The following is a 72,089-nucleotide window of genomic DNA, read 5'->3' as shown; positions in this document are numbered from 1 at the left end:
GTCGGCATCCCTGTTTAACTGATACTTTTTTTACGTATGAGGAATAATGTTGGCCATTGAAATTTGACCCCCCTTACAAAAATATTTATCTGGATCCGCCCAAGGCTTCGTGGAATAGTCCATTAAGATTCAACTGTAAAATAATTGTATTTAAAATTAAGAGATATTTTTTCAGTCAAGCACTGATTAACCAAGCTAGTTCTGCTGAACTGGGAGCTGTGTCATCTACCACTTTATCATAGTCATAATTGAATGATTGTTAGACATGAATCAGCATGTTGTCTTCAATGTTCAGAAACATTAAACATTCGAATCTATGTGAGTTTGTTTATTTTCAAGACCAAAAAATATCTTTCCTGAGATATTTGAGTGCATGAGAGGGTAAGGATTTATTTATACACTAGAAAATCGCCCATCAAGATATGAGGAGTGAAAATTGCTTCAACATTAATTTTTACAAAGCCATTGAATGTTTGGTGATATTTTATAGCTGAAATTGTGACCCAGTGGCTGAACCCTAAACTCCAGTAGATAGCGTTCATTGTTGACCACTTTTTCGTTTTTTCATTCCCCTGAAATGACACAGTCTTACCAGCAAAAACAGTTAAGTGACCGCATCCAGTTCAGCTTTGTCATGATGAAGCCTTTCCCCCAGGGTTGGCCGGATTGGACCCAATTGGGTCGGACCCAATGGGTTTTTTTGAAAAAACCCATTTAAAAAAACCCATTATTTAGCCCACTTTTGGGTTTTTTTAATTTTCTGAGAAGTTTTTAAAAAAATTAATTTAAATACTTTCACAATTTAAACTTCTTTTTCATTTCTTCTTCACCACAGACATTGGACATAAAAAATGAATATTTTGAAATAGTATTTCTCAACTCTTAACAGCATTAAAAAAATGTTTCAAAGATTTTAAATAAATATATTTAACTTTTTTCTTTAACTGATAAATAAATGGACTCAAATTATTTTGACTAAGTCCTGTCACGTCTGATTTTCCCAATATTTGCAGATTGTACAGAGGAAACTACTCTAGCTAAAACGCTTTCATGTGAATTATTTCCTGCAAACAAACACGTCGCAAATCTCGAATAAACACAAGGTATATTTTTTAGAAATTAACAGGTTTTTCAAACGGTCGGGCAGAAAACAGAACAGGATGTACAGTATTTTCATTATCTTACAAAAAAGTTTAATATTTTTTAGTTTGTACACAGAAATAGAAAAACTGGCCTCATAAAATTGAAAGAAATATCTTGATTAAGCTGGAATTCAGTAAAACGGGAGTAAAAACTACGAGGTTTTACAGTAGTTTTGCATAACAAAATGAAATACAATAAAGTAAAATGCAAAATAAAAAAGTAGTAGCAATTAAAAACGAATAGATTTCCTCACTCGAGAAGTAACTTTGCCTTAACTGTTGGTAATCATGAAAACTAAAAAATCTGCAACTTCACCATTCTTGGGTTTTGTCGTCTTTTATACTTTTCTTCAGAAAACGCTGAATTTTAACTAGTTTTCCAGCTTTTTTACCCCAAGACAGTTTTTGCGCTTTGTCCATATACTTACGCTACAGTATGCTACAAGTACCCCACATTTTCCCTAAAAAAAGACAAAAAAACCCACATTTCTTTTTAAAAACCCAGCTTTAGTTGGGTTTTTTTGGGGTTTTATTTTAAAAAACCCAAAAAACCCTGGGTCCATGGGCTTTTTAAAAAAAACCCGGGTTTTTGCCAACCCTGCTTTCCCCGCATGTTAAACATTACCAAAACAGATTATCAAATGGTCATGTTGTGGCACAAGTTTCGTTGTTGAAATACGCGGGTTACTTGATCATTGGCTATTATATATATGAGGATTACATATAAAGAAGAATAAACAAATTTTACAAGTTCTTCACGAATTTACCCTTTGTCTTCTTTTGCGTAATCTGATAAAAGTACACTGTACATCTTGTGGTAAGTTTTCCTATCCAAGCAATGTCTTTTAAGAGGGATTCATTTGCAACAAATCATGGATTGAATTGTGAAATTGTGGTACCCAAAATGACGTGGTAGACATTCATCCCAAACTGTTTGGACTGAATTTAATTGCCTTATGCCATGATATAATTCGCGAGGATTTCTCTTCCTTAAGGAATGATCTTTTCGGGAAGAAAACCCACAATATCAACAAAATAACCTGCTGATATTCAGTTTTTTTTTTTTTTTTTCAGCAGATAAGAAGTAAATTCACTCGTCTTTTTAAGAAGGGAAAAAAAATCGTCTTGTTTTATCTGGAGTTCAAAAATTGAATTTTCTTGACGACTGTCTAATAGTATTTTATGTTGTCTAATACTAACTAAATGTCTAATACTAACCACTTTATTTGTAAATACTCTGAAGTGGGAGTTGACACTTCGAAAAGTTTATTGAAAATGGAAGTAAGTTATTTTGAAATTTGCACCAGTTTTGGAGCTAACTTTTAACTTTACAAGTGATTTCCGAGCTAAAATCACTAATGTCAGTAGCTATTGAGTGCAAATATTTCATAATTGTTGTGAAAATTAGGGTACTTAAAGAAAGAACACTATATTTTATAATAAAACTTGTATTGAAACATTACTTTTAAATTTTTGGCAGTAAACTTTCACCTTGAAAAAAAGATGGAATTGTTTCTTCTGATACTCTTTTTTTCATGAGGCAAAGTAAAATATGTATATTTTTTTCTAATAAAATAATTTTTATTTGATTGATAATGATATTTTGGACCACATAAATGAGTAAATAAAAAAAATGAATGAATAAAGGTAAATGAATGACTAAAATAGTGAATTACTTGAAAAAATGAATGAATGAATAAATAAGGGAATTATTAAATGAAAGAATGTAAATTACATAAATCTTTACTAATAATAAAGCTGAAAGTCTCTCTGTCTGGATGTCCGAAGGATGTCTGGATCTCTGTGACGCGCATAGCGCCCAGACCATTCGGCCGATTTTCATGAAATTTGGCACAAAGTTAGTTTGTAGCATGGGGGTGTGCACCTCGAAGCGATTTTTCGAAAATTCGATGTGGTTCTTTTTCTATTTCGATTTTAAGAACAAAACTATCATAAGATGGACGAGTAAATTACGAAATTATCATAACGTGGAACCGTAACATAGTCAAAAGCCAATTGGCGAGATACGAAATTATCATAACGTGGAACCGTAACGTGGGTACAAGCCAACTGGAGAGAAAATTCACCATACATTATTTGTAAATATACAGGCGAACCAAAAGACCTTTTAATTTTTCTATTACGGGCGAAGCCATGCGGGTACCACTAGTAATCAATAAAGGAATACATAAGTGATTTGACAAAGGATTGAATAAGTAAATGAAATGAACTACTTCACTTTGCCCCGCAAGCACTTGACTAACTGTACGAAGCATTTAAAATACAAATAAGCTTAATATTAAACAAATAAATACTGCACCGAATATTAGTAGGTCTCAATAAATATTTAAAATGTTAGTAACAAGAACTTTATCATTTAATAATGACAAAAATAACTTTCAAATTTTAACAAATATTACAGTATGAGTATTTGAAAAATGTTTGTATTATCACTCCTTGGTTTTCAGAGGAAATTAATTCTTGACTGGAATAGATTGCACGTGTTACTAAATAGTCAAAACATCACTAGGTAGGTGGCGCTAAAAGCAGAGTACATATTTCAATATTTTACTTTGCCTCACATTCTCTTACATGAACTCAATAGTAAACATAGTTAATGTACAGCGTGCATTTTTTCAATTGGGCTTGCAATCCACGATATTGTTCACGCATATTAACTGCTTCGTCAAACGATTTTTGCAGTCGGAAGTTCAAACTTTTCGAGTTCACTTTTCATTTCAAAATAAAATGCTTCGCCTGTCATCTTTTTGGCAGATAACCTAAATTTTATTTCACTATTGATGACATACAGGACATTACGGCTAGCTTATCTACGACCGAAACATCTTGAGAAGAGTCGACCTCAATGCTGAAGAAGCCTGCCCTTTTGCACTTCATCTACAATTTCCATTTGAATTTGAAGGGGGAACGGAAAATAATTTTTGTAGGAAAGTTCTGGACAAAAAAGTGACAATTAACCCTCAGCCGTGTTTTTGCTAATATATTTTGTCATTTATCTTATTAAGCTTGGGTGTTAACTGTTCTCAGCCAAAAATGTATCTTTTTAATGACTTGTGAAACACGGATATTCAAAACTTCAGTTACATATTTTAGCTCAGGGTTGGCCGAGTCGGACCCAATTGGGTTGGACCCAATGAGTTTTTTTGAAAAAAACCCATTTAAAAAAGCCCATTATTTAGCCCACTTTTGGGTTTTTTAAAATTTTGTGAGAAGTTTGTAAAAAAATTAATTAATTTAAATACTTTTACAATTTAAACTTCTTTTTTATTTGTTCTTCACCACAGACAATGAACACAAAAAATTAATTTTGAGCTTTAATAGTATTTCTTAACTCTTAACGGCATTAAAAATATACTTCAAAGATTTTAAATAAATGTATTCAACTTTTTTCTTTAAGTGGTCAATAAATAACTCAACTTATCTTGATCAAGTCCTGTCATGTCTGATTTTCTCAATATTTGTAGATTGTATAGAGGAAACTAATCTAGTTAAAAGGCTTTCATGTGACTTATTTTCTGCTAACCAACACGTCACAAATCTCGAATAAACACAAGGTAATTTTTTTTAGAAATAAACAGATTTTTCAAACAGTCTACAGAAAACAGAACAGGTACAGTATTTTCATTATTTTACAAAAAGTTTAATATTTCTTACCCTGTACACAGAAATAGAAAAACAGGCAACATAAAATTCAAAGAAATATCTTGATTAAGCTGGAATTCAGTAAAAAGGGATTTAAACTACTTGAGGTTCTACAGTAGTTTTGCATAACAAAATGAAATACTATAAAGTAAAATGCAAAAAAAAAAAAAAAAAAAATGTAGTAATTAAAAACGAACAATAGATTTTATCACTCCAGAAGTAACTTTGCCTTAACTGTTGATAATAATAAAAATTTAAAAAATCTGAAACTTTAACATTCTTGGGTTTTTTCGTCTTTTATACTTTTCTTCAGAAAACTCTGAATTTTAACTAGTTTTCCAGCTTTTTACCCGAAGATAATTTTTACACTTTGTCCATATACTTATGCTACAATATGCAACAAGTACCCCACATTTTCCCTAAAAAAAGACAAAAAAACCCACATTTCTTTTAAAAAACCCAACTTTAGTTGGGTTTTTTTGGGTTTTAGTTAAAAAAACCCAAAAAACCATGGGTCCATGGGCTTTTTTAAAAAAACCCGGGGTTTTGCCAACCCTGTTTTAGCTTCCAAAAAGTTTCCATGGTTCACATTTCTGTTCAGAAAATAGGACTCCCCACGGCAGGGGCGGATCTAGAGGGGGGCCATGGGGGCCATGGCCCCTCCCAAAGCCTTGTGATTGTAAGATTTTTTTAAAAAGAAAAAAAGATCGAAAATAGTATGAGAAAATAATAAAATTTAACACACGTTTTTTACATTAAAAGAATTTTACGCCTTAATTGGGAGAGAAATTATATCTCTCTCCTAGAAAAAGAACTATTATTTCCAAACTTTTATTCCTTCTTTTACATCATATCTAGGTTCCAACTTTAGATACTTGGACGTTCTCTAAATGCTGTTGTCCTCAGAGTCACCTATTGCTCACGAGACCAAAGACAGTCTAAAATTGCGTATTTATGGCTTCAATTTCGAAATTTTTCGGAGGGAGAGCTCACAAATCCTCCATCGCTTTCTCTAATACGTGCTTAAAATTTGATTTTTAGAGCGTCTAAGGTAAAATATTAAGGAAGGGGGGGATTCCAAACACCCTCACTCTCCCTTTAGAATCATTCATTTTAATAATGTTTCTCGAGAGTTTGTTCAAAAATTTTGGATGGCCCTTCCCAAAATGATCGGCTAGATCCGCCAAAAGTCCTTGGAAGGAAAACATTATTACATTATTGTTGAACATTATTACATTATTGAAACATTATTGTTAGGAAAACATTAAATATTGATGACCCAATGCATGTTTTCCTACACAGCTCAACTTCAATTCTTCGTGTATCATAATGTGACCAGATTTTTCAAGCTAAAAATCAGGACACATGACAGGGGGGAGGGGGGGGGGTAGAGTAGTTTTTTTTCCACAGACTTAATATTTTACGAAACAGGAAAATGCCAAGAAATAACTCAAATGTACCAATAAAGAACTCAAGTTGAAAATAATTTAATAGTATTGATGTAAAGAATATTGCATCACACAACAAATTTATTAATCAAAATTATTATTTTCAGTTGTACTTGCTGTTAGAAGCAATTTTAAGAAGCAAATTCTGGTTGCCTTTCAGAAAATCAAGGAATTCCTTTCATGAATAAGACTTTTTAAAGTGGCAACTGATAATTGCGTTTTTAACTGATATTTGCGTTGTTTTACCAGCTCCTCCTCTTCAATTCAAATCATGGTGGAGGTAGTTCAGCGTATTAAACATTAAAGAATAACATTTTACATGGTGTTCTAACGTTTACTGACAGCAAAAAATCGAAAAAGCGTTTAAAAAATCTAGATTGTATGTTATATTTCTTGTGTGACGGAATTTAAACAAAAAAAAGCGGAACTTTTTCGACAAAGCGGGACACTTTGGCGGGACATTCCCGCAGCGGGACAGTAAGACAAAAAGCAGGACGTCTGGTCACATTAGTGTATCAGCATGATAGCTGTTAATTATCAATGTTAGGTCAGAGTTGTTCCTAGACATCAGAAAAACTTTAGAGGCTGTTTTGTTCATTTGCAAGGGCACCCTCATGCAAAATTGTAAGGGGGGACTCAGAAATTTTCCCCATGGGTTAGGAGGTATTTTCTCCATGGAAACCGATTTCAGGACAGATTAGAGTCATTAAAATATGTCATTTTTAATAACTTATTCATTAATGGCTGGAGAATAAATGTTTTTACATTTTCGCAAAGAAAAAAGTACCAAAAGCAAGGAAGTTCTAATTTCAAGGGGGGGGGGGGGGCTCGAGCCCCCGTTGCCCCCCTATATGGGCGCCCTTGTTCATTTGAATTTTCAATTTGGATCTTTCTCCCAGCTTTAAAGGTTTGGAGTTGCGACTCTTCTTCGGTTGAGGTCTCGAATTGAGGGTTTCGGTTCATTTCCCCTTGTTTGTTTAGTAGAGAGGTATCAAGTTGATCAACAGTATGACAAAAATCGCTTAAATATTTCTCATTTCAAACAGATTTTTTTTTTTTTTTTGGCTTCAAAAGATTCTCATGTTTAGACATTTCAAGGCATGGCTTGCGCATTCATTATAAATACAAATACAAATGTGATGACCAGCAATTATGTGATGACCAGCAAATTCTATATTTTATTATATGGTACAATTGAGCACAACTTTAAGGACAATATTTTATACGATTACAATTGAGGATAAAATCGTTTTTTATAGCTCTAAAACAATTGGCAACAATGTTTTTTGCCATTATTTTTTTTATTTATTATTTATTTTTTTAATTTAAGACTTTACAAATACAAATGTGACGACAAACAACAGTCTCTTGGCCCAGCTAGGCTGGTCCTAGCCAATTTATTAGTCCCCAATGAAGATCAATGGCCCTCTTGAAGCTATCCACCCCCTTGCTCATTAGAGATGAATTCGGGCGCATTTTTAAGAGTCCAGGCCCGCCCGAGTCCGAAAATTTGTAAACAAGCCCAGGTGATATTGTCTCGGACCAAAATCTGAGCCCGAAGAACACTTTCTTGCATCAAAAACCGAGCTTTCTACAGTCTGACATGATCACTCTGCACTCTGTTAATGAAAAATGTTAAGTCAAATGTTCTTTATTAGCAGAAGTTTCTAAATTTTCTCAAAATGCTCCACTTCAAATGCATTACTGTATGACATACTGTAATAGTAATTGCAAAAAAACACTATAAATAAGTGGGTTTTTTTGGGAGGGGGGGTAAATATTCACATTGATTGAACTGATTAAAATGTTGCTTTCATTTTTTCACAGTAGGAAAATGTTTATTTTCTGCGAATTTGTTTGGAGATTGATGATTGAATATCTTTACTGGAGTCCGAGCCCGTCCGAGCCTGAAACCTATTTTCGGTTCTAGAGCCCGAGTCCGCTTCAGGTTTGGGCTGAGCCCGTCTCATCTCTATTGCCAGGGGTCTGGCCAGAGGATATTTGGGTCCGTTAACGGACCCTTCACAAAAATCCGATCAACCAAAACGGACCTTTCACAAAATCCCGATCAAACAAAACGGACCCTTCACAAAATTCTGATAAACAAGATCGGATCGGTCACAAATTGTTTATTGAAAGAGCAAATCTGAAAGAAAAATAACGCATATTTCTGTGTATAAACCGATAATTTTTGGAACCTTTTTTTAAGTCAAATTAGAGGGATCAACTTATACAAAATCGGCTAATTTTGAAAAAAAAAAAAAAAAAAATCGGCACTCTTGCGATGCTCCTGCAAGGGATAAATAATTGCTACTGCCTAATAAATATAATGGTTGTTTGTTTTATCACAGTTAATTAGCAGGGGTGTTGTTGTAAACTTTTCTGAGAGGGCATTGGTAAGCACTTTTCTCCGCTCATGATTTAATAAACAATAATAATATATATCTGCGAAATGAACTTAGAACTGCAAAGGGATAGTAAGGGTGAGGAAAAAATATGATCGCTTCAGATAGGGTCACCAACTTCAAAACTATCACCACTTAGCGTCTGGCGTTGAACCTTTATGTTGACTTGATTAGAAAATATTCTCATCATTTTGTCGGCTTGTCAATATTTGCGTTTTTGGCTTGTCAATATTTGCGTTTTTACGGTGCGGTGCGATGTTTCATTGTTACTTTGGGAGAAAATTATATGGGTTTTGATTTTTCGATGCTAACAAGGATGATTAACTTTAAATAAACTCTTTTAATTACCGTTTTTTTTTCTTCAGATGTCTACATTTTGAAAAATGCAATCCGATATGAGAATCATATTTTGTTCTTTTTTCAAGCTAACTTCGCTTTATTAGGATTCAAATAAATGAAAAGTCTCTTTATTTCTGTTAGAACTCTCATTTCAAGTTTTTAAAGCAAAATTCCATTTTCTGTTATGAGTCAAAAATTAAAATGCTGAATAGATGGTTTATTTTATTATTATTATTATTATTATTTTTTGGGTCAATTGTGTCCACAGATATTAATGATATGTTATCATAGGACTTTAAAATGCAATTTTAAAATAATTTTATCAAAAATATTTCTTTTACAAGCTGTTTTTATACTTTTGATGACTTCACTTTGAGAATTGCGATCTCTTTGCGTCCGCTATGGGAATCCGATTTTTCGAATTTTTGATGATTATTACGCTTTGTTAAGAGGTAAACAATTGAAAAATCTTTTTATTTTTGTTAAAATCACGGAATTTATAGGTATTAAACGAAATTCTGTGCTTTTTAAGAGTGTCTTGGGTCAAAAAGTTGAATGCTAAACCCTATTCTGAATATTGTTTCATTTATTTATATTTTTGTTAGTTATTTTAAATACTGTACAGAAATATATCTAGTATAATTTAACATAATACAGAATGGTAGATAAATATTGATAATTGAAAGAGCGATGCCTCCCCCCCCCCCCTGCCAAATATCAGAAAAAAAAATCCAGAATGATTTTCTTGTCATAGAAGAGGAAAACACTCAACTTTTAGTTTAATTGATGCAGTTTGTGCCGTCTCTAAATTCTAAAATTTTGTTTTAACAAAAAAAAAATTTTTTTTTTGCAAAATTTTTTGATTTTTTACAAAATTAATTCATTTTTCACAAAATTATTTGATTTTTCACAAAAAACGGACCCTGTGAAAAATCCTGGACAGGCCCCTGATTGCTCATTACCACCTCTTCCGGTAAGCTGTTCCAAATGCCCACAACCCTACTAAAGTAGTATAGTTTTTCTTTATTTCCAGGTTAGCCTGAGATTTAAATAGCTTAAAACAATGACCCCTCGTCCTGCCTTCGGTGCAAAAATTTAATCCATTAACATCATTCATTTTGATAAATTTAAACAACTAAATCATGTCCCCTCTGATCCTCCTTTGCTCCAGACTATACATAACCAGGATATACGTTATAGGGCAGAGCTTTTTTTTTATCGTCGAAGTACTTTCAATTTTTGTTGATAGGTGTAAAAAAAATTCCCGGGTTCAACCCCTATTGCTCCAGCACACTTCAGTTTCCCTGATGTGCGGGTCATGACCCGAATGCCCAAAAAACTCAAGAAAGAAACTTAAAATCCAAAGAGAGGAAAGCATTCACACTTGGAATTCGGCTATCTACTTTAGCCCTGTTTGTGAAGGAAATAAAGTTAAACCGATTTGCCTAAATAATGATATTTTTCCAAATAATGATAAAACTAAACCCCCAAATGCTTTTCTCACATTGCGTAGAGTTTAAAAAAAATTCCAATTAACATATGTATATATTTACCAATTACACTTGACGGCACCCCTTGTCTCTTACTGTAAAAACCAATTTGGAAACCTCTGGTTTAGTGGATTGTCCGTGACAGCTGTAAGTCTATTTCTTGGATAATCAGGTGTTTACTGAACTATAGACAATTCTGAAAAGAAAAAAAAACCCATCAGTACAAACGTTAATTTAATGAAGTTAATTAAAGCTATTATGTGTTTCAGATTATATATGCAAAATACTCTTGATATCTGGAACTTTGATATCTCAAAAACCTTGATATGCTGAAAAATTATTTTTCTCATCGATTTTGTGTTTATCTAAAGTTATTTTTCATTCTTATGTCGAAGAGTTTTTAATCGAAACCTTGTTATGTTGAATACTTTTTGAAGTCAAATAGAATTTTTTCAAAAAATAACCCCACAGAATATTGTCTTGAAGCAACTCAAGGAATGTTTCCAAAAATTTCTCACACCCTTCATTATTTCTCTCAGGGGTTAGAATAGGAATGATTCGGAGAAGCTTATCTACTGTCACTTTCATTCTTGAGTATGGGGGCGTCCGAAAATGTAAGTCCTGAGAACCACAAAAACCCTACCTACATTTTTTTACCCCCTTCTCAGGTCATTTCATTGGACCTTTTGACTCTATTTCCACCTCCGTAAAAAAAGGTAAATGAACAGAAAACCCCTTTACTTCTCTCATTCCGGGGCTCTCAAAACTTGCTTGAAACCATTATTCAACTTTTTTGGTAATCCAAATCTTTGATAAGTTTAGTCGTGGTAAATAACAACATTTTGCTATTTCACTGAAGCGTTCTTATTAATTCTTTTTTTCTCTATTATTTTTGGCCCATTTTAAAAACTAAAATTTTTGTTGTTGCATTAAGACTTTTTTCCAACTTTCATTACACGTTTCCACTTATTTTTAACTATTGTGACAAATTTTTGGAATATTACTTTATTATAAATGTAACCTTGTTACCTCGAAAACTCAATTTTTTTTACCGTTCCTTCAACTTAGCGATATCGAGAGTATACTGTATATGTATACAGTTAATCGACAAATATACAAAAATAAAGCCTTTATAACAACTAATTGTGATTTTCCATACATAACTCTTTGAAAAACATTAGGTCATGCTCTAATACAGACTAGATGTTAAATCATGGTTATCACAAATTTGCCATTTCAACTGCGCTTGCGAGCGGACTTTGCTTTTTCGGCTTTCTGTTTTAAAATTTTGTGTTGCTTGTTTATATTTAGGCTGAGCTAGAGTCCATACAAATTAATGAATGGAATTAGAATATTTTCACAGCAGTTTCGTGATATATTATATGAAACTACGGATATGAATAACTGATAATCTTTATAATGTAAAGAGAAAAATGACACTTCAATATTTATTGGTTTGGAAATATTTATTTAACATAAACGTAAAACATGTTTTGTACTTAAAAAATGTTTGAAATATGAGTACAGATGTCTGTCTTTTGCGGATTATTTTACGTTAGGCATAAACAGCTCAGTATTATACATTTTTATTTAGGCTGAAGGTTTGGCTTTGGGTTAGAAGCGATGCTGCAATTCTAGTACGCTCTTCTGAGGTTAAAAATTTGGCCCTGAAAAGGGACAGAAAAATCAGACACCGAATCCATTAATAATTAAGACGCGAAAGTCAATATTTACTGAGGCCTAAAAACTAAATCAGAGAAAGCATTGTGATTTCTAATTTTTATCTGTTGCTATCTCATATTTACTAACAAACTTAAAATGTTTGTAATTAATTTTAGCAAGATTTTTAAATAAGCAAAGTCTGGGCGCAAGCGCAGTTGAAATGGCAAATTTGTGATAACCACGTTTTGACGTTGAGTCTAATACCAGGGGGTTGATTAAGATTTTTACTTTTAGGTCTGAATTTCATGAAAAAAAATTAAACTTTGTCAGAACTTTCTTCTTTTTGCGAAAAAAATCCAGTCATATCGAAGATAGCATGCTCAGCTACCATTAATCTAATCCAAAATCCTTTCGGACGAAAGGACTTCAAGCACCAAGAATAACTCGGAAGTTGGGGGGGGGGGGGGGGGGGTACTGATGTTTTGATGTCAGATCAATTGTTTAAGCTTAAAAGTGATTAAAGAACTGTTTTTACAAATGAAATTTAGTGAAAGGTCTAATTTTAAGATATAAAATTCTGCGAAGGGCCCAGTCTGCTTTTATGATAAAATATTTTGTGAAGGAGCTGTAAAGCAGACCCCATTTGTGTTTGAATCAACCTTAGTAGAGTTACCAATTAATCTGGGATCTTAATTTTTTGTTGTATGGTGACGTCAGTGGTTAGTGCGGTGAGTGTCTACTCCATAGAGTTTTTTCACATACGGTCAACCAACGGAAGATCTACTAGAACCCTTCTGCTTAATCACCAGTGAGCCCGAGTTAACCGGTCGCTCTCTTCAAACACAATCATGGTGAACAACATTTGTTAAAAGAAAATAAACATGTTTATTCAATTCCAAGAACGTCAGTAACATGCTCGATAACTTTCAGTGAAAAACGTAACAAAAATATTTATCAGAAAATGAAAATACATACCTATTTCATCACGATCGCTCCTTCATTTTGCTCAAAATTTGATGATAGCTTCTAAGAAACACTTCGGTCTTTCAAATTCAATGCCGCATATTGCAATGCGAACGTCGAGCAATAATTTTAGAAACAAAGCTTTAGCTTTTTTTTTTTTTTTTTTTTGTTCAATAGAAAAGACGATAGTTACAAGAGAAAACAAACTTTAAATAAAATTAAATATACTTCAGAACGAGATAAATAACACTTCTGCAGAGAAACAGACACAGTCTACTAAATAATAAAATAACAAGTCAAAGAAATGAAATATGCTTATGATCTTATTGAACTATAAATAGAAACGCCGCTGCTGCTACAACACATTTGGCGCAACTGTGCTGCATTAATTTGAGAAACATGCACGATGGGCTTCTCCTTTCCAAAAGCCCACAAAACTTTACTCGTCAAATGACGTCACTACGGATGACAATGAGACTAACTACGGACGACAATGAGAGAGAACCGAAACTCCAATTCTCTCTTTAAGCGTCCATTAGCACAGCCCTTTAAGCGGGTAAAAACTCTTCGTTCTATTTTAAAAAGACGTCTTTTGAAAGTTTTCAATGCAGAAATGCTTTTTGGAATGATGATTCAATGGGGTTGTTTCCGTCGTCAAAAGTACTACAGTCGACGCTCATTATAAAGACCACACATTATAATGACCGTCCCATTATAACGACCAGTGGTAAAAGTCCCAACTTTGTTCCTATGAACTCTACGATAATTTGCCTTCCTTATAACGACCGTTCTGTATCGTCTATCCAATACAACAACCGAATTCAGGGGACGCTATTTCTGGTGTTCTTTCCAATTGTAGCTTGGAATAAACTTGATTATTGTTTACGGACATCTGTCTGAAGTTTTCAATGTTAAATCCAACTTTGTTAGGGGAGGGGGGAATTACTATTCACCACAGAGAAAATAATGAGAGGAAAAATCGAGAAATTTCCAGATTCCTAAGAAAAGGGAGTTGACAGATGTGTTGGTAGTTTGGTGTTTGAATCTAGGGGTTTTTAAGATTTGGGGTTCTCGAGGGACTTTTAAATGTTTCTTTGAAAAGCAAGAAAAAAACACAATTCATCACCTATATCTGAAACAGAAAATAATGTTTTGCAAAAATCTGTTTCTGGTTTTATCTTCAGAAAATGTAGTGGTAGCAGTAATAGTAGCAGATTTGTAAGTGTGGAACAATTTCCTCCCTATGTTTTCTACTTTAAAATTTTTTAAACATTCTGTCATAGTATTTTGCACGATTTTTCTAACAATTTCTATGATAAAAATAATATTTGGGCATTTAACTGGAATGTTTGAAAAAGTACCATTTTGTTTTTGGAACAACGGGGCATGCATGATGACTGTATATACATTTTTTAATTATACCTCTTATAACGACCACTCATTATAAAGACCTTTTTTTCAGGGACGGAGATGGTCTTTATATCGAGCGTCGACTACTTTTAGACACTGAAGTTGATAGAATGAGAAAAAAAAATATCATGGAGCGAGAAAAATCTTTTATTTTCAAAACGTTTAATTTTTAATTATTTTTTTAAATGTCCGTTTTTTCAAATAAGGTGTGGTCTTTATGACGTCACAAGTGATGAACTTTGGCGCGTAACTCCACTGTCGCTCTGAATGCTTATGCTTGTTGTCTTCTACCGCGTTTCCATGATGTGATAATTAAAAAGCGAATTAAATATTGCTTGCTTTCTACGCTTATTATCAACCATATCGTTGCCAATACATGCGAGTAAAGAAGGGAATTAAATATTGCGCTCTGCACTAATGGCATCAGTGAATGGCATTTCATCATTTGTGATGTCATGCGCAGAAGTGTAAGAAAATAAAATTAAAACTACGCAAAGATTAAAATAATTGTTAAAAAACATTAAACTTTATAAAATTATTTTAAAAATTGTCAAATGCTATGTTTTTAAGCATGCTCTTTCAGAAAAAAAGTACTTTTAAAATTTAAAAATGACCCCATTCGCGCGACTGCTGGAAAAAGTAGTTGATTTTAAGCCTCTTGGATGCAAAATGGGTAGATTGGGCGGGGCAGATTGGGCGCCGAGTCTATTGAGTGCCGAGAACATTGGACCCAGTGGGCTCGGCGCCCAATGTTCCCGGCGCCCAATGTTCCCGGCGCCCAATGTTCCTGGCGACCAATATTCCAGGCGCCCATCGCAATGTTCCCGGCGCTCAATCGACGGCGCCGAATCTTCCTAGACCGTCTTGGATGATAGTTACTCATCCAAAAATCGGTGAAAACTAACATTATCTTTCCATTCGTAACCCCCTTCTGTACAAGATGTAGTTTGTGACAATTGCTCAATTAATTAGAACAGGAGATATAAGCGTTTCTAAATTTTGGACACATCACAGTCCGAACTCAAGCTCAGCTACACAACGAAATGTTACTGGAGACTACGAATTTGAAAAACAACTTTTCAAACTATACGTAACGTACGGTCATTTTGCTATGCCTTAGGAGCCCCCTTAACAATTACAGTCTTAATTTTACTTTCTGCAGAGGGGGAATGTTAAGCTATTTTTTCCTTTAAGATATTCAATCAATCATGATTCCAAAAATTTCCAAATCATGTTAAATATTTTACATTATTAAATTTTTAAAAAATGCATTGCTGGTAATATTTTTAGGCGTTTTGAAGACTTTTCATTCAGGCTGACATCTAGTTGCTAAATGAACAAAACTCAACAAGACAAAACAAAAGATAACTTCTTATTCGTCCAACTTCTCCGATATCTTATAAACTAATAAGAAATATTAAGAGAACATTTTCCTTTTTTTATCCCTTCTCTTCACAATTAGTGATATTAGAAATAAATGACAAGCAAAAAAATTAAATAAAGGAATAGATTACAACAGAAGTAATAAAATAAGTATGATGCAGAGAAGCGTAACGTTTAAACTAATGACAACTGTAATGAAAAGAATCAAATAATTCATAATGTTCAACAAATGCTTCGAAACAAAATTTTATTTTCATAATCGTTTACATCAAATTACAATGATGAACATATCTTTTAAATGTTTGAGGGTTTTTAGGAAAAAAGACAATTTTGAAGATTCTTTTACTAACTTATATGAATCTAATATGGAGGGTGAGTGAAAATTATGCATTTTCTTACTGCACAATTAAGTATAAATGGATAATTCAATAAAAACAAAGCAATACATTGCGTTAATGAATATGTAGGATTTAAAAAATAGTTAATATAATTAAGACAATTCAAGTCGGCTAAAATTATTTAATGATAACGAAAATTAGTCTAAAATAGTGTTGGAATGCAAAAACTTTATTTTCTAACCGTAGCATTCTGAGAAAATGCATTTTGCATTCGTATGAAATGGAATTAGCAGTTGGTGGAAATGCAACTTGAGATAAAATGATCGAATAAATAAATAATAAATAAAAACTCTATAACGAGCGTTCAATAAAATTCATAATTATGGGGGAAGGATGACAGGGATTAAGGGGATTTAGTGGTGTCCTGAAAAATAATTAGCAGTGACAACTTTATTAAGTATGAACTTTACACAGCTGCTTTAAATCTCAAACCGAATAGAATTAATTTTAATATAAAAAAATACTGTTGATGAAACACTAAGACATTTTTTTGTCCGTGTGATAATCAGAAGCTACATTAGAACTGAGCCTGAAAACTGCTTATAATAGTAACGGTGAGAATAGTGAAATTGCCAAATTAAAATTATTTTCATCCCAGGAACAAATATATGAAGTTGATAATTTGGGTTTGCCTCCGAACTAACAAGATGAAATGCTATTTATTTTACAAAACATTTCGAAAAGAAAAAACTGTAATTGATGAGCAAGTCATATCTGCCAACATTGGAAGATAAAAATAAGGGAGCAAAATTTACGCGCGCGCGCGCGAACGTAAAAGTAGAGAGATTTATTAAAATGAATAAATTTAGCGACAAAAGTTTGCGTGTAAATAGGATTTTTTAAATATATGAAGGGATTTTTTTAAGTTCAGCTTATACGGGAGGTATAGGAGCAGAAAATTGGTGCTCAAAAAGGACATAAAATTTTGAGATTGAGATTACTATTTTTACTTTTTTGAAAGGAAAAAAAATCAAAATAAGCATAAGTTTCTTTCTTTTTAGTAATAAAAAAACAATCCTTACAACCTGTAAAAAAATTAAGAAATTTAGAAAAAAAATCGGCAACATTTCATCGCATTTTTTGGGAAATAATAGAAAAATGAAGTAAATATGCTTAAAAAATTATCAGAAATGTACAATATCTATACGCGCGTATGAAAAGGTTTCGTGATTGTTTTACTGCAGGGATTTTTTCCGAAATTCTAACCGCTGAAAAATCCCCTTTTCCGAGAATTTCATTATTTTGATGAAAATTCGGGAGATATTTACACTAATAGAGAGTTCGGACAAAGGAGTAAAAATCCCATGAAAAAATCGGGAGTGTTGGCAGCTATGGCAAGGCGATTCAAATGACTGAAATACGTTTGGACGCACACACACACAGTTCTAAAAATCATGCTTCTGACAACTCAGTCTTCAGCTTCACTTGCTCTCGTTTAATGAGTTTAGAAATTTACCGTACTTTCAAAGTAATTTCATGATTCCGTGAAAACTTGAAAGAACCCAGATGTAAGCCTCTGGAAGAAAATGCATAATAAAATATAAAAATGTTTTTTTTTTTTTTTAATTTAAAAACTATTTCTATAAGCAAGAAATAAAACCTTATGTCAACAACAGAAAGAGCTGCATTATTACCTATTATTTATATTCTTCTAGGAACCTTTCATGAAATTCTTCCAATTTTTTCAGCATTACCTTTAATTCATTCGTCTGTGGTAAAATTGTAGTCCTAAAAACACAGTAAATGAGAAGAAATATTTATAAAACAATTGCCATACTGTCCAACCACGGATTGTATGGAATTTTCAAACGTCCAGATAAGATGAATCTATCTGAATGAGGGGGAAAAGTAAAAATGCCGGTATTCCGCTCAATTTGAATGAGACTCTGCTTCTGCAAAAGCTGGCATAGCTAAAAAATAATAGATTCGTGCATTTCTGGCTGTAAAACGGATGTTTGTCTTTCCATACAATCTGTGGTAAGACAGTACTTGCAGATTTATCAGATGCGCACTTTTGCGGCTCAAAATATTTCTATATACAAGTTCTTTATAACCATAGACTAAAAATAAGAGTAGACCGAGCTTCCCCAGACTTGCTGATGAAAAAATTGGTTCATGGATACATCATGTGACTGGTGGAAGGCTCGGCGAAAACTTTGGCGGCATGGTTGCCAGATGGCAGGATTATCTATAGTTTGGCACTCGGCATGTATTTTAAGACGTAATGTGTTTTTATTATAATTTTTTTCCCAGGTGCTGAGATGATTGAACTGTTTTTCTTTTAGTTATGCATTATTTTGACATTAGTAATTAGTTTTTTTATCGCAGTTTTCAGTAACTTTTATTTCATTCGGAACTACTGCGTCAATGTTGGCGTAAACGTAATGGCGTAAACGTTTTGCGTTAACGCAAAAATGTACTAATCGGTATCTTAAATTGAAATTGTAGGCAAAAATCTTACCGTTTGCCGATTCTTTTTGGGCTCTTGCATCTTTAATTGCTTAAAGAGTTATTAAAATTGAATAAAGAAAATGCACAATACTATCTAAACGAAAAACTCACTATATTAACAAAATATTTACAACTTAGAATAACAAATTTACAAATCAGACTCCATAAAAAATCATTCTTCCGTGTTTCATCAATTCTATTTATTTTATTTCTCGCTCGCGTTGATCGTCTGCTACGATCAACGCCCGCTGTTGCTAGGATATCCACCAGTCACATGGTTTGGTTTATGAGCAGCAAAAGGGTTGCCATAGCTCGGTCTACTCTTATTATTAGTCTATGTTTATAACACTAGAGAAGGCAATAAGGTCAAGCCATCATATTTCGTCCCCGTGCATAATTTCATCCCCTTAAGTTTCTCTCGTCTAATACTAGGTTTCGCCACCAGTTATATTTTTTGTTGGTTGTGGTTAAGGTCTCTATATATACGAGCCGGCGCATCAGGGCGGTCATTCCAAGTTCGTCAGCTTGAGAGATCGAGATTCTCGCTCACGTGATCGGTTGTGACGTAGAAGTGTTGGAAAGCAGCATTCTAATCTACTCGAACTTATCTTGCGGCTAGGTTCGAGTAGATTAGAATGCTACTTTGCGACATTTCTACGTCACAACCGATCACGTGAGCGAGAATCTCGATCTCGCAAGCTGACGAGCTTGGAATGACCGCCCAGATTAAGGTCAGCCATTTTGGATCGGAGCGCGTGTCTGAGTGGTTTTCTTTTCCTGGCGAGTAATCGCGTTTGGTGATTGTTCACTGCTAGTGATTATTAGCGACACGCGAGTTGTTCATAAAATAATGTAGGATTTTCGGCAAATTTGGCGAAATCCGAAACTTTGCTCTGGTAATCCTTGCCGTGCAACAATGAAAATCCGATCTAACTTAAGCAGATGCGCCGGCCTGTTTATATAATAGCGGCTCTAGTTGTGGTCGAAAACACTATTTTAATCAATGGGTCCGAAGACCAATCATCACCTTTGGATACTGGACACCCAGGAGATACTGGTTTTTGGTCTCATCGATTCATTTATTTGTGGAAGTTTCATGAGTCTAGTCCGCAGCGCTGTCGTTTAGATGCACAAATTCTGATTTTTGAAAGCAATCGTAAAACAGTCGAACTCGTTTATAACGAGCCCTGATTTAAAGAGAACCCGGATTTAGCGAAGAAACCAGAAATACTTGTTTGGTACAATGTTAAGTCTATGGGAGCATAACTCGCTTTTAACGAGCAAACCCCGGTTAGAACGAGCAATATTTTAGCGATTCATAAAATTTCTATTGACTTCCAACTCAGCTTAACCGTTTTTTGGTAAATTTCTTTAACATTCAAAAGTTTACCAAAGTTAGTAATATAATGTTACAAATTCTGTAATTAGTAATTATTGTTATGACTAATTTGTTGAAATCTGGCTAAATTTGGCGTTTGTTCCATTAATTTTCATCCAAAACTATCGCAGTAACTTAACCTGTAAATACTTTCTTGTAATGAATATCCAACCCCCTTACTTTCGAATGAAGTATATGGTCCCTCCATTTCTGAAAGATAAGATTTGTGAATGGCATAAAAAGAAAATATGAGAAATTGGTAGAAAGTTGTAGAATTTTGTCCAACTTTCCAAAGCGGTATAAAACGCCGTGCGTCTTGTGAATGGGGGAGAGTCAGTTAGTTTGCTTTCTACTGTGGAGTCTCGTTTTCAGCGTTCTGCTGGAAGTGTGTATTAGCCTTTGCTCTGTGTTGTTGCGTATTTTGATGTAAATACGTGTGACACCGTTGAGTTTATGGTGCTAATTTGCCTAACTGCTATGGTTAATTTAGCAGTTGCTAACGATATTTCTTGTACATAGTTGTAAATAAATCTCCTGTGTTTTCTCAAGAACTGTGTCGTCATCTAAAGAAAGTTTGAAGCTGCACCGAAATCGCTATCTTTACTAATAATGAAGCTGAAAGTCTCTCTGTCTGGATGTCTGGATCTCTGTGACGCGCGAAGCGCCTAGACCGTTCGGCCGATTTTCATGAAATTTGGCACAAAGTTAGTTTGTAGCATGGGGGTGTGCACCTCGAAGCGATTTTTCGAAAATTCGATGTAGTTCTTTTTCTATTCCAATTTTAAGAACAAAATTATCATAAGATGGACGAGTCAATTACGAAATTATCATAACGTGGAACCGTAACATCGGCACAAGCCAATTGGCGAGAAAATTCACCATACATTATTTGTAAATATACAGGCGAACCAAAAATCTTTTAATTTTTCTATTACGGGCAAAGCCGTGCGGGTACCACTAGTAATATGATAATCCTGAGAACAAGCACTTTTTTTAATTTGTGAAGTAAAAAAAAATTTTTTTTCAATCACATATGTGTGTATGTATCTTTCTCAAACACAATGACATAAGAAAGAGACATATTCAGACAGTTCAAAACAATGTAACCAACTTCTTTGGAAAATAGTGATTAAAAAGAAGGAGGAAAAAAACAACTATGATGAATATTTATGGTTTTTATCAAACTCGTTTTTTACGAGCGCTCGGTTATAACGAACAAATATCGCGGTCCCTTTACTTTCGTTATAAGCGTGTTCAACTGCACTATTTGAAAATTCCTTATTAGAATTTTTGAACGTGTTTATTTAGTTGTATTTGACACATTTGTTTAGTGTAAGCATTATGCTAAATGTTAGTTTTTCGTTCATGATGTTATGATGATGATGAATGTTGCGTTCAAATAAATGTTATGTTCAATTCACGTGGAGCAAGAAGCCAACATGTTGGCAAATAAGATGTTCCTATTTTCATCCCCTACCACGATTCGAATAAAAGACGATGATGCAGAGTATCTAATGTGAGAAAAACGTTTTTGTAATGACAAACATTTAGCAGTAAAAGAACTCAGCAGTTCAGTTGGGTTTTGGGAGAGCATCTCCCGCATAAAATTGTCATTTCTGTTTAACTTTGAAATTGAACTTTTATGTTATTTTATGTCTAATTCAGACAGTTATATATTTTTAGTTAGCTGTTATTCATTCGAAATTTAAAATTGTTCGTAAGTCTGTTCCTTTGGTCACAATGTTAGACAAGTAACAACACTACAACTATCAATTAAACAAAACTAACGTTTATTAACATAAAACAAATAGAATTATAACCATAGAAATGGTTCATGTTGGTATTTTAGTGCCAGCGGCTCCCTTCGTAAATTCAAATCAATAAATCTAAAATCCTAAAGCAATCTGAATCTGAACTGAGATTCTTTCAATTTAAACTAAGGTTTGCCATAAAACTGGCGAGATATTTAATCGCCAAACGAAACTAAAAGAGATATTACAAGCAGTATAGGTTCGTTCCCGTCATTGGGCCGCGTGGCAAACAGCGAGATGTGCTTCGGGGTGAAAAACAAAAATAAATTCATTTGTGACGCTTATCTGGAAGGTTGAAAAATCAATCTTTCCATTGCTTTTTAAATATTTTGTACCAAAAATGCACAATTTGTAACTTTTTTCTAAATGCAATTCTTTATCCGTATTTATCATTATTAACTGGTTTTAAATTCATTATTACTTCTTTTACTAGGTATATTGGAGGGGGACGAAAATAAGATAACTATCTTCAACTCTGGTAAAATTGCCTTTATAAAAATCTTGTTTTTTACGGAAAACAAATTGTTTTAAAGGTATTTAAGCTTAAATACCATGTGTAGGCTTAGTTGGCAGGGGTATTTGATTTTTTTTTAAATTAGTTAATCGTTACATATGGTATTCAGAGGTCATAAAAGTTAAGGGGAATAAAATATGGCGCACTTACCCTACTTGTTTCTGAAATTGATTTTACAATTTAAATATTAGAGTAGGTAAATGAATTTTTTGAGTACCTGAAATGTTGCGTTCCGGGTATTTGTCCAAATCCGCTGCCAGGAACTATGCGGCATTTTTTTTTTTTTTAGTTAATCGTTACGTATGGTGTTCAGAGGTCATAAAAGTTTAAGGGGATAAAATATGGCGCACTTAACCTACTTGTTTCTAAAAATTTTTTTACAACTAAAATGTTTGAGTAGGTAGGTAAATGCATTTTTTGAGTACCTGAAGTGATAAGTTCCGGGTATTTGTCCAAAACCGCTGCCAGGAACAACACAGATCCCCGTGTTCTCAAGAAGTTGCATGACATAAAAGAAATCTGGTGCTTGTCCAAGAGACTAAAAAAAAAAAAAAAAATTACGCATTCAACCAAAACGGGGCGTTACCAATAAAAAACATGAAATAAATACATGCATTATATGTCGTAGTTATAATGAGAGTGGTGTAAGCGAGGGCGCCCCGAACAAAATATTTGAGAGGGCGAAAATTCACAATTTGCCGAATGGACCTCCAAATTGAGCCGAATGACGATTACTTTGCCGAATAGAACTCCAAATTTTGCTGAATGATAATAATTTTGCCAAACCGTCAGACAAAATTTGCCGAGTAAGGACATTTTTGGAAGGTCACAGTGACCACTAGGGACTTCCCATCGAAACCAGGGTTAGGAAACCAGAACCCTCCCACTGTTAGAACCAGAGGTGACTAAGGGGTGCAGGTTTTCACACTTGGGTGAATTAACGGTGCTTTGGGAAGCAATGGAGGCTGGAAAATGTGGTCAAGATGCCCTTTGATTTCTTTGAGGGTGAATGGCACTAATAAAGGTGCTAATGGACCTCATAATAGTAAGGGTGACTCGTTTGCGCATGCGCTCTGACATCGTTCAACCACTTGAATGGCGCATGAATGAGGTTACTAAGAAGATGCACTTTCACACTGAATCAAGTTCAGATGTGGATTAAAACTGAACATTTCATGGATTAATCTTCAAAGTATCGCATAAGTACAGGCATCATACTGTAAATTTTAAGGCTTTCGAACATATTTAAAATTGTTTTAAACTACGTTGACTGCTGCTAATTGTTCACTTTACCGTTATAAAAAATGTAATGTCTTGCTTTATCTATCATGCATCAACTTTACCTAAAAATATTTATCAGTATTTTCTTTAGCACTGGATAAACAACATTTAATCAAAACGCTCAAATTAGCTGATATTTGAAAAACTAATTAAACTAGCAACAAAGAAGAGATTTTTAAATTATTATCTTTTAAACTCTAAAATCCCATTTTTAAAAAATAATGTGGGGTTACTTGTATTGTTTGGGATACAGTGGATTTTCCCGAAAAATCTTTCTTAACAATGAAGCAATTAAAAAGTAACCGGAATAAAAATGCTATTTTAACTTACTCTAACATAACTTAGAGAGGAGCAAGCGAAAAAAGAAGAAGGAAAAAAAAAAACGATTGTGAATGTCATGACTCTAATATCTTTCGTTGCGTTTCTGCATGAAACCGCATGTAGTATCAACTATTTAATTGAAATTTTTCCCGACTTATGTATTACTAACGATTTTCTTTCCTCCCATTAGTTGGAATTAATAGATTGTTAAAAACTTTTGATTTTTAATCTGTCGAAAAAATTTGGATTGTTTATCTTTTGTTAGGATATTTAAATGTCGAATCATATATAGGCATCAATATGTTACTCTTGACTAAAGTTTTGAACGTGTTTAAAACGACTTTATTTTTCCGTGCTTGAAATATAACTGAATATTTTTGGTTGTTCCTGTAAATTATCCATAAATGCGTACATTATTGATTTTCGGCACGGATCATGCTGTAGTAAATGCAGTAACATTTTAAAATTACTGGGCAATCTAAGTGGATACTTCTAGCAGAGCAATCTAAGTGGATACTTCTAGCAGAGCAATCTAAGTGGATACTTCTAGCAGAGCAATCTAAGTGCTACAAAAGTTAAAGCACGAACAGACGAATAAAAGTCATGACATGAACACTTCTAAACAATGCAGGGAAGTCTGAAATGTGATCAAATACCTTAAATTAAATTTTTAATCATTCTCAGAACTGAATTCAATGTGAAAAATGCACCATGACTTTATATCAGGAATAGAAACAATAAACAGAACACAATTGTATTCAAAAACGCACAGGACACGGGGGGAGGGAGCAGGATCCGTAATAGGAAGCAGTAAAGGTGCCATTTTTCTTTAATAGGATTCCATTTTTCACCCCCGGGACTTCCTTCGTGTTAAGGTTGCCAGTTTTCCCCCCTAGCTAAGAGTGACATTTCGAGTCCCTATTGGCTGACGCTGGTGCTACAAGCGTTTCACCCTTGAAAGGTGCCAAATGCAACCTGCAGCTTTAACAGTAAATGGATAGATTGTTATAGCTTTTGGGTGAAAAGATATCAGACACAAGTTTTCTCGGATGTCTTTTCATCCATAAGCAATAAAAAATAATCCATAAGCAATAAGTAATAAAAAAAGGCAATAAATAATAAGCGCTTGCAATAAAAAATGGTTTATTTGTAGTCCCGAAACACGTGTCTGCAATTAATTTGCTGATTTGAGCACAATAACGTTTTTCAGCCAACATTGACATTTCAGTTCTATAATACTTTATTTTTTACTTATATAAACATTGTTTGGATCCTCTTCATGCTCAAAAATGTTTTTACGCAGTACCAAACGTTAAAAAAAATACTGCAACTTTAATAGTTTTAATAGTTGTTTAAAAAATTGTTTCTTTTCTATATAAAAATATTATAATTATTCAAAAAAGAAAGGAAAGAAAAACACCGAAAGGCGTACAGTTTTCTCAAAAACATACAGTCACTGACGTATGTCTTTGTCTCAGAGATTTCTATGCGTTAAGAAACTTGTTAATAGACCTATAGAAAAGAATTATAGTGTGGCTCTAGTAAGTTGAGGCATGACCTTCAAAATCCTTACTTCTTTTTCGGGAGTTCAGTGAAAAAAGGTACACACAAAAGGAACAAAAAGGATCTGAGTTGGAATACCTTCTCAAAACTACAAAGAAAGTAGGACCCCACTCAACTCAGCGCCAATGATCCTACCCTATCACCCCAAAATGAAGTAAACACTGTCGAGGTCAGGCTTCAACATATCAGAGCCAAACTACACGCGTCGGATTCCAAGGGAAGCCATCCACTACTAAAAGCATCCCCACAGCTTGATTACCTTTGCTTTTTGAATTGCTTTTTCAGGAAGTTCTAGACGTGGAAATGCATACATGGCCCCAGCTATTTCGTTGCATCTTATGCCTTTTATGCTGTTAAGTGCTTTGGTAATAAGGATTGCTCTGTCCTTGAGAGACTGCAAAATTCCATTCTTTTCCTAAATAAATAAATACAGATACAATAGAATAAAATACAATAAAAATGATAACTGTTTCTTACAATATTATAAACTAGTGGCACCCGCACGGCTTCGCCCGTAATAGAAAAATTAAAGGTCTTTTGGTTTGCCTGCATATTTACAAATAATGTATGGTGAATTTTCTCGCCAATTGGCTTGTACCGACGTTACAGTTCCACGTTATGATAATTTCGTATCTCGCCAATTGGCTTGTGCCCATGTTAGGGTTCCACGTTATGATAATTTCGTAATTTATGATAGTTTTTTTCTTAAAATTGGAATAAAAAAAGAACCACATCGAATTTTCGAAAAATCGCTTCGAGGTGCACACCCCCTATGCTATAAACTAACTTTGTGCCAAATTTCATGAAAATCGGCCGAACGGTCTAGGCGCTATGCGCGTCACAGACATCCAGACATCCTGACAGAGAGACTTTGAGCTTTATTATTAGTAACTAGTGGTACCCGCACGGCTTCGCCCGTAATAGAAAAATTAAAAGGTCTTTTGGTTCGCCTGTATTTACAAATAATGTATTGTGAATTTTCTCGTCAATTGGCTTGTACTCATGTTACGGTTACACGTTATGATAATTTCGTATCTCGCCAATTGGCTTGTGCCCATGTTACGGTTCCACGTTATGATAATTTGGTAATTTATGATAGTTTTTTTTCTTAAAATTGGAATAAAAAAAGAACCACATCGAATTTTCGAAAAATCGCTTCGAGGTGCACACCCCCATGCTACATACTAACTTCGTGCCAAATTTCATGAAAATCGGCCGAACGGTTTAGGCGCTATGCGCGTCACAGACATCCTACAGACATCCTACAGATATCCTACAGACATCCAGACATCCTCCGGACAGAGAGACATTCAGCTTTATTATTAGTAAAGATAAAGAAGATAAAGAAATACAAGAATGGCGTCGCAGCAGCAAATGAAATTATTGGAACGTCATGACGTGGAGAAGTCGGGCTGAATATCATTATTGAAGATTCAAATTTCAAGCAAGACAGAAATGGAACAAATGCTATAGTTTGCAGAAGATTAAAATAATGCTGCAGTGGCACTAAAAATTTGTTACACATTTTTGCATTCATTTTACAGAATCAATTGAAAAAAAAATAGGCGCTCAATGGTGGGGAACATTTTCACGTTTAAAATTTTGGCACAATCAACAAACTTTAGACAATTACTAGCTGCATCGCCCGGCTTTGCATGGTCTACCTCGAAAATAAAAGTTATATCAAGTGGCGCGTGTTCAACAATCAAGCTTGAACAAAAAAAAAAAAAAAAAAAAAAATCAGTACATTTTGCGGCAAATTTGTGGAAAAATAACTAAAAAGAAAACATTTTCAATCCCTCGATTGCAAAAAAAAAAAAAGCCTCAAAACAAAAGCCAAATTTTATTTCTTCATATACGAGAAAACAAATGGCAACAGATCTTTCTTCTCAATGATTTTCTTCGCGCTACAAATTTTAATAAAAGCATTGTTACGGAAAGTTGAGATGAAGCACTGAATAATAATTTGAATGGAGGTAAGCCTTTCAAAAATAGGGATTTCATGTCGAAATCCAAGCATCGTAATTAATAGTTTTTAATTGATATCCACTAATTTTTACCGGAGGATTATGTTAAATAGCCAAACATAAAGAGGGGAAAATTGCGAATCTCTCGATACTTGGTTTGATGGTCAGTTCACAGACGTTCGGGAGAAGTTACTCGGTCATAGATACATACATACATACACAGGTACATACATAGATACATACGCTCAGTTTTTAATTATATAAGGTCATTTCATTCTGGAATGATTGACAAGGCCAAAAAAAAAAAAAAAATTAGCACCCAGATATCTTTTAAATATGAGCATACTATATTGAACCGCACCTTCTTGACTATAATGTTTTAGTAAGTGTGCTGGGAATGAGAACTTCGTGTTTGCATCATTTCACGGTGGTTGGTAAGCAATAGAGAGCAGGGGAGGTAGCGAACTAATATTGAGATAAAAATGTGATGTCAAACCACATATGAATACAAAAAAAATAATAACAATAATAAAGTTAGGGCTTTTATGCGATAAGTATTGTATTTTCTAGGAAATAAGTAATAGTATCCACAGTTTTTTTGAGGAATCACGATTGCTTATTGCTTTCATTTGACTGTTTTTGGCCTGCTATCATTTTATTTTCCCACCGCCACCCTCCGCAGCATCACCGTCGACCGGCTCCTCACGATGCTGGTCCTATAGCGAAAGCCGTCTCCAGGTTGCATCCATGTCCTACACACACGCGCATACATACACAACTACACACACACACACACGCACACACACAAACACATACACAACTACACACAACTACCCACACATTCATGCCTGCACACAGACACAAACACATATGCCTACACACACATACACATACCCCCTACCCACAAACACACATGCCTACACACACACACTCGTGATTGCGAAAAACATAATTTGAATTCAAGATGTCAAAATTCAAATTAATTTTTTTTTCAGTAAAAAAAATCTTTGTTGACAAGGGTAAATATTTTTTTTTAACCTGATGCTCCTTGCATACACGTTAATCTAATGTTTTCCTCTGTTTCTTCTTCTTTTTTTTTCATTTCAGTCGCAAAGCTCAAAATTTCAAAAAGCATGCATTAGCAATGATAGAACATTAAAATTAAAACGAGATTTTTTAAAAAGAGCATATTGTAAAGGAAACAGAAAAATTGCGCAAAGAAAAGAATATAAAGCTTTCTTGACTTGCTCGCGGAAAATAAACGCATAAAATTTTAAAGCACTGCTGCCAAATGGGAAACAATCTTTAAAGATCAGTTTATAGTTTTCTACAGCACTTTCTTTCTCTTAAAAACAATACAAGGTACTAGAAAATCGCCCGTCAAGATATGACGGGTGAAAATTGCTTCTACATTTGAACGAAGCCATTGCCTGTTGAGAGATATTTTGACAGTTGAAATTTTAACCCTAACTCCAGTAGGTAGCGTTGACACTCTTTCGCTCCTTCAATCGCATGAAATGACACAATCTTACCAGTAAAACAGTTAAGTTACCGGATCCACTTCAGCCTTGCCACAATGAAGCCTTTCCCTGAATGTTAAACATTAGCAAAACATATTATCAAATGACATAGACTAATAATAAGAGTAGACCGAGCTTTCTCATTCTTGCTGATGAAGAAAATTGGTTCATAGATGTATCATGTGACTAGTGGAAGGGCTTGGCGAAGACTTTGGCAGCATGGTTGCTAGATGGCAGCATTATCTATAGTTTGGCACTCGACATGTATTTTAAGACAATGTGTTTTCATTAAAAAAAACTTCCAGGTGCAGAGATTGAACTGTTTTTCTTTTAGTTATGCATTATTTTGACATTAGTAATAGTTTTTGATCAGTTTTCGGTAACTTTTATTTCATCTGAAGCTGTCAGCGTTGGCGTGAACGAAATGGCGTAAACGTTTTGCGTTAACGCAAAAATGTACTAATCGGTATCTTAAATTGAAACTGTAGGTAAAAATCTTACCGTTTGCTGATTCTTCTTGGTCGCTTGCATCTTTTATTGCTTAGAGAGTTATTGAAATTGACTAAAGAAGATGCACAATACTATTAAACGAAAAACTCACTATTTTAACTAAATATTTACAACTTAGAATAACAAATTTACAAATCGGACTCCATAAAAGATCATTCTTCCGTGTTCCATCAATTCTATTTATTTTATTTCGCGCTGGCGTTGATCGTCTGCTACGATCAACGCCCGCTGTTGCTAGGATATCCACCACTCACATGGTTTGGTTTATGAGCAGCAAAAGGGTTGCCATAGCTCGGTCTACTCTTATTATTAGTCTATGTCAAATGATTATGTAGTGGCGCTCTCAAGAAGTTGCATGACATAAAAGAAATCTGGTGCTTGTCCAAGAGACTAAACAAAAAAATTACGCATTCAATCAAAATGGGGTGTTACCAATAAAAAAAACATGAAATAAATACATGCATTATATGTCGTAGTTATAATGAGAGTGTTGTAAGCGAGGGCGCAACGAACAAAATATTTGGGAGGGCGAAAATTCACAATTTGACGAATGGACCTTCAAATTGAGCCGAATGATGATTACTTTGCCGAATACAATTCCAAACTTCGCCGAATGATGATTACTTTGCCGAATACAATTCCAAACTTCGCCGAATGATGATTATCTCGCCGAATAGAACTCCTAACTTTGCAGAATGGTGATAATTTTGCCAAACCGTCAGACAAAATTTGCCGAGTAAGGACATTTTTGGAAGTCACAGTGACCACCAGGGATCTCCCATCGAAACCAGAGTTAGGAAACCAGAACCCTCCCACTGTTAGAACCAGAGGTGCCTAAGGGGTGCAGGTTTTCACACTTGGGGTGAAACAACGGTGCCTCGGGGAGCAATGGATCCACTTCAGCCTTGCCACAATGAAGCCTTTCCTTGAACGTTAAACATTAGCAAAACATATTATCAAATGATTATGTAGTGGCGCGAGTTTCGTTGTTGATGACGTCAGGAGCGTTACTCGATCACTGACTATTATATATAGGAGGATTTTATTACCTTTATATACAGACCAAAGGATGGTTCACCTTCTCGAGGCGGAATAGCAATGCATGACAAAGCTGCCTATAAAAAGAAAAGAAAATCTGGAATTAGAAAAGAACGAAACAAATTTCGGTTGTTAAATTATATTTGTTACTAATATTATCATTAGTGGGGTCAGTTGGGATAAATGGGAACATAGTTTCAATGTTTTAAATTGATACTCGCTCCATCCCTTTGAATGAATTGAAAGAGAAAGTTTTTTGCACTGCATTCAAGACTACACTCCCCAAGAGTGCCGATTATGAAACGTTGACTTTATGACTGTTTGTTCGCGAATGAAGTCCTGTTTCCATTTACCATTGTCAGGGGCACCTTGAACTAAAACTTTTGAAGGGGGAAATTCTCAATTTCGCAAATGAAATTCCAATTTTACCGAACGATAAAATACAATCATCCAGACATACATGACATCAAAAGAAAAGAAAGATTAAGCATAAATAAGAAAAAATTTTAACAATTAGAAATAAGTAAAAAATAATCTTAATACTACAATATTGTTTTTGGATTTTCCGAATAAAGGGATTTTTGGGAGATCTCAGTGACCTCCTATCGGGGTGCCCCTCCTTATCCTAGTGTGTCTTCATTTACCACCAGAGAGTACGGAGTAAATGAAAACCACTTTCCTTCCTTATGAGAATGATGTAAGTCGATAACCGTGACATATACAATCAGTTTACTGGCATAAGAAGCTCTACAGCAACGGTACTCAATCAAGTTTTTTGCGACATGGTAAATCCTCCAAATGTTGCTGAAAATAGTTAAAACTATTAGTTTAGTACAAAAAATGAATTAGACACCAAATTTAAGTAAAATTCCCAAAAAAATACCATTAAAATCAAAACCTGATCTTGTAAGACGAAATTCATAACTAAATGCTTTCAGTAACCTTCCACGCGACCAGGGGCGCGCCGATAAGAGGTCACGGGCGGTCACTGTGACCTTTAAAAAATTCCTCATTCAGCAAAATTTTTTGACGGTTCGGAAAAATGATCATCATTCGACAAAATTCGGCCAAATTATCATCATGCAAACAAAATTTGGAGTTCTATTCCGCGAAATTATCATCATTCAGCGAAATTTGGAGTTCCACTCGGCAAATTGAGAATTTCCGCCCACCCAAAAATTTAAGTATAGAGCGCCCCTGCACGTGAAAAGTAAAACTAGTTGAAACAAATTAAAATTGAGGGAGCGAGTCCAATCATTGGCTTAGCAAAAGATGACCCCAAGTCACGTGATTCAACAACGACGAATGGTTGGCACGTTTTGCGAGAAACAAGCGAAAGAAACCTGATTTCATCTAATGCTTTGCTTTAAAAGCTATCACGTGACTTGGGGTCTTGGTTTCAGGAAAGACGGTCTTCCCTCCCCTCTTCTCAATGGTTGAAGCCAGTAACTTCACTTTTTCAGGTCTGCTCTAGAGGAAAATCTAAGACACTAAACTTCAAAAAGTAACTTTTCTACAGTGTCATCTTCAAACAATGATGACTCCTACACAACTGGAAACACATAGAACTCTCTTAACGCTTTTCCTATGTTGACTAGACTTCATTTACTGATAGTTAAGTTTCAAAAATAATCCCCCAGTGTACTTATCCGATTTGTTTCCGTTTCCCCAAAAGATTCTAATTAATTTTCAATTAAAAGAAAAAGTAATAAACTTACTTGACCTAAAATGCTGGAACATGAGCGAGCAGATACAGATTTCATAAACAGCTTTTTGACTTCTGGGTCAAGATTGATGATTTCACAATAACCACCACGCAAACCACACCTAAAAACATATTGAAAGATTAATCATATACAAAAATATTTTGTACTAGAGGACCCGACAGACGTTGTTCTGTTCAAACTTTGTAAATTGAAAAGTTAAAAAAATTCGATAAACTATCAAGTGTTTGAACCTTTCTGTTAAAAAAATTTCAGGGACTAAAAGTACTTCTTTTGACTGAAGGAAACAACCCCATTTTGTTTGCTGCTGCCACGATCAGCAAGGCCATGGCCGAAGAACTTTGGCCCTTGGTCTTTGGCGTCCACAAATTTGGCGACAATTGGGAAAATTGCTAAGACTCTTAGTTTTCAAACTCTTCCCGCAATTTCTACATTGTCTGCGGGAATTATCATAACGTAGATCGTAAAATATGCAGAATTGGCGAAAACATTTCCCCATTGCTTAAATTCCGTGGGGCCAAGCGAAGCTAAAAGACGTAACCATGGCAATTCGAAACAAAACATCAGTAATCTTAATGGAGATTAGATTTATTCAAACTTTATTTTTAACGGCTTGTAACTTTTTTTCCTTTGGAGATAGAAGGTTACTTTTTCGACCGAAAGTCGAGATATTTCTGGAGTAAAAAATGTCACTTTTTCCAACGGTGTCAAAAAGAAAACTGTGGGACAATTCCTTCACTTTTTATTGATAGATTTAATGAAGAAAGTATTGCCAAAATTTCAGCTAAGCCTAAAAAAGTTCGAGATTAAAATGCAAATTGCTCCCGTCGTAATGAAGTTAGATCATCGAAACAAATTGCTTAGAACGCGGAAAATTCTACCCTTTTCACCGATATAAAATATTAATATGTGCAAGTAATTTTTCATCACTTTAATAGCCAATAATAGGCAATTTACGTGAAATTTTGGGTCGAAATTGGAATAAAAAAAGAACTACAGTGGCTCCCAAAAGTGTTCGTACACTTTGAAGTTTTTTAGAAAAACCAAAATAACTCGAAACTGAATTCGAATATTAAGTCCAATATTTTATCATATCATTCCTATGTCATTCTAAATACGACCCATTGGTTTTTTCAAAATATTAACATACAGTGGCTCCCAAAAGTCTTCGTACACCTACGACTTTCAACGAAATAGGCCCCAAATCTTTGGTTAGAATTAATATTTCGGAATAGGTATTTAATTATAAGGTCTATGATCAATAATTAACAAAATTGCATGAAAAGTTTTTAAAAAATATGAAAACTTATTTTTTTAAAAATCAAAAACCGAAAGGTGCCGGAAATTTTATCTCACAAAAGTCTTCGTACACTTTATAAAATGTCTATATATTATTGAATAATCTAACTTTTGATTAAGTTGTTAAGTAGTAGAATATCATACAGTATTCATAACACCTTTTAAACGTCTGGGAATAGATTTCATTCTTTTTCTTTCTTTTTTTAGCGTAATTTCTGAGTAAGTGTTCTACCACACTTCGAGTATTACTATTTCTAGCTCTATTTTCGTTTTAAAGCCCTATTTTCGTAATCTAGCCTCCAGATATTTCTAAATACGTTACATTAAGTTACAATCTGGAGATTGAGGGGATAGTTTCTAAACTTTAGGACAATTTTCGAGGCACTAGACGCAAACGTTGAAAACCGTGTGCTTCTCATCGTTATCTTGATAAAAAACAAAGTTGTTTCCAATAACCAAATTTTTGGCTAAGAGTTCAAAATTGGTTTTTAGAATATTTAAAGGAACAGCATGATTCATTATTTCATCAAAAAATTACAAACTACCAAGTCCCGATGCTGATATGCACCCTCACACTAAAACACCTTCACCGTCCCGATTAACCGATCCAACTAAGTTCTTAAGATTAAGTTCCTAATTTTTTCGTCTATTTACAGTCATATAACAATTTAACCAAAAATGTTGAATTAATTTTTATCTGTAAGTAAGACATGATTCTAAACTGTTTTTAGCTTATTTATCATTGATTTTGGGACAAAAGGCGTAAGCTTTCTGTTTTTCGTACGACCAAGAAAATTTCTGCGGGAAGAGGTCCCATTTAATCCAGCTAATCAAAGAACTTGGCGAACAATTTTAGGTTAAAATTAAATGCAAAATGTTTCATTTAACTCTACAGAAACTTTTACAGTACTCAAATGTGTATTTTTCATAAATTTTGTAACTTTAAATCTACGATCACGTTTTGTCAACTTTGCCAGTTGACCCTTTCTTACCTTGTTTTCAGTCCGATTCGTTTATTTAAAGCATTTTATCAATCACTTTATTATACAAACAAACAAATTAACTAATTTAGAGACATTTCAAACCAATTTACCACTACAGTGGGAAAAAAAATTCAAATTTTGAATGGCGTTCGCGGTTTTTTTACGAATACCAGCCATTTTACAGTAATAAGCAATATATTAAGGAATAAATAAGCAAAAAATTAAAGTCAAATGACTTATAAGGGTCTACACAATGCAAAAATATTAATAAAACGGCATATCATAATTTTAATCATGAATTTATTCGAAAATATTTGAGTGTACGATGACTTTTGTGGCGTGTTATTTCTCTGTTTCTTCGTTTTCTGATCCATTTCAAAAAAAAGATCCGTCAATATTTTGAAAAAAAACCAATGGGTTATATTTAGAATGACATAGGAATGATGTGAAAAAATATTGGACTTTATATTCGAATTCAGTTTTGAGTTATTTTGGTTTTACTAAAAAATTTCAAAGTGTACGAACACTTTTGGGAGCCACTGTAGCTACTTTTTGAAATGGGTCAGAAAACGAAGAGACAGAGAAATTGCACGCCACAAAAGTCATCGTACACTCGAATATTTTCGAATATATTCATGATTAAAATTTTCATATGCCGTTTTATTTATATTTTTGCATTGTGTTGACCCTTATAAGTCATTTGGCTTTAATTTTTTGTTTATTTATTCCTAAATATTGTGCTTAATACTGTGAAATGGCTGGTATTCGTAAAAAACCGCAAACACCATTCAAAATTTGATTTTTTTCCCACAGTAGTGGTAAATTGGTTTGAAATGTCTCTAAATTAGTTAATTATTTGTTTGTATAGTAAAGTGCTTGATAAAATGCTTTAAAGAAAGGAATCGGACCGAAAATAAGGTAAGAAAAGGGCAACCGGCCTTTTCTTACCTTATTTTGACACAGTGACAAAACGTGATGACAAAACGTGATCGGAGATTTAAAGCTAAAAAATTTATGAAAAATAGACATTTGTGTACTGTAAAAGTTTCTGCAGAGTTAAATGAAGCATTTTACATTTAATTTTCACCTAAATTGTTCGCCAAGTTCTTTGATTAGCAAGATTAAATGGGACCTCTTTCCGCAGAAATTTTCTTGGTCGTGCGAAAAACAGAAAGCTTATGCTTTTCGTCGCAAAATCAATGATAACTAACCTAAAAAACGTTTTAGAATCATGTCTTACTCACAGATAAAAATTAATTCAACATTTTTGGTTAAATTGTTGTATAACTGTAAGTAGGAGAAAAAATTAGGAACTTAATCTTAAGAACTTATTTGGATCAGTTAATCCGGACGGTGGAGGTGTTCTAGTGTGAGGGTGCATATCAGCATCAGGACTTGGTAGTTTGTAATTTTTTGATGAAATAATGAATCACACTGTTCCTTTAAATATTTTAAAAACAAATTATGAGCTCTTAGCCAAAAATTCGGTTATTGGAAATAACTTTGTTTTTTATGAAGATAACGATAAGAAGCACACGGCTTTCAACGTTTGCGTCTAGTGCCTCGAAAATTGTCCTAAAGTTTAGAAAATACTCCTTCAAACCCCAGATTTTAACTTAATGTAACGTATTTAGAGATATCTGGAGGCTAGATTACGAAAATAGGGCTTTAAAACGAAAATAGAGCTAGAAACAGTAAAACTCGAAGTGTGGTTGAACACTTACTCAGAAATTACGCAAAAAGAGAAAGAAAAAGAATGAAATTTATTCCCAGACGTTTAAAAGGTGTTATGAATACTGTATGATATTCTACTAATTAATAACTTAATCAAAAGTTAGATTATTCAATAATATATAGACATTTTATAAAGTGTACGGAGACTTTTGTGAGATAAAATTTCCGACACTTTTTTGTTTTTGATTTTTAAAAAATTAAGTTTTAATTTTTTAAAAAAATTATTCCTGTAGTTTGGTTAAAAATTGATCATAGATCTTACAATTAAATACCTATTCCGAAATATTAATTCTAACCAATGGATTGGGGCTCATTTCGTTGAAAGTCGTCGGTGTACGAAGACTTTTGGGAGCCACTGTATGTATCGGATTTTTCCGAAATATAGTCTATGTTACTCAGTAAGAAAGCCCCTTTTATGTAGTGAAAGAATTTTTCAAATAGGTGCAGGGGTTCCGGAGATTACCTCGAACATATAAACACACAAAAATCCGCCCTCTCTCTTTATAATATTAGTAAAGATAAAGATGAGGAAGTAAAATTTTTATAGTTCCAAGTATATCTAGACAACAATTATAATCATTTTTTTACCCTTCAGGACTGAACACCTCAGTCCGGGCGAACTGCTCTCTCGTGAGGGATAATAATAAAACTGGGACTTTGGCATAGGTGATTTTAGACACTGATAGAAATGGGATTGTTTCCATCAGTCAAAAGTAGTACTTTTAATCACTGAGTTTGATAGAAAGAGCAAAAAAAAAAAAAAAATAGTACTTTGACATCATTTTGAATTCAAATTATGTTTTTCGCAATGAGCGAGTATGTGTGTGTGTGTTTGTGTCTGTGTGCAGGCATGAGTGTGTGTGTGTGTGTGTGTAGGTGTGAGGCGTGTAGGATATTGATGGAACCTGAAGACGGTGCTGTGCTCGTTGGAGGAGCAGCATCGGGAGGGGCCGGTGGACAGTGGTGCTACAGAAGAAGGCAAAGGGAAAATAAAATCATAGGACAATCAAAACAGTCAAATAAGAACAATAAGCAATGTGATTGCTCAAAAAAAAAAAAAAAAAAAAAAAAAAAAAACAAGGAGCGAAAAAAAAAAACTTCTATTTTCAAAACGTTTAATTTTTAATTAATTTTTTTAAATGTTCAATTTTTCAAGTAAGGCGTAATCTTTGTGACGTCACAAGTGATAAACTTTGGCGCGCTGTTCCACTGGCGCGCTGAATGCTTACGCTTAATGTCTACCGCGTTTCCAGATTATGATAATTCAGAAGCGAATTGAACCTTGCGCTCTACGGTTGCTATCAACCCTATCGTTGCCAATACGTGTGAGTAAAGAAGCGAATTATTGCGCTCTGCGCTAATGGCATCAGAGAATGGCATTTCATCACTTGTGATGTCATGTGGAGAAGCGCAAAAACTGAAATTGAATTTGCGCTCCGATTAAAATGATGGTTAAAAAGTATTAAACTTTGTCAAATTATTTTAAAAATGGTCAAATCCTATGTTTTTAAGCATGCTATATCAGAAAAAAATATTTTTAAAATTTCGGAAACGACCCCATTGCCAGGCTTGGCAGCATTAAGCATTTGGCGACTTTTTAAACCTAATTGATGATCATAGATATTTCTAGAATTTTCCAGCGATTTTCCATTCGAGAATGTAAATAGTTGCTGCTCTGATCTTAAGTAATTATCAGAGGCAGCAACATTTGTTGACAATGGAGTAATAAGCTGAGAGCAAGCGATGTAAGTAGTTCTCAGCGTGGTGTCCAAGTTTCGGGTTAAATTAGTCACTTCGCTTTGAAAATTGGATTAGTTTGATAAATCCATGCATGCATAGCCTTTTTTTGTCATAATTTCTGCAAACAGTTAAAAAAATTTAATTTTACGAGCGGCATAGCGCGAAGTAGTACATTCATTTGAACCGAACGAATCAGCCAATAAGAGCTTAGAAACAATAGGGAAGTTTTCGATTTTTCAATTTTATTTTTATATGATAGAGTAACATGTATGAACATCATAGGTGAAAAATTTTTGCGATACGATAAGTAGTTTTTTTTAAATTAATTTTTAAAGTTCAAGCTCTTGTGACGTCAAATGGCATAGGAAGTGACGTCATCCCCTCTTCCGATAGAGGAGAAGCGAAGGTCACGCATTCGACTTCGAAGACGAAAAGTAAAAGGCTTATCTCCTCGCATTTAACTCCTCGCGTTTCCTGGAACATTAAACCTCTCATCCTCTCGGAAATATTCGAATATCCTCATTGATGTTACATGAGGAAGATTATTTAGATTGTGCTTTAACGAATCCGGTCTCCATAGTGTGTTCAAAAGGATTATTGAATTTCTAAAAAATAAAAATATCAGCGCGCTCAAAATGTTCCTAGCGAAAACAAGGGATCTTCGGCGGAAGGCTGCCCATTCGCGCCGTGTGACGTAGGCTCGTGACGTTTCAGAAGCGCGCACTTTTGCACGTGGATTTTTAAAAATTCACTAAAAATCAACCAAATTCGGCGATGGTGAATTTTTTAGTTTTGAGGGTCAATTAACAATATCCAATAGCCAAAATATGAACATTTAATAGGTTGCAACTTCCCTATTGGCGATCTCCTCTAATTCGCCAAGAAAGGAACTAGTAAGTGTGACGCTTTATCTGTTAACTCTGTTTTTTCCCCGCGTCATCGTGACGTTATTGTCAAGAAACTTTGCATACAGTTGCCAGTTTTGAATTATTATCCAGTTGTTTATCTCCGTTGCGCAATTTGAGATGTGATTTTCACGAAAGTGGGTTCTGATTACTTAAAGCAAATACGCGTTTACCGTGGCGACTACGGCATTTTTACGAGATTCGCGTAGTTGCTAAACATTTCAGCTATTGTAACGACTCATTTGTAAACAATGTAAATAAATTTACTGTATTTTTATTAGAACTGATTCAACGAACTTGTAACGATGTGTTTACAGTAAATTAGAGCTAAGACAGGCCGACGCATCAGCTTTAGTTTAGCCATTTTGGGGTCGGAATTTTCATTGTTGCGGGAATAGGGTTACCAGAGCACAGTTTTTGGTTTTGCCAAATTGACCAAAAATAATATTTAATTCAATAAACAATTCCCGTGCCGCTAATAATTGCTCTCAGCGAAAAATAACAAAACGTGATAAATCGCCAGGAAAGACAACCACTCAAAAACGTGCTCCGATCCAAAATGGCTGATCTCAAGCTGATGCGTCGACTCATGTATTGTTTGACCACGGATTGTATGTAATTCGGCAATGTGCCAAGTTAAAGACGATTCCATCTGAATGAATGTAGCAGGGGAGAAGGGAAAATAACGATGGGATTTTGATGCACGCGTTTTATAATGTCACTAGTGCCTTATTCATTTAATGCATTCTCGAAAATAAAATAAGGGGAAACAAAAGTAGTTACCATGGAAACAACAAAAAGAAAATGAACTACAGTCGGACCTCCATATATCGAAGTAGCAAATTGCCGGAAAAAAAAATCGATATATAGAAATTTCGATACATAGAAACGATCTTATTTTGTCATAAAAATCTCCTAAAACATTAAAATTAAAGCTAATTTTCGTGCATGAAACCCGATTTCTAATTTATACGAGCATCGGATTAAACGAAAGTTAATAACTGGAAAGTTAACAGAAATTACATTTTTGTGCCTTCAAACATCTTCATTCTTCGGCAGTTCAACTTGAGGGGATTTTCGTTTTGACAATGTAATCGAGAGACAAGTAAAAAATCAATCTACTTAACTTGAATGATTTTTACTGAAGCTAAAAAGACTAGGAATGATAATCAACAGAACAAAAAGGATAACTTGAAACTGATTTTACAGTGTTACTGGTTACAACTTGAAATAAACTTGAGGGAATTTAAGAACTCCAGAACGGAACAACGACCTATCTACGCACCCCTCAACCTCAGATTCCTTGTGAGTTTCGTAGCAACCTTTATTAGTGAACATAATGTTCTCCCCTAACCTTCAATTTTCCTCAGATAAACAGTCTAAAGCGGAAAAAATCTTCGAATGTCTCGAAAAATAATTTCGATATATAGAGATTTTTTCGATATATAGAAAAAAATTTTTCTATGTAATGAACATGGAAATTTGCTGGGATTTCGATACATAGAAAATTTCGATATGTGGAAGTTCGATATATGGAGGCTCGACTGTATTTTCATTTCGTTCAGGAACGTAAAAGCAAAATGGCAAGCACAAAACATTGTTGTGAATAAATAAATCATTTTTGCCGTGAGAATATGGATCGAATATACTTTAGATTTAAAAAATGTTGCTGCGAGCAAATATTCATATTTACAAAACTAAGGCTAAATAATAGAGAGGCAAAAGTGCACTTTTGCAACAAACCAACTAACAACCCTATAAACTAATAGATACGTCCATTTCCGCCTATAAACCGGATATTAGCCTTTCCACGTAATCGATGGTCAGACAGCATATAGTGGGTCTTAAAATAAATAACCCAAAATGAGTTGTTAAACGCTAAGTATATTATAGCACTTACTCTCCCATGTATCCCTTAGAGATGGACATGAAGGATGCTAACTCCATACTTTTGTACGGCTCCCCCATCTCTGTCATAACTTTCTTAAAAGAATGAAATTCCATTCCTTCGGCATACACATTATCTTGATATACCTGAAACATAAATGGACGATTACAAAAATATAAATAAATAACTGAAAATATAAAATAAAAAATAATTAATTTGAATTTTGACATCTTGAATTCAAATTATGTTTTTCGCAATCACGAGTGTTTGTGTATATGTAAGCGTGTGTGTTTGTGTGTGGGGGGTTTGTGTGTGTGTGTGTAGGCATGTGTGTTTGTGTGCAGGCATGAGTGTGTGGGTAGTTGTGTGTATGTGTGTGTGAGGGTATGTGTATGTGTGTGTAGGCATATGTGTTTGTGTGGGGGGGGGTTGTGTGTGTGTGTAGGCATGTGTGTTTGTGTCTGTGTGCAGGCATGAGTGTGTGGGTAGTTGTGTGTATGTGTGTGTGAGGGTATGTGTATGTGTGTGTAGGCATATGTGTTTGTGTGTGAGGGGTTTGTGTGTGTGTGTGTAGGCATGTGTGTTTGTGTGCAGGCATGAGTGTGTGGGTAGTTGTGTGTATGTGTGTGTGAGGGTATGTGTATGTGTGTAGGCATATATGTTTGTGTCTGTGTGCAGGCATGAGTGTGTGGGTAGTTGTGTGTATGTGAGTGTGTGTGTGTGTGTTTGTGTAGGTGTATGTGTTTGTGTATGTGTGTAGGTGTATATATGTATATGTGTGTAGGTGTATGTATGTGTGCGTAAGTGTATATATGTATATGTGTGTAGGTGAGTGTAAGTGTCGGATATTGACGAAACCTGGAGACTTTGTTCGCAAGAAGAGCAGCATCGTGAGGCGGCCGGTCGACGGTGGTGCTGCAGAGGGTGCTGGCGGGAAAATAAAATCATAGCACATCAAAACAGTCAAATGAAAGCAATAAGCAATCGTGATTGCTCAAAAAAAGAAAATATCCACCATTTATTTGAATTTTGACGTCTCAAACTCAACTTATGTTTGTTCTTCGGCAATCACGAATAGGACCCATTCGTTGGGTTTCTTGTTTCTACAAATAGAATGGGACGGAAATGGCCAACAAATTGGCTCCCGTTATATAATGACTGGTGATTTTCTAGAACAGGTATTACGAGGCATATCCATGAAAAAGAAATGGTGATTAGGATGCGATAATAAAGATAAAGATTTTATGGCCGATATCTATTAGAACACTTATCATAAAGATTATTTGCAGCGTATAACGTCGTGTATTGTTATTTCTTATCAATCTTAAATGATGGGGGAATCAGTAATCTGAGAATTTTATATTTGAATGAAGTTTTGTTTTTCAAGTTCATCTATATTTATTTTAATACACAAATATAAATAGGGTGTTTTTCCAAATATATATATATATATATATATATATATATATATATATATATATATATATATATATATATATATATATATATATATATATTTCAATTTTTGGCATCTTGAATTCAAATTATATTTTTCGCAATCACGAGCATGTGTATGTTTGTATGCGCGTGTGTGTTTGTGTAGGCGCATGTGTGTGGGTGCGTGTGTGTATGTATGCATGTGTGCATGTGTGTGCGTGTTGTGTATGCAGTGCTGTGCGTGTACGCGCGGGTGCATGTAGGCGTTCGTGTGTGTCTGTGTGTAAGCGTTCGTGTGTGTGTGTGTATGTAGGCATGTGTGTTTGTATCTGTGTGCAGGCATGAGTGTGTGTATGTGTGTGTAGGAGTGTGTATGTGTAGATGTGTGTATGTATGCGTGCGTGTGTAGGATATGGACGCAACCTGGAGATGGTTTTCGCAAGAGGAGCAGCATCGTGAGGCGGCCGGTCGACGGTGATGCTGCTGAGGGTGCTGGCGAGAAAATAAAATCAGCGTAACATCAAAAACAGTCAAATGAGAACAATAAGCAATCGTGATTGCTCGAAAAAAAAAAAAAAACGTAATTTTACTCACACAAAAAAAAAAAAGAAATTTTTTTTTATGTAATGTCTGCTTGAATCAAGCCATGAAAAAAATATGATTAAAATCAAATCCAGTCGATTTGTAACTATGGCAACGAAAATTTCGCTCTCTAAATAAATATTAGAAACAACCGTCTTAATATGTAACCATGGTAATCAGAAATATCAGAGCAACATCAACTTTGATCAAGTGAGGATAACAAGCAATTTGTCATTGCTCAATAAAAATGTTCAATTTTAATCCACCTCACAAGCACTGTTCGCACACGGTGGAAGAGTCAAAAACATCGGATTCGAGGAAACACAGGGAGAGTAGTAAGCGCGACCGGCAAAACAAGAATTTCCACCCTTAGCGCATTAGCGGGGAGTCTGGCGCGAGTTTTCAATTAAAGTTTATTTACATTGTAAACAAACAACGACGTTTCAGGGGATAAAACTTGTTTCGGCAACGTTTGAGTGTTGCAATCACTTGCTTCTCTTGTTTTCAGCCGGTTTTAAAGTTTACTCGTCCAAGGACAATGCCGACAATCCTCGTGTGAGCTATACATTAATCTGATAAAAATACAACCATTAAATTGGGTAGCTCTGTTTTCATAAGGGAATATTATGAAAACAAAAGTAGAAAAAGATGAGTTTCATTCTGTCGAATTGAACTCCTCTCAATCAAGGAAAGTAGTTTTGAAACTTCATTTATTTATTTATTTGTTATTATTATTATTATTTCAAACATTCTTTTTTCCCTTTTCATATTTTATTATAAGATAAAAAATATTCTCTTTTACTCCAGTTTTACCCTTTTCTTCCTCTTTTTATGGCCGTTTGGAGTTCCAAGTGCGAAAAATTGCTTCAGCCAGACCACCTATGGAGACCGATTGTAAATCAAAAGATAAATAAGCTTTACACTTTGAAGAGCGATAAAACACCACCGTTGTACATTATTTAACTCTTTAAAAAAAAAAAAAATTGAATTTTGACATCTTGAATTCAAATTATGTTTTTCGCAATCACGAGTGTGTGTATGTAGGCGTGTGTGTTTGTGTGTACGGGTTATGTGTATGTGTGTTTGTGTCTGTGTGCTGGCATAAGTGTGTAGGTAGTTGTGTGTATGAATGTGTGTGTGGGGGGGATATGTGTATGTGTGTGTAGGCATATGTGTTTGTGTCTGTGTGCAAGCATGAATGTGTGGGTAGTTGTGTGTATGTGTGTGTGTATGTTTTTGTGTGTGTAGGTGTCTGTATGTATGTGTATGTGTTTGTGTATGTGTGTTTGTGTGTGTGTGCGTGTGTGTAGTTGTGTATGGTATGCGCGTGTGTGTAGGACATGGATGTAACCTGGAGACGTCTTTCGCTATAGGAGCAGCATCGTGAGGATCCCGTCGCCGGTGATGGTGCGGAGGGTGGCAATGGGAAAAATCAAAGGACCTCAAAAACAGTCAAATGAGAACAATAAGCAATCGTGATTGCTCAAAAAAAACATTCCAGACACGTGTACTCAATTAAGAAAATTTTTTGAATGAACCACAGTACAAAAATTGGAACGGCGTATTGGCGATTCTCAATCTTTATAGTGCGAATTTGACTTTCGTTTTTCGGTAACAAGATTGAAATAAAGTTTTTGTAGAACCAGTTTTCAAAATTATGCACTTCAAAATCCGACCAAGCACACTGGAACCCCAATCATCAGAAACTCTTTTAACCGAAAACTTGTTTAACCGACGTCGGTTTTCCTTAAAATATATTTCTCTGGCAAATAAACAATACATCTTCAAAACACCGGAAGTAACCCTTTCTACTTCCGGCACGCAATGAAACTTGCTTTTCTTAATAAAATCATTTCTAGCTTCATTTCCAAACACACCAACAATTTTTTGGTGTACTCTAAAGTTCTAGTTTTAAAAATGTTATTAAAGTTGAAAGCGATCGAAATAAGTAGTGTTTTTGATAAAGGGGCTGTCCACAAATGATATTACGCTTTGAAGGAGGGACGTAGGTTCGTGAAATCTGACAGTTAGTGACAACGGGAGAGGGACAAGATGTCGTCAAGCATTTTTAAAAATAAGAATACGCTTATGAAAATTAGCGCGACATGTGACAAGGGGAGGGGGAAGGTGAAGTGTGGCACATAGTGACGACTGGGGGAAGGGGGGGGGGTCAAAAATGTTGAGAAAAGTGTGACATCATCTGTGAACAGCCGTTTATCACATACAAATACAAATCAATAGAAAAGAAGTAAACATAAAACTGAAAGCAAACTGTTTACCTCATCAGCCATTAGAAAAAGTTTCTCTTCATAAGCAAATCTTATGATCTCTTCGATATTTTCACGAGTAAGCACAGCCCCTGAAGTTAAAAAATATTTTTAAACTTTAGATATATTAAAACAAAAAGAGAAATTAGATTAGAGGCTTAAAATACTTGAAATAAAAAACATTATAAAATTTACCTGTAGGATTTCCAGGATTGATAACTACTAAAGCCCTAGGAAAACAATCTTTTTTTGCTTCATTTAAGGCTCTTTTCAGCTCTTTTATGTTTAGAGCCCATGCATTGTCCTCATCTAAGTAATAATTTATCTTCAAGGAGAAAAAATATTCATATTATTAAAATGCGTTTTATTTATTTTTAATTGGAAAAATGTAAACAATAATTCAAATTAAAAGTAGGTGATAATATTCTTTCATTATCATGTTTCTCAAAACTTATTGGTTTTAAGAAAGCAAGTAATGGAATCGTTGCAATTTGATATAATTTGTATTTCTCAAGAGTAATAAAGAACAAAAAACAGACCGCATTAGCTTACACAAAATAATAATAATACAGCAAAACCCCAATTTTATGTTTCTCAGGAGACTGGGCTAAAAAACGTAAAATACGGTAAAATGCGGGCAATGCTTAGAAAGCGAAAATCAATTACAAAAAAAAAAAAAAAACGAGCTGATGTGTGCATCACATGACTTCTTTTTACTCCAATTTAATGTCATTTCCCTATTATTGGCAATTTTAATGTGATTCAATAGCTTACTCTCTAAATATCAAAAAACAGTAGCCAAATTAAAATCAAATTGAAAAAAAAAGCCAAATTTGTCGCCAAGTTGGCGACAAAACTTGGCGACCAAAAGACCGGCGAAATATCGCCAAGTGTCCGCCAAATTATAACACCACTTGAGTTTACATCGAAATTAACAATGATTTCCCCCCAAAAAGGGGCAAAAGACCCCTTTAGAAACACCCGAATGCAACCAAAAGGGGAGACGCACAACTAGACCCCACTAGGAGTCAACGTACCAAATTTCAACTTTCTAGGACATACCGTTCTTGAGTTATGCGACATACATACGTACATATACGTACATACAGACGTCACGAGAAAACTCGTTGTAATTAACTCGAGGAATCGTCAAAATGGATATTTCGTATGTCTATTCGTTCTTAGGCACTTATCCACGTGTGGTCGAGTCGAAAAAAAAAACTCAACGTTCATTCGGGGCGAGTAAAATGGAAATTAAGGTCGATTTTTGAGTGAAAATTTTTTCGCGAATACAATACTTATTTTTTTGTAAAAGGAAGTAAAAAAGAAAGAAAGAAAAAAAGAACTAAAGGTACTAAAGATGACTCTTTCAAACGGTACAATATCTATAGTTTACGAAACGAACATCATTAAATTGATTTTGCGCATTAAGTTGCGAATCCATGCGTTTACGTTGAAAACAGCCCTAATAGTGGATTGTTTTTTAGCCATTCAGTTCAAAGTAGTAAAATTGGGCGGATTTATGGGGGGTCAGAGGGCGGCAATGCCCCCCCAGTTTTGGGAAGACTATGTAGTAACAACACATCTTCCAAAAATTAAAAAAAAAAGTTTTGTTATTCTTTCTTTTTTCAATAGTTTAGAAGGGCATGGGTGGATTTATAAGGAGGGGGGCATAGGGGGCAGTGCTCCTCCAGTTTTGGGACGACTTTATGTAGTAACAACACATCTTTCAAAATCTTAAAACAAAAAAATCATAACTTTTTCTTTTTTGAACAGTTTAATGAAAATGAAGAGAAAAGCGAATGTCGTTTTCTGATGGGAGGGAAGAAAAGGGGGGAAAAAACGAACAATAAATACAAATAGTACAGCTGTCACTGGGGTGCTGAAAATGTGTCTAAATTCACTATTTTGGACTGAAAACCATTTGGGCAAGTATATGAATGAAAATATAGGCTAAACGAGCTGCATACTTATGCATTAAGCTGCAATACTTATAATAATTGACTATTATTTTAACAAATTAGAACTTAAAGCAAAGGGCAAAAATCTCCCTCCCCCTCATTCGCGCTAACAGAACGATCTACTTGTTATGATGTGTCCACATTTAAAGTATTTGTGCATAATATTTATGTTCTTAGTAGATTAATTGGCCTTTTGAGAAATTCTAAAAAACATAGCTTTTTTTCCTTCTCTCTCTCTAGAGAAAATAAATACTATTTGCAACTCCAGCGCTCGAATACGCTACCTTGCGGTGATTTACAAAACTGCAGAAAAAACTAAAACATTGCGTTCCACGTATGTCTGTTGACTTAAACATAGGCAGTTTGTTCTGAGTATTTATTAACGCATTCGATGTGTCTTGGATTGCTTTCAGCAACAGAAAGTGTTCGAGCTCCTCAAAATAATGTTAGTTTTCATTATTTCCCTCTAAAAAGTGATTTGATTGAGAAATGGTGAAAGCGCGTTAACACAGAAAACTCTGGATTAGCAGGCTTGGATAACGTTGTACCAGGTAAAAAATTTTGTTTTGTGTGAATTTGTAAGAATATGGGGTTTTTTTTTAATCTTAAATTAATTTAACAAACCATATTTTACAGCAGTATTTAGTTGGAATAGACAGTATGCAAAAATTTTTCTTGAATATATTATCGTAGAACGAAATGGAAAAATGTTTAACCGAGAAAGAATTTATTTTGTTGCTTTTATTCTCAGCTGAAAGGTTTCGCCGAATTTGTTTAGGGTTATAGTTTTAGTATTGTGCGAGCTAAGTATCCTTGGCGAGATTCCGCCCATGTTAGTTAAATCATTTTTATTTTTTATCATGAGTGGAATAAAATGGTAGAAAGATTACAGAATTCGATAAGTAAAAAGAAATAATGGTAGATCAATTGAAAAGAAAACTACCACCATATATCCGTGAGAATTTTGTTGATGATTTGTATAGCATGACATAATTAAATCATAACTCAGAAATTAGAAACATACCAAACAGAAAAATTTTAAATGAACCCATGCAACAATTTGAGAAAAATAACTCAGCTACAAATGAAAAACAATTAGCGCTAGCCAAGCAAGGCAAAGAAGTATCATCTTCTTTTGACAATAATTCGTAATGTCATATAATTAAATTTTCTAGCATTAATTGTTATTCTTCTCAGGCCACAATTATTATTTAGTTTTATCAAGAATTGATAAATATCGAATTCAACATAGTAGAAATGGCTGCTTAGAACTATGAACTGCATATTTTGCATTAATTTCTAACGTTTAGTAATGCTTCTTGAATTCTCATTTCTTTCTACGTGGGCCAGAATATCAACAAGACTTTGAAAATTAATTTAAAAAGAATAAAGCGAAAAAATCATGCATACGAACAAAATTTACTAGACTTATTAGCATTTTTCTTCGTTACCACATGCGTTTGTTTTAGTTTTTTCGTTCGCCATTAGACAGTGACTGCAGTGCCCCCTATAGTTCGTTGGAGTTGCGAATTGAGTCATCAAAAGTTTTGGAAAAATTTGCTGAAATTTTATAAAAGTCTATAAAAACCTAACAAATATTTGTAAAATCGTTAAAATCTTTTAACCGTAAAAACTGACGAATTTTCGTGAAAATTAAAAAAAATCAAGCAAAAATCTGCTGGTAAGAGTGAATTACAAACAGGGCCGAATTTGCCTATAAGATAAACAAACTATTCCTTAGGGCCCTTTCTTTGAAGTGGGTCCCTAACTCCAAAAAAAAAAAAAAATCATGATTCGTTCCTTAAAAAATGGAAATTGCTTGAAAAATCTAATTTCTTTAAGTGCTTGAAAACCTTGAATATTTGAAAACGTGTGGCTGCAAATCTTAAATTTTAAATTTTCTAACAAATGGTAGAAGGGGAGGAATGCCAAAATATGTCAAATTCAGCTCCTTGCCACATTCAATATTAAAAATGTAAAACTCATGATTCTCACGTTTGTAACATAATATTTGAAATAAATTTTTGTGACTCACATGTTTCATATTTTGCTATTTATTCAATCCCGAATGCAGTATTTTGGAATTTTTTTTGTATTGATTGCTTTTATCTTACTTCTTCTGCATATTGCCTATCTGTTTAGCACGGAAAAAAATACACACTACTTCTATTTCTTTTCGTTTTCTGCCCTACTTGCAACTGAAGAAAAGTTGTTGTCATGAGAAATCTATGGTTTCTTTTAAATTTAAAATAGCTATTTCTTACAAAGTTAGAACAGGACTGTAAAAATTTACAATCAAGTACTAAAACATCAGACTAGAAAGTACAAATGAAGTGCGTTGAATAATTTTATTTATTCTAGAGTCCTTGAAAATAATTAGATAAGTATTTGAAAATCCTAAGTCTTTGAAAATCCTAAGCAAAGTGGGCTCCAATTACTTCTACACCATATTGTTAATCTGTTCAGCCAGGAAAAAAATGATACACTACCTCTATTCCTTTTCGTTTTCTGCACTACTTATAATTAAAAAAAGGTTGTAATGAGAAATCTATAGTTTACTTTTTCTTTCAAACTTAAAATGGCTGTTTCTTACAAAGTTTGAACAATACAGTATAACTGTATAATCTAGTTATTAATTTCTATGTCTATCCAATTAACATTTATAAGGCTTCAAAATGCAGAATTTTATATCCATTTTACAAAATTTCCTTCGGGGGAGAAACCCCCGGCCCCCTAAAATTGGAGATATTCTATTTCCCACTTAAAAGGGAGCCCTGCGTCACTCTCGATACCAGCTCCCTCTCTTAAGGTCAATTCAAAAAGGACAGCATGAAAACACACATTAATGAAAACGACACACAAAAAAGTAAAGCATGGATTTATGCATCACAGGAAACAGACAAAAACATGGGAGTTGGAGAATAAAAATGTTGCTTAAAAAAAAAAAAAAAAAAATCCTGCCTCCCCCCCCCCCCCAGGAACTCAGTCCTAAATCCGCCTATGGTAGTAAATGCTGCATCTACCAGGATTAAAATACTTTGCAAGACGTTTTCCTGGTCTTTATAAGAGAGAAAAAAGTTTTTCACTACTTGTAAGCTTTTTCATGCAATTGCTTTTTAATGCAATTGCTTTTTAATGCAATAATGTTTTCAATGCAGCTTTTTAACGCGATATTGATAAAAGTGACTGACTGTGTTTCCGTTTCTTCTTGTTCATCTTCATTTGCAGACGAAAAGTTCATATGATCGGCTACGGATGGAGTAGTAGCATTTCTGTTTCCATAGAATAAATTTAAAAATTTGAAAAGCCTTTTAAAAAGCACAAATGAAACTTATTATTTATTTTAAAACATTTTATTTTTTTCTTTTACGTCCCAAGGAAAACGTAAAATGCGGAAAATATACTTAAATAACAAACTTACAATCCGGGTTAAACGAACACTAGAAGATAGGATGGATAGTAGATGGAAAAACTGGGACCTGATGAAAAGAACCAAAAATGCGGGGAAAATGTAGGTACTAGGGATACTAAGGACGTAAAATCGAGGTTTCACTGTAATAAAATAAATTTAAAACGAATAAAAATAAATAAAAAGCCTAAGTAACTATTGTTAATGAAGGAAACTTCTCCACCTATCACCAAAAAAGGAAACAAATTTTGAAACGCTATAAGGGGCCGTGGTAGCCCGATCGGTAGAGTGTCGGATTCGGGCCGGAGGGTCCTGAGTTCGAACCTCGATGGATCGAAGATCCACCGCCGTCATTAAAGGGGACTGGGCGACGTTAAATATGCTCGTGGTCTCAATGTGCTCCAAGTGAAACGATACCTCTGGGGGTGCTAGCACCAGGTAGCTATTAGCTCCTGGTCTAGTTCTAAATTCTCATTAACTGTTCGATCAGGTGATGGTGCTGCCATCTATCGGTATAAAAAATAGTGGAGGCAAGGCACTTAGTATGCAGTCCTCGACAAAAATACAGTTGTAGTCAGTTGTGACTCGGAATCGAAATCGAATCGAAATGCTATAACAGAATTTCATAATTACTATCAAAAAATATTACACTGTATGCGTATGAAAATCTTTTTTTTTTTTTTTTGCTACTTATACACTCTGACTTTTAAAGCAAAATGTTTTTCTACAATCTTTTACATGGTTGGGCTCCTGTTCTAATTTTCAAATCTTTTTTCTAAATATAGATGGAAAATTATTTTGCAACAAATTTGTGTAACTGTGCTATTATACCAGTCTTGTTTTGATCAGTCGCAAATTATAGTATTTGATCTATTTCTAACTTTGCTTTCTTTTCTACGTCATAACACTTCAGCGATTTCATTGGTTGTTTCAAGGCCATCCCTAGATTTTTTTATAGTTTAATAAGAGAGAACAAAATTCAGTTAGAACTATAACCTTAAATTAAAAAAAAAAAAAGACCGTCGTAGTTTGCAAGTGGATGGTGTCAGAATAACGTAATATTGTTGACATAAAAAAATAATAAACTGGTCTTTGATTAATCACAAGTTACATACCTTCAGTTTTTTTAGAAATGTATCATTTTTCTTATTTTAATCCTGGTCACGCCATGCTGCTTAACCGCTGCTTCTCAGGGAGTATTTGAAACTGGGGGGTGTGGGGGTAAACCCGTATACGCATGCATCGCCGCTTGCACACCATGCGGCGGAATATACTAATGCCTACCCGCTTTGGGCCATACTCCCCTATCGCAAATTACATGAAGTAACGAGCTGATGTGTGCATCACATGACTTCCTTTTACGCCAATTTAATGATAATAGCGCCTTGGAGTAAGCAAGGAAACACTAAATAATTTTCACCCCTAGTTTCTTGCGAACGGAAGCAAAAAAAGAAGTTTTACGCAGATTTATTTCCCCATTATTGGCAATTTTAATGTGATTCAGTGGTTAACTCTTTAAATATCACCAACATTGGCCGAATCAAAACCAGACTTAAAAATTAAAAAAAAAAAAAAAATCCGTCAAGTTGGCGACAAAACTTGGCGGTTTAAGGCTTGGCGATATATCGCCAAATGTTTGACAAATTATAACACCACTTGAGTTAGCATTGAAATTAACAATGATTTCCCCACAAAAAGGTGTAAAAAACCCCCTTAGGAACATCCGAATGCAACCAAAAGGGAAGGTGGACAACTGGACTCCACTAGGAGTCTACGTACCAAATTTCACCTTTCTAGGACATACCGTTTTTGAGTTATGCGAGATACATACACACATACGCAAATACATACGTACATACGGACGTCACGAGAAAACTCGGTCTAATTAACTCGGGGATCGCCAAAATGGATATTTCGGGTGTCTGTACGTTCCGAGGCATGTATCCACGTGTGGTCGGGTCGAAAAAATATCTCAACATTCATTCTGGGGGGGGGGGAGCAAAATGGAAATTAAGGCCGATTTTTGAGTGGAAATTTTTTCGCGAATACAATACTTCCTTTTTTGTAAAAGGAAATAAAAACTCTTACTTACGTGACGCATTCCATACTCAACTATCGTTGCAGAATACACTGGATACTGAGGAACAGGAGCCATGATACCAGACACCTTGTCACCATCTTTATAATCCAACAAGCTTAATACAGCCTAAAAAAATTTAAAATTCAATTTTAGTTTCTAATTACAAGACAATTACAAAATGAAGGACGGAGAAATAAAATTGAAACCAACCTTAATCCCTTGATTAGCTCCAGTAGTCAAAATGATGTCCAAGTAATTGGCAGGAACACGATCTCTTTTTTCAATGTATTGAGCAATATGCTTTTTAACAATCTCTAAACCTGCACTGTCACTGTAAGAACCTACAAAAATGTTGACAAATGTGTTAACGAGTTGCGATAGGAGCCTACTTGTTAGGTTTCGACAAACGGCTCCTGTCCCGAGGAACCGACTTTATTTATACTACTTATTACACTAATGATAATTAATACTAAAATTTATCTTCCAGTTATTTTTCTTTTGGAATAATTTCTTTAAAAAAAAGTGTTGAGATTGTCAAGCAAGAAAAATAGTCAATTAAATTTTGAAAAAATCAAACAATAACTTACCAACGCTACGTCCAAGACAACCATTTAAGATCTCAGTTGCTCGTTTTTTGACATCAGATGGAAAACGGTCATCTTCCATCAGATCAGGATAAGTGCATAAAGTCAGCACCTGTCGCAAGAAAACACAAAAATTTCTTCATTTATCAACCTGGTAAAAGCAAGATCACGTTGTGAAAAAAAATAAAAAAATTTTGAAAAAAAAAAAAAAAAATAGAACCGACTTCAAAATTGCTCTAAAAAGTGAAAAATAACTTTATTCTTTAAACACCATCGATAATACTTTTAAACATAATTTTTGAAGTTGGCGCAAAAACGAACGTTAAAATCATTCACAGCCATAACTCAACTACAAGTATAAATTTTACCGAGGTTCAGTTTCTTCACTACCACATGCATTACGCATTGATGACAGCACATATTTGAGTAACGATATAAATGTTTCGTTCCTAACTTTGGATGATTTTTTGATAAAAATATGAACGAAGCATGGTTACAATGGATTTTACTTTTTGTTTTTGCGCCAACTTCAAAAATTATGTTTAAAAGTATTATCGATGGTGTTTAAAGAATAAAATTATTTTTCACTTTTTAGAGCAATTTTGAAGTCGGTTCTATTTTTCTTCAAAATTTTTTTATTTCATTCTTTTTAGTGTAAATGTAGATATTTCAGTAAAAGTAAGAAGTTACCTAGTAAGAAGTTCGGCTCTATATCACTGTATTGCTTTAGAAAAGCCTTTATTCAAAATTATCATTACAATTAATGTTACTGTTATATGGCACCAAACTTTTATAACAATGAGTTTCCTATCGTCGCGTAGATGAAGATAGCGAAGACAATGTGAAAGCCAAATGAAGCGAATACTCGTTAGTCTCAACTCGAGATCTTTATTCAGAACCACGAATGAACATCTCCTTATATACAACTTGAGAAAGTGCTGGAACTTTCCAGACTTGGAAAGATACAGAAATTAATAGAACATTCGAGAAAATACGGGAAACAGTAGAAACGAAATTTTAGTAAAATTCACTTTGTCCTAGTCGGGATTTGAACCTAGGTCGCTCGTGTGGGAGGCGAGAATTCTACCACTGAGCCACCGTTATCCACGGATGAACAGTGCGAACTTCGCTACAATATCATTTTAATCATTTAATAGGAAAATTTACTGTTTTTTGCCCATAACTTTTTTTTCTAAAGAACAAATATGGTCAAACAAAGTAATAGGACCTAAGTTGAGCCATCCCCTATCCATTAATAAAAGAATCATCAAAATCGTTTCACTGGGTGAGACGCTATGAGTGGACAAAAAAAAAAAAAAAAAAAACATACATACGGTATGAACTGATAACCGCCTCCTTTTTGAAGTCGGTTAAAAAGAATATAAATCAAGTAGGGATGGACTAAAAATCCTTTCGATGGAAGGATTTTTAGTTCAGTTTTGTTTCTCAAACAATTAACAGCATACAAATACGACGGTACTTTCCCCTTATATGCTCTACGCTTGGCACGCGGCACGGTTTAAAAATTCGCGATTATTTTTCATTTCACTTATTGTTGCCATATTTTTTGAGGCCTTGAGAAGCTTGTGCATAGAGGGTTGAACTCGGAATAGGAGGGTTCTGGGTTCAAAGCCCGGTGCCATCAAATACCCACTGAGTACGTGCTTGCAAAAAAACAACGGGTTCAACAAGTCCCGGGGGAGGTCACTAGCAGTTACCTTAGCTGCCGGGTAATGGATAGCCTCCATCCCCTTCAGTACCATGTGGAAACCAGTCGCTCATTTTCCAGGGCTTGCCGAGTCATTTACATCTGATATGAACCAGTTTAAATTATTTGGTGCGGGGACGCTGGGGAGCCAAGTGCTATATATTTGATCTAAGCTACATACAAAATACTTGTTTCCCGATTAAAAGTTCCTTTCAAAAGAAAAGTAATTAAATCAAACCAATAAATTAAGATAACTCTCAAAAAAAATCTATTTAAAAAAAACTCAAGTCATTAAAACAAGTCATTGAAAATTCCATTAAAATGGTACCGAAACAAATGAAACAACATTAAAAGTTCCTTTTAAATGGAAAATAATCGGCAAAATCTCTCTTAATAGAAAAAATTCCTAAACTGGAAGCTTAATTACGCAAATTCAAGTCGTCTATAAAAGTAGGGGAAGGAGATAGCTCATTCGAGGATTCAATCTCTGAAATTGTTTGAAACTGGAGTCTAAACATTGCAATGTTAAGCTATGTTTGGTGATGTTAGATTTTGGATGATCTCCTCCGATTTTTTTTTTTTTTTTTAAATTAGAATCTTAAAACGTTCCGGCGCTCTTTGATGATGAAGAAGATACGGGGATGGTTTCCCTCCTAATGACGGTCACGTGACCTCTTTGATGGATGGCTTCACCACTGTCGTGGGACCACCACAGGCTGCTATATTTGATGTCACATGACCCTGATGGCGTCAGACATCAAAGCTGCCACGTGACAGTGATGACGTCACTTCATGTTTAAATTTAGAAATTATGTTAAACTCTAATGCATAGCACTATTTTTCGATAAAATTATAAACTCCGCTTGAGAGATAGTTGTGTGCCAATCGAAAAGTTAGCTACAAACAGAAGATACATGGATTTGGTTACCGGCTGATACGGGCAAATTTGATTGAACCAGCTTAAAAGCCGTTGCTATGCGAATATGGTCGCCTATATGTACAGTAAAACAATCTTTACCTGTCGAATGTAAGTGATAGGCTTCTGACCCATTGCATGGCAATCTCCTACATTAGCTCTAATGACTTGATTGAATGGTTTTTTGACTCCCTAAAATTAAAAAAAATAAGTTACTTCCTCTCATGCATAGCAGCACACAAAAACATTTATGCATCAGTTAGACATATTTATTTATCAGAAAATAAGTAAAAGTTCCAATAGAATGCAAAACAAGAAGCAAATTATACTGCAACGTAAATATTATTTTTCCATTTTTGCCTAAATAGTTGAAGTCCCAGTCGTTTCGCCGACGCGAAATTTTCTTCCCCCTGTTTTTCGCTTTTAAATCCTCCCTTTTGAGGTATTTAGGGATTTCAAGTCCGTGAAGTACAACAAAAACTAGAGAAAACTAGAAAAGAAAATTCCGCCCTGGAAAAACAAGGGGTGGGAAACATATGTCGTCTGAGAAAGTTGATACGTCATACTACAATGCACCATGATTTCTGCCATGAAGAGATACTATGTTCCATGGAACTCACTCCATTTACGGAACGGCGCGGCGTCCTGTACCGAAATTATGGGAATCTGACGATAGTAAACAAACTACCCCTGTCAAGAATTTCGGACGTTCTAAACAAAGGAATAGCATAGAAGAGAGGCTGGAGGACATTCTGTTGTCTTGAAGCCCCCCCCCCCCAATAAAATTAAAGAGGGCTTCTTCTGGAACATGGAGAAGTAGGTCGTAGAGAAGTGGCGCCATTCCTGCAACGCCTGTGCTGTTCGTAAAGGAATAAGTTCGAGAGCGCTTCTTCTGGAGCAAGGCGAAGGATGGCGTAGAGAAGTTGTGTCATTCCTGCAATGTTTGTGCTGCGCGTAAAGAACCAAAGAGGAGAAACCTAGGGTAGCTGCATCGTTACAACATTAAGCTCCTTTCGAACGGATTGCGACAGACATCTTGGATCTTCTAACAAGAACCACTGATGGCAATATATAGTACATCCCCGTTGCCCAAAGTGTATTTTACCGAATGGTTGGCGCGAAGTATATGCTATTCTGGATCAAGTATCTTCCACTGCACTAGAGGTTCTAGTCCAGCATTGATCTCCAGGTATGCACCCTTACAGATTCATGATGACCAAAGAAGGAATTTTACCTCTGCTGTCTTCGAAGGACTATGTCAACTTCTCAAAATGGAGAAAACTGGGACCACATCCACAATCGGACTGCATGATGAAGAGATTTAACCGCCCAAACCGGAATAATCTCTCGCTTATGGTATTCAGAATCCAACAGAATTGAGACAGGAATTTACTTTTGTTATTGCACGCGTGCGTACTGCAATGCTGTCCACAAGAGTACCAGATATTCCTCATCTCAGATGCTCTTCGACCGAGATCTTCGTCTACCTTATAATCTCATGTTCGGTCGTCCTCCAGATGTACCTTCATCGCCAGAGGAGTACATGGAGTACATCCAGGATCTCCAGGCTCGGCTTGAACACGTTCACAACTTTGCACGGGAACGGATCAACATGGCGACGGAGAAAATCGAGACTCGATACGACACAAGGACTACTGGACATGAATTCCACGAAAGTGGCAAGGTATGGCTTTGGAATCCCATCCGACGGAAAGGTCTCTCATCCAAGTTGCAGATGCATTGGGAAGCGTCTTAAACAGTCCCTAATGACGTCGTAGTGAGGATCCATATATAACATTATTCTAAATCGAGGGTTGTACGTTATGATCGGCTAAGCACCATATACTGTAGCCACAGTTTATGAGTATAGTTACGTTTTGTAAAACAACGAACAAGCATGATTAATAACCTTAAAATTATGTGGATAATTTTTGGTTTTACTTTTAAGTATTGGTTTCTTATTATTGTGTTATATGTTTCTGATTGGTTGTCATTCAATGTGTGCATTTGTAAATTAGTGATACAAGTTTGGCTTCCTTTCTGGGGATTTTACTGACCTGGACGTGCACGTGCAGTCCTTAGGATGGAGACAATATTACCAAGTTTTATGGTCATTATTTTTACGCTTTTTACGGGACGCGAGAGCTTCCCCCCGCCATGAAAGTCAAATGTTAGCCGTTAACAAAACCAATTATCCATCGCCATGAAGGACGAAAGAAATTAAACACGCGACTAAGGACAGTTTACACGGCAGAACAAGTTGGGGTTTTCACCCATCTGTATCTCAGCCCCATGATATGCTTTATTTGTTGTAATCATAGACTAATAATAAGAGTAGACCGAGCTATGGCAACCCTTTTGCTGCTCATAAACCAAACCATGTGACTGGTGGATATCCTAGCAACAGCGGGCGTTGATCGTAGCAGACGATCAACGTCCGCGAGAAATAAAATAAATAGAATTGATGGCACACGGAAGAATGATCTTTTATGGAGTCCGATTTGTAAATTTGTTATTCTAAGTTGTAAATATTTTGTTAATATAGTGAGTTTTTCGTTTAGATAGTATTGTGCATTTTCTTTAGTCAATTTCAATAACTCTCTAAGCAATAAAAGATGCAAGCGACCAAGAAGAATCAGCAAACGGTAAGATTTTTACCTACAGTTTCAATTTAAGATACCGATTAGTACATTTTTGCGTTAACGCAAATCGTTTACGCCATTTCGTTCACGCCAACGCTGACAGCTCCAAATGAAATAAAAGTTACCGAAAACTGATCAAAAACTATTACTAATGTCAAAATAATGCATAACTAAAAGAAAAACAGTTCAATCTTTGCACCTGGAAGTTTTTTTTAATGAAAACACATGGTCTTAAAATACATGTCGAGTGCCAAACTATAGATAATGCTGCCATCTAGCAACCATGCTGCCAAAGTCTTCGCCAAGCCCTTCCACTAGTCACATGATACATCTGTGAACCAATTTTCTTCATCAGCAAGAATGAGAAAGCTCGGTCTACTCTTATTATTAGTCTATGGTTGTAATATATACAGGCCGACTCATCAGCTTAAGTTTAGCAATTTTGGATCGGATTTTTCATTGTTGCGGAGCTTATGTTACCACAGCAAAATTTCAGATTTTGCCAAATGGACCAAAAATAATATTTTGTTTAATAAGCAATATTCGTGACGCTAATGATTGTTCGCAATGAAAAATCACCAAACGCGATTACTTATCTAGAAAAGACAACCATTCTAAGACATGCTCCGATCCAAAAAGGCTGATCTTAAGCTGATGCGTCGGCTCGTATATATTGGGGCCTTAAACCATCACCACACTAGAGACAAAACTGAGCCAGGTCTGCAGCTGCAGCTAAGGCCCCTATATATACGAGCCGACTCATCAGATTGAGTTCAGCCATTTTGGATCGGAGCGCGTGTTTGAGTGGTTGTCTTTCTGGCGAATATCGCGTTTGGTGATTGTTCACTGTGAGCAATTATTAGCGGCACACGTGAATTGTTTGTTAAATAAAATATTATTTTCGGCAAATTTGGCAAAATCCGAAACTTTGCTGTGGTAACCCTAGCAGTGCAACAATGAAAAATCCGATCCAAAATGGCTAAACTTCAGCTGATGTGTCGGCCGATCTGTACAGTGGCTCTAGCTGCAGGATTTTGAGGAGCGTTAAGGCAAGATTTCGAGCATGGGGAAAATGTTCCCCAACTTTGAAATCGAAAGTCTCCCACGAGTAACAGTATCACTTCAATTTCGTCATTTTGTTACTTTATGCTCTCGTGAGTTTTTATTAAGTTTAGTTTAGTAATATAAAGAAGTCACCCTTCTAATTTCCAAAATATCTAGAAAAGAGGGCGGTTTTCGTACAGGTTGGCTATTTTTGGGCTAAATCCACGAAGCTGTTTGGCAATTTTCCTAAATTTTCACCTGGCAACACTGGTTGGTAATTCCACTGGAACGAAGCCGAAACAGCACGAAGAGGCTTTGAATGGGGTCGTTTCCAAAATTTTAAAAGTATCTTTTTTCTCTCAAAGAGCATGCTTAAAAACATATAGGATCTGACCATTTTTAAATAATTTGATTAAGTTTAATATTAAAAAAAAAATACTTTAATTGATACGCTTTCATCGTTACGCTTCTGAAAATGATATCACAAATGATGAAATGCCATTCACTGTCGCCATTCGCAGAACGTAATATTTAATCTGCTTCTTTACTCACGTGTATTGGCAACGATAGGGTTAATGGCAAGAGTAGAGCGCAATATTTAGTTCGCTTCTTGATTATCATAACGTGGAATCGCGGTAGACAGATGCGCCAAAAATACATCATTTGTGACGTCATAAAGACCACGCCTTGTTTGAAAAATAGGACATCTATATATATAAAAATGATTGTTTGTCTGTATGTCATCCATGAATTCAAAAACTACCCGGCAGATTTGGCTGAAACTTTCATCGTTTGTTATTTTTGGTACTGGGAATGTTTATAGACCAGTTCGAAAAAAATCCGATCGATAGTTCCTTTTTCATTCCAATTTAAGTCACAATCCATTGGATAAATACGAATAAAATTATCGGCTGCAGAAATTAATTCGCGTGAAAGATATCATTGATAAGAAGTTAGCTGTTGCCATTTTTCTTGAGTTTGAACAAATAAATTCTTTCTTTATTGTTTTCATGCAACGTGGGGATTTAAAACTTTTTCTATTTGATATTTTTAGCGATTGATTGATCTTGCAAACTGCGTGAGTACAAAATTTGAGTAGAGTCACGGCTTCACTTGATACCTGGACCGATTATTATGAAAATTGCTATATATGTGTATTTTTCCACAGGGAAGGTGCATAATATGCTCATTGAAGCCACTCTCCACCAGGTGGCACTGCAGAGTAGCAACTTCTGCCCCGTTCAACCGATTGTCATGAAAATCAGTATAATGATGTATTTTTGTTGGCGTAGCAACGCGCGTCGGGTACAGCTAGTTTTAAATAATTAAAAGATAACTGTTGGGAAAATTAAAATATTTTCTGGGTCCATGTTATTTTTTTTGTTTATTCTATCAATTTCAGTGAATAAAAGTAATACTTCTGACTGAAGGAAACAACCCCATTCCTCTCTTCTGTTGGTCAACGTCCACGGGTTGACCAACAGAAGGTTTGATTCCACTATCATATCTGTGTGTGGTCATGACTTTTTTCCTCTTTACTTCGATAGTTTCCACCTTCTGACTCACCTACTCAGTACAAGTTGTGTTAATGGACGGATTGTTCGAAGGCAACGTCGTTATTTATTGGTGTGACGTATACTTTATACGTGAGTACATTGTTTGCTTGTATTTTTGCGTTCTGCAACTCTTTCAAAATTGTACGTTTCTGTAAATACATAATTGTGTCCATAATTAAGCAACCCTACTTTATTGTTGTCTAGCGGCGAAACTATTACTCAGTAGTTAACGAAATGTTGTGTACAACATAATGAAGGGATGGTAATTTGCTTGAGAGAATAAGATTCATAATAACTTCAAAAAGTTCGAAATTTCGCCACGGGGGGGGGGGGGAGGGCGTTAATGAAAGACATTGCTACCTGATCACTGAAGTTTACTACCCGATCCAAGTGTGTTTTAGCTTTGGATTCATTTGAAACATCTCGTAAATCGTGCCAATCCAAGAACTTAATCTGAGCTTAAATACAGCATATCACGGCATGTTCATAGCACATCAAAGAGCATACTGTGGTCAACTGTGAAATATATGCTATCTCCCGATTCCAGAAGGTTGATAAAAATGATCGCCGTCATGTTGAACACGTTTTGTTGCAAGATTTGTTTTAAAAATTATCGCAAATGTACGAGGCGCATCCAGAAAATAAGTTTCACTCTCTCTATTAAGAAAAAAAACCTCACACTTTCAGGAACATATTTATTGGCAACAAGTACAGCAATGTTTTTTAAAATAGCCGTCACCAGAATTGAGACACTTGTCGTAGGCAGGATCAACTTTTGTATCCCTCTGTCGCGTGTGAATGGAACCAGCGTGTGACAGACGTCTTCAGCTCCTCGTCGTTGCCAAAACACTCACCGGAACACAGAAATTTCTTGAGGTGCAAGAAAACGTAAAAATCGCTGGGAGTAAGGTCAGGGCTGTAGGGACGGTCACCCACTGTGAACTTTATCATGAACACTTTGACGACCTTCAGAAAACTGCCAACACCAGCGACGCACCATATGCTTATATTGTTCGGCCCATAGTCTTGACAAAGTTGACGATGAATTTCAATAGGCACAATCCTTTGTGCATTCAAGAACTTTATCATAGACCGAACCTCGTAGGCGGCGGGAGACGTAATAAGAGCTTCCATTTTGGACTACTGTTACCACGCCTACTGGCACGAGGTGGGACTTGTAAGGTTGGCATATCGTCGCCTCAGAGCAACAGTAGGACATCTAATCCCAGAAATAACGCTAAGATATCTTACTGTTGCTCTGAGGCGACGAAAGGATTGATAGTTATAGATCTGTTACGCAAGCGCAATTTACACCGCTAATTAGGTTTACTTTAAATTAGAAAACATCAAGAAATTTACTTTCTGGTGCGCTTGTAACTCATAAAAAATGCACCCTCTGGTGGTGAAATTTTGCATCTTTTTTTTTTTTTTTTAATATTTCTCTCAAACTAATTTCTATCTCCTCATTATATAGTACTAAAAATTTTCGTTAGTTTCTGAGCGATAGTTTCGCCATTAGAGAACTTTAAAGTAGGGTCGTTTAATTATGGACACTCTGTATTTAATACTCGGCACGTTTTATGGAGACAATAGGGCAAAACGCTCACAGAGCCTCATTAAACTGGTAAAGCGCATAGAGGTAGGAAAGAGGGAACCTTGGATAACCGTGTTATACTGTTAAGGTGCAGTAAAATTCAGAAATTTAGTATTGAAAGGCTCAACAACGACCTTAAATGAAAAATTTTAAAAATATTGTCCAATAATAAAAATTCTTTGACCTCGAGAGAAAACAACCTTGACCACACTACCAACTACTGTAGGTGTCAGTGCGCATGAAAAGCTCTTTGAAGAAACTTCAATGATTCTGTGAAAACAGAGTAAATTATCGACCATACACATAAAAAAAATACATATATATATATATATATATATATATATATATATATATATATATATATATACAGTAAACTCCCGATTATCGGCGGTCGGTTTATCCGCGACTCGGATTATCCGCGGGTCTTTTCACTAATTTTTTTAACGGTCATTAAATGTTTTTTAAACTTATGATTGTGTTTTTATTCGCTTTTAGCTTTTACATATGTATATTTTTTACATTCAATGATAGTAGATGCAATGTAGCAATGTTTTTAGTAAAAATTCAAATTTATGTGTAAGTGTTATTCATATTTTTTAGCTATTGTATACAGTAGTACCGTATTTTAACTATTATTCGGATTATCCGCGGTTTTCGGTTATCCGCGGCTACCATGCCACCCTATTCCGCGGATAATCGGGAGTTTACTGTATATATATATATATATATATATATATATATATATATATATATATAAAACACGTCGGCAAAAATATGGTTTTAAAATTTTTATATCAAAAAAAAAAAAATCACTAGTTAAACTCACCATTTCCAATTCTTTTTCTATTTCTGCAGCACGAATAGCAACTGGTCCGCGAACAGCATACTCCATGGGTTTAAAGTTTTGATTCATGTTGTCTAAAGTCACTGTCTTGGAACTCATCTTAGTAGAATACATTTTTGACGTAGCCCTTAGTTTAGAAAGGCAACCTGCAAAACCACCGTGGATAGTTTTTCTGGCGGCACATGTGGAGTTTTTATTCGTGAAATCTTTATTCACGTGCGCTAAAACCTCAGCCAGAGCGCGCCGAACAGTCAAAGCATTACTAGAACACATGATTTTTTTTCTTTTCGTTCGAGATTGACTAATAGTGATAAATAAGAGATAACTGCCCCTGAAACCATGAAAATACAGGTAAATAAAGGCTTACGAAATCTTACGAAATCGTTAGTAATTTTTCCGTTCAGCTGATGGCAATGAGATTAGGCGCATTTACTCACTGAATTATCAACCTAAGGGTTGAACAATGAAATGGCTTTTCTTTTTCACCTGTGCTAAGACACATTAAGTCATCAATTTCCGTAGAAAATTTTCAGACGTTTTGATTTATCTTCAGAGTACCGAAGCTCGTTCACCCCAAATGCATATTTTATCGCAACAACCTTGGCAGAGCCTGATAATACACTGACAGCGTCGCGTTTTGATATGGTAGCTGTGATCAAGATTTATTACATAAAAAAGAGTTCTTTTTAGTGAATGAGCGATAGGTCTCAAACAAGAACTAACGCTTAAAGCCCTTTTTCCTACGATTCAAATGAATAATAGCTAAGAACAGAGGTGCAAAACCTTTTTTTTCACCCAAGAGTGCCACCATCTTGCAGGCCAGAACACATAATTCAAATACTGTCAGGCCCGCTTAATTGGGTAACGGATTAACAAATGCCCCCTTGTAGGAATAAAACCTTCCAGAACCCAGAACCGAATATTTCCCCACGGACGTAATGTTAAAGATGCCCGGTTAATTGAATTATTTCCGTGGATAATCCAACAATCCTAATGGTCTGCTTTTGAAACCATTTTTGCAAATAAAAAAAAAAGAAAAAGAAAGAGCATGATAAGACCCAACAGAGAGGTTTTGTTCAATGGACAATGATGGAAGACAAATTGGACGGTTCCATAAGGTTTTCGAACGTGAAGGTGAAACCTCTCCCAGCAAACACATCCGTTTAAAATTGCTTCCTCTGGCCTGGAAGCAATAGGCACTTTGAGCAGGCAGTACTCTGCCGTGGGTGGGTAAAGGGCAGTAACTGCAAATTTTTCATTTTTGTATCTATTGTTCGTTAGCTTTATTGTACAAGCTTGCTTATTTGGTTTCCGCTGAAAAAAAGGCGCGAAAAAAATCTTCTAATTTCAGCATTTCCCTATTGTTAGTATTGAATCCAACTCGCAATTCTTCAAATAACTCGAAAACTCATTTCTGCAGATACTGCTGTTTACCTGCACACGGCAGTACTGTAATATGAACTTTTCAAAATAATAATGCAGGGAGAGAAACGTCAAAACAATGGGTTTTTAATTTGTTGAGCAATTACGAATGACTTATTACCGATTGCACTTGACCAAAGTTGATGTTGCACTGATTTTTCATTGCCATCACACCAAAAGTATTCGACTAGCTAGTTGTATGAATATTTATTACTGGTGGTACCCGCACGGCTTTGCCCATAGTAGAAAATTAAAAGGCTATTTGGTTAGCTAGTATATTTACAGATAATGGATGATGAATTTCTCGCCAATTTGCTATGTTCAATTGCTCGCCCAAATTCCACGTTATGGTAATTAGTTCGTCCACGTTATGATAATTCACTCGGTAATATGTTCTTAAAATTGGAATAGAAAAAAATATCGTATTTTCGAAAAATCGCTTTGAGGTGCTCACCCCTGTGCTAAGAACTAATTTTGGGCCAAATTTCATGAAAATCGGCCGAACGGTCTAAGGCACTATGCGTGTAACAGACATCCAGACTTTCAGCTTTATTATTAGTAAAGAAGAGGCCAAATTTGCGTTCATTTAAAACATTCTCTTTTGAAAAGGGTTTTGCAAAATTACGTTTTTTCAGGAAAAACATCAAAATAGATGAATTTAAAAGCAAAATTTCATCTAAATGCAAAATTTCCACATTACTAATCCCTATCATTTAAGTTTGATAAGGAATAAAAATACATTAAAGGTATAAACTAAATTTAATCTGTATGATGAGTATATGGGTGCAAACTTGCTATAATAACCAGATCTTTATTACCGCATCCTATTGACATGGGCGGATCCACGGAGGGGGCCATGGGGACCAATTTCAAGAACAGTTAAAATCCCCTTTTTTTGAGCAAAATGCAAAATATTTCCCTTATAATCCATAAAAAGTCTAACAGTAAGGAAAATAATGAGAGGGGGACCATGGCCACCCCGAAAAAGTTTCAAAAATAGTTTAAAACATTTTTTACAGCTAAATATAAAAAAATCCTTATTATTCCTCGAAGTTAACAAGAATATAAAAACAACGCCGGGGAGATATAAAACCACACTGAGGAAGTTTCAAGTATAGTTTTTTAAGCTCTTTTTCTTAGCTTAAATTGAAAAAAAAAAAAAAAAAACATTGTAATTCATGTGAAGTCTAACAAGAATGGAAACAATGCCAGCCCCCACGAAAATTTCAAAAATATCAAGTGTATACCAAATATTTGGGTTCATTTAGCATAATGGGCTCGTCTTTTGATGTGTTTACTTCCGCTATGTGGGAAAGAAAAGGGATGTGCAAGTAAGCGTCCGATAAAAATTTGTACATTTACTGATTGCGATTAAGTTAAAGTTAGATTTAAGTTTTAACCTGGCTTTATACAGTGCTATGTAAGAACTCTTCATTCCCTTTTTAATATGGAACCCTCCAAACCACTAATCTTCCTATTGTTAATATTACCAAAGATCGTTTACAAACCACGTTTTAAAAATAATTTGTAAAAGTTTCCAGGGGAAGGTCCCCCACACCTCATTTTCGCCAACATCGTTCAAGATCGACATAAATTTTGTTTTAAGCGCTTGAGTTTTAAAATGTTTCCGGAAGAAATCTCCTCCCTGTCTAACATCATTGAAAGTCTTCAAGAATTACTTTTCTGGAGCATCAATTTCGAAAAATTGCCGGTCCTCTAAAAGTTACTCATGAATCATGCCTACATTTGCAATTCAAAGAGTTCAATTTTGAAAAAATTTTGGGAGTGGACCTCAGAACCTCTTCAACCCCCTAACCTTACCAAAGATAGTCTAGAATGCGTTTTTACGTCCATAAATTAGTAAAATTTCCAGGGATGGGCCTTTTAAACTACCCTCCCCTTAATCAAAAATCGTCTAAAACAACCTCTTTAGAACTACAATTTCGGAGGAGCGCTCCAAACCTCTTCTTCCCTACCATTACCAAAGGTTATTAGAATGCATCTTTAAGACTGCAAATTAGAAAAAAATTTTGGTGTGAGTCCTCGAATTTCTCCTTCACGTATCATCACGAAAAGATCGTATTAAACTGCGTTTTTGTCTCTACAATGGCAGAAAAAATCCGCAAGAGAAACCCCAAACTTCTTTCTTCTTCTTCTTAACATTTTTAGAGATAATGTTTGCGTTTTTTTTGTTTCAATTTCGAAAAATGAGCGGGGGAGCCCTTAATACAACGAAAGACAATAAATAACATTTCTAAGATTACAAATCAGAAAAGTTTCCTTAGATGGGCCCTGAAATTTCTCCTCCCTCTAAGATCATCAAAGATCGTTTAAAACTGCATTCTTAGAGCTACTATTTCAAAAAATAGGCAGGAGAGCGCCACCGAACGTCTTCTCACCTAACATTATCAAATATCGTCTAAAATGCGTTTTTAAGACTACAAATTCGAAAATTTTCTGAGGGAGAAACCCCCGGACCCCCTTTACTTCGGCGTTAATATTATACTTACGGTTGGTTTATATCGGCTTCCTCTTGAATCAGAAGTCCTATACAGTAACCTCAGAACACAGTACTGATTACAGGAATACCACTTTGAGGCGACGATATATGCACACGTTTGTTAAGAAAAGAGAAAATTATTGGGAAGGTTACAGCCTTTATCTTAAGGCTGCCTAGCCTTAAGGCCCTAAAGCCCTTAACTTGAGTTGCCTAGTGAAAATTCTTTAAAAATGCTCTAGTTAAAGGTGGGCCATATTAATGTTTGTAAAACTCAAAAATTTTCCAAAGCAACGGATTTTTTCCAAATGGCTCCCTCCTAGAATTCTGTCTGGATCCGCCCCTGCCTAATGACCATTTCTTTTTCAATGGATATGCCTTGCATTACATAATTAATAACATCACTAGTTATAATATCTGTACCTCAGAGCCAGAACAACACAAGTCACATAATCACTACTTTACAGGAGAGAGGAAAGCGTTTGTCTGGCTCAAGCAAAAGATGGGATGCGCGTTTTTTTAAAATGGGAAAAATGATTACAAACGATTTTTTTTTTTTTTTTTTTTTGATTGCGTTCACATGGCTCGATGCAGAATAGAATTCTATGTACAATGCACTAATAAACGGAAAATCTCAATTTTTGTACTTACGTCAGTCTGGCTCTGAGGTACAGATTTGTGACAGGTGCAAATCTCTTCTCCATTTAAATTTCGTTTCGTATGTAGAAACAAGAAACTCAACAAGTAGTGTTCAATCATAAAACATAATTTGAATTCAAGACATCAAAATTCGAATGTTTTCGATTTATTTTTTGTTGTAACTCTTACATCATTCTGAAATTTTTTGAATGAAATATCATTTATTAATTACTTTATTGGCTGGCTTCTTTTAAATGGCGACTGATTTATTTGTTTCATTTCTAGACAAGTGTTATTAGTCATTTTTTGGTATGTGTGTGTGTTTTTGTGTCTGGGATAAACACTGTTTGAATAAGATATAAAGAGAGAAGCATAAAAGGTGTACCATGATTCAACTTTTACTGAATAACAGGGTTTGCGATTTTTTTTTAAAAAAAAGTCGGATTTTTTTTTTCCGGTTAAATCGTTTTTTTTTTTAAATCATCAAAAATGTGTAGATACTTAATTACTTTACATTTATAAACATAATATATTTCATACAATAGATAAAAAAACAACCAGCTATTTTAATTTCACAGCAGTAGCTATTTTTTAATAACAGGTAGTTTTTAATAATAGGTAATTTTTGAATAATAGGTATAGTAGACTAGAGTTTTAATACAAATGCATCATTCAAATTAAATTTAAAGACCCCCCGCCCCCCCCCCCCCCCCCCCCCCCCCAGCTACAACCACCAATCCTTCAACTATAATTCTTGGAAATAGTGGTACTGCTATTTCCCAAAATCATAATTTTCATACTTTGTGGAAGAAAAACTTAAAATTTGGCGGTTTTCCGTTTTAATCAGAGTTAACAATTTCTGAAATTGATTCAACTGTCAATTGATATGAAGGTAAAAAAAAGCCTTGATAGTAAAGCAATCCCAACTGATGAATCCATTGAGCTTATTCTTAAAATTAGGATAACATTCAATAAAATTTTTAAGATTTGTAAATACATTATAATGTTTAGATAAGAAGTGATTTTGTTTCATGCTTTGCTTTCAGATAAAATTTCCATCATCATGTACGTTTATAGTGCACAATAATATGCTGAACAATTACTTTTCTCAACTTTTTGTGGTGTTTAAATAAGACATTAATGCATTGGAAAGGGTTCAAAGGCGAGCTACAAGGCTAATAAGTGGACTTTCTCATTTAGACGACGATTCCAGGCTTAGAATGCTAAAAATGTACAGTCTTGAGCAAAGAAGAGACCGAGAGGACATGATTCAGTTGTTTAAATTTATTAAAATGAAAGATGTTACGGGGCTGAAGTTTAGCACTGAAAACAGGACAAGGGGTCATTGTTTTAAGCTATTTAAATCTCAGGCTAACATGGATGCTAGGAAAAATTATTATTATAGCAGGGTAGTGGAAACTTGGAACAGCTTACCGGAAGAGGTGGTAATGAGCAAGGGAGTAGATAGTTTTAAGAGGGCCATTGATCTTCACTGGGGATTGTAAATTGAATAGAACCAGTCTAGCTGGGCCCAGAGCCTGTTGCTGGTCGTCACTTTTGTATTTGTATTTAAATCTGCAAATTTTTATTTTGTTCTAAGTTTGGATTAAAAGCAATATTGCAAGAATCTGAAAATTTGTTACAGACAGAAAGAGGGATCTATATAGTTTTGCCAGTTGAATTTAAGATTATATAATGCAGCATAGTCAAATTTAAAGCAACACATTCTAAAAATGTAAATTAATTTCTAAAAATAGAATCAACTGATTTAAATCAATGATTTTGTTAAAAAAATCACTTAATTCAAATCAATTGATTTAAATCAATGATTTTTTTTTAACTCACTTGATTTAAATCAAACTCACACAAGGAGGTCAAATATCCAACAAAATATCAATGAAATTCCATTGGAACGAACTCCAAGGGACCGATAAAATATTTCGTTGTAACGGAGTTGTTTTAATTTTAAGTGCAAATTTTGCAAATCTACATTCTACTATAATTATAGCTGCAACATTTACCGTTACTAAAGTTCCAACATACATTTTAACACATTAACTATTCCGAAAAAATATTAAAAGGGAAAAATATTGAACACTGAACTTTTAGTCATTGGCTGTCATCACAAAAGCAGGGCCAGCTCTAGTAGTTCTGCCAGCCTAGGTGATGCTGACAAGTGCCGTCCCCCCCCCCGCAGCAGGGACATAGGGTCCATGGGGTTTAACCCCCCCCCCCTTCCTGATAGGTCATGGTCCTCTTTTCTCAGCTTTTGCACTTACATAAACAGAATTTTCAAAAAAAAAAATTACAAAAAAGTAATTTTTTGTCCTATATATTTTTATTAAACGACAAATTTTTCGGGTTCAGTTCTGCTCAGAAAAACAGAACCTCTGGAAGTGGTGGCGACAGGAGTCTTCAATTTGTGGTAGTCATTCTTAGTTCTGAGTTACAGACCATCAAAAAAGAAGACACTATCTTGGTACCCTGCCCTGCAAGAAAATCGCCAGCAGCTTGTAAACAAACATTCATTGTCATTGAAAAATTGATGAGAGTCATCAATGATGAAAAGCCAATAGCCATGAAACTGGCCCACTTTCATTTTCTTCCTCAAAAATGTCGGAGGCAGTATTTGTAGGAATGTTTTCGCGGGAGATCATACAAAGAGGTCATTATGTATGTTTCTGGTTCTGAAACTGTAGAAAATTGCTTGGCAAAATATTCAGAGTAAAGTGGCATTCTGCCAGTAAAAATAGTGATATGAATTCCCAACCGTTCAACCTGAATAAGTGTTCTAAAAACATTCAGCACAGAATGGTTTCTCTTAGTTATCATTCTACTCCCTGTTAACTCTGAAACCACAGAAAATACCTTTACAAAGCCTTCACAGGAATATGATACTCTGCCTGTAGAGATGGTCAGTGTCAGATTAAGGCACAGGCACATGGGGCATGGGCACAGGGCACCAACAGTTGGGGGGGGGGGCACCAGATCAGTATATAAAATTTTGATTTTGGACTCATTCTATATTGCACTATGTAGTAAGATGAAAATATTAAATCAAGAAAAAAAAATAAAAATCTCTTTCAGAAATTCTGAAACCACTCCGAGTTCTATATTTACAACACTATTAAAAGTTATACCACAGTTAAAATTTGCATATTAATGGCTTACTGCAACTGGCAAAGTTTGACCACATCTTATATATAATCATGTTTAGTTATTGTAATATGTCACTTCTATTTTTTATAATGCATATATTTTGCAATATAAGGTACCACCAAATTTAGTACAGATATGTTAATACGCAAGTATCAAGATATTATGCAGCTTCTCCATATAAAAAAAGCTCGGGGGGGGGGGGGGAGCACCAAATAAATTTCGTGCCCAGTGTCTTTAAAAACTTTAGTCAGGCTCTTGGGATAGTCATATGAATTTTCAAGTGTCTAACTTGAGAAAATGCTCGTTGACAAATTTTACAAAAGTGGGCCTTTTGCCCGTGGTCATAATATGCGTTTTTAGTTCTGAAACTGTAGAAAATGCCATGGCAAAGCATTTAAAGCATAATCGTTCTTCGGCCATTAAGGAAACTCAAAAGAGAATTCTGGTGTAAAGTTTCAGTAAAAGCTTTTACCCAATATCCAGTCAATTAAGACTTCAAACCCATATTGGATCTCATTTGTATTTTTAAAAAATAAATAAATAAATAAAAATAAGCAAATATAATAATAATATGAAGCACTAAAAAAGACATTAGAAAAATTCCAGTGAAAAAAAAAATTATTTCCCAATGTGAAGTATTATATGCCTCTTCAAGTAAGAAGGCAGAAAAAAAACTTTTGTACAATATTTACACGAAAATAGTTTTTCTTGATCATGAATGTTCATATCAATTGTGAAGCTGATCAATTATGACGTTAGACATCAATTGTGAAGCTTGAGAAAACGCCTTTAAGCATTGTTCACACGAAAAGGGTTTC

General features: G+C 34.8%; 2 protein-coding genes across 2 annotated transcripts in view; both read right to left on the bottom strand.

Moving 5' to 3' along the window:
- Positions 1-17,940: 17,940 nt before the first annotated feature.
- On the bottom strand, positions 17,941-63,668 carry LOC129226631 (alanine aminotransferase 2-like). The gene is made up of 13 exons (XM_054861261.1): positions 63,537-63,668; positions 55,977-56,066; positions 53,254-53,362; positions 52,877-53,007; positions 52,679-52,792; positions 45,412-45,541; positions 45,229-45,308; positions 40,943-41,076; positions 32,376-32,484; positions 30,669-30,734; positions 25,882-26,037; positions 22,883-22,995; positions 17,941-18,031 (listed from the first exon to the last, which is right to left on the bottom strand). The coding sequence occupies exons 1-13, from the start codon at positions 63,666-63,668 to the stop codon at positions 17,941-17,943; spliced, it is 1,455 nt and encodes a 484-aa protein (XP_054717236.1).
- An 8,366-nt stretch (positions 63,669-72,034) lies between these two features.
- Positions 72,035-72,089, bottom strand: part of LOC129226259 (zinc finger protein 271-like) — a 1,274-nt gene continuing 1,219 nt past the window's right edge. Inside the window, exon 1 of the mRNA XM_054860860.1 lies at positions 72,035-72,089. This exon is cut by the window's right edge and continues 1,219 nt beyond it. Coding sequence (XP_054716835.1) covers positions 72,061-72,089 — 29 coding nt within the window. The 3' untranslated portion in view covers positions 72,035-72,060.

This window comes from Uloborus diversus, chromosome 7 (genome assembly GCF_026930045.1).
Source record: "Uloborus diversus isolate 005 chromosome 7, Udiv.v.3.1, whole genome shotgun sequence".
NCBI lineage: Eukaryota > Metazoa > Arthropoda > Arachnida > Araneae > Uloboridae > Uloborus > Uloborus diversus.
Note: the sequence above shows the minus strand (reverse complement) of the source record. Positions and strands in the feature narration are given on the sequence as shown.

Excerpts from the sequence above, each read along its gene's own strand:
- LOC129226631 (XM_054861261.1), bottom strand. The coding sequence starts at position 63,668 with ATGTATTCTACTAAGATGAGTTCCAAGACAGTGACTTTAGACAACATG. Across the intron at positions 56,067-63,536 it reads TAGAAAAAGAATTGGAAATG|GGAGTCAAAAAACCATTCAA; the intron begins GTGAGTTTAACT and ends TTTTAATTTTAG. Across the intron at positions 30,735-32,375 it reads GTTCCAGCATTTTAGGTCAA|GCAGCTTTGTCATGCATTGC; the intron begins GTAAGTTTATTA and ends TTCTTTTTATAG.